This window comes from Anastrepha obliqua, chromosome 4 (genome assembly GCF_027943255.1).
Source record: "Anastrepha obliqua isolate idAnaObli1 chromosome 4, idAnaObli1_1.0, whole genome shotgun sequence".
In the NCBI taxonomy this organism is placed as follows: Eukaryota; Metazoa; Arthropoda; class Insecta; order Diptera; family Tephritidae; genus Anastrepha; species Anastrepha obliqua.
Window position 1 is genome coordinate 80,891,782 of NC_072895.1, and position 71,086 is coordinate 80,962,867.

At 35.4% G+C, this 71,086-nt stretch overlaps 1 protein-coding gene across 3 annotated transcripts; it reads left to right on the forward strand.

The window, feature by feature from the left end:
• Positions 1–6,850: 6,850 nt before the first annotated feature.
• Positions 6,851–56,156, forward strand: LOC129245949 (neuropeptide CCHamide-1 receptor). Of its 3 annotated transcripts, XM_054884405.1 has the most exons (9): positions 6,851–7,316; positions 7,371–7,605; positions 34,766–34,992; positions 35,156–35,259; positions 35,423–35,635; positions 46,236–46,339; positions 49,070–49,207; positions 52,644–52,805; positions 55,596–56,156. In XM_054884405.1, exons 1-9 carry the CDS (start codon positions 7,046–7,048, stop codon positions 55,771–55,773), a joined length of 1,632 nt encoding a protein of 543 aa, XP_054740380.1. In that variant the 5' UTR covers positions 6,851–7,045; the 3' UTR covers positions 55,774–56,156. The 3 variants fall into 3 exon arrangements, with proteins under 3 accessions (XP_054740380.1, XP_054740379.1, XP_054740381.1); XM_054884404.1 differs by having other exon boundaries at positions 6,851–7,605; XM_054884406.1 differs by lacking the exon at positions 55,596–56,156 and having other exon boundaries at positions 6,851–7,605; positions 49,070–49,268; positions 52,644–52,710.
• The last annotated feature ends 14,930 nt before the right edge of the window (positions 56,157–71,086 follow it).

Sequence of the window (71,086 nt, forward strand, 5' to 3'; positions counted from 1 at the left end):
GTAGCGCTTAGCACCCTAGTCCCACTAAAGCGCTTAACATGCTAACACATCTATTACAATCGCAAGATATTTTTATTGTGCTGAATGGGGTTGCTAATTCCAACGCCTCCGTTATGTCTAGTGCCGAAACCTTTCTTCCTAGCTCATATGATATCTCATCACCTTCTATATTTCTATGACCAGTAACTCATACCAGTGTAATTTAAAGCCAATGACCCAGCAATTCTAGTTACTTTCTACACTGTAGAACTAGTTTGGATGAAATGGAATTGGAATCTAAGACTTTAATAGCTGCTTGATTGTTTGAAAAGATAACTACTCTTGCCCCAATTTCTTTGTAGGGTTTTAGTTATTTGGATGTTTCTCTGATTGCTAATAGTTCTGCCTGGAACACGCCGGCAAAATAAGTTTGTTTTAAGAAATTATTCGGTCGCCGTAGCCGAATGGGATGGTGCGTGACTACCATTCGGAATTCACAGAGAGAATTGGTTCCAATCTCGGCGAAAGACTAAAATTAAGTAAAACATTTTTCTAATAGCGGTCGCCCCTCGGCAGGCAATGGCAAACCTTCCAGTGTATTTTTGCCATGAAAAAGCTCCTCATAAAAATATCTGCCATATTTCTTTCAACTTTGTAAATATCTTTGAAATGTTGGAGGTGGAAAATGTATAACTTGTTTCGATTGGTTAAACGCTTCTGGTCATATTAGAAATTTCTAGGCTTTATCTTTTTTATTTAATTCAAAACAACTATTTGGAGATATCTCGAAAACATTATGATAGCAAGAGAAATATATGAGGGCTTTTGGACGTATTTTACGATGGTCCATTTCGTTTTTGTTTGTTGATGTAAAATAGTGTATTAATCGGGAATTAATCGATTGGTTTTGCTGCATACTGGCCTCTGTTAAGGAGCCATATCGGGACTATTCTTCTACTTCTTTAATTTCTTGAATATATAAGAACAGCAATAAAAATTCGCAATTCGCAGAATTGTTTTTCATGTCTAAATGAAACCGCTTATAAAACCAAAAGAATTTAACTTAGACAAAAAAAAACATTAAAAATGAGAGCTACTCTCAGTTACGCATTTTGGCAAATAGTTGGTAATTTTTTTGGTAATTACTCAAGTTCTGGAGACACCTATGACATCTAACCAACGATATTAGATTTTTCCTACGAATAATAAATCCCGATTTTTTAGCAACTCACAAGCATTGTTGTCCAGCACAACATGAGCTCAGTGTATACCTAATGTATCACTTTTAAAGCAAGAATGGAAATCAGAAATTCGATTCATAACTAAACATGAAATCACTACTACATACTTATATATTACAGACAGCATGACTCCTAACTAGACGCCGACTCTTTCGCAATATAGTGTGGCCTACAAAGCTGGCACTCAATAAATAATTGTTGCATGATTTTCCAAACACTGCAATGCACTGATAACAAATAAAGCTGAATGCAAGCGCACGTACACATTGTTAAAAAAGTTTTTGAATTGAATAAATGTGGCAATTTTTCTAATCCTAAAACTTTACTTTCCTCCCTTCTGCTTTTACGTTACAAAAGTCGGCCAAAGCAGTCACTACAGAAAGGATAGAAATAGAAATATCGAATAAAGAAAATAAATAAAGAAAAAAGTTTATCAACTGTATGCGCACGAACGTCGAACGGAGGTGAATAGAGAAAATGAATGAGTTCATCATACGCACTGTTGACCAGTTGACTGCAATACTCGTAGAGGCATACAAATATGTGTGTGTGTCACCTACTTGTATGCATGCTCATACCACCTTTATGATTGTGAAACTTTCAATTGATGTTTTTTGTAAAACCAAAATACATCAATAACGGGTGTTTCTATTTTGAACCAAAGTACAAACTGAACACTTGGTTCGCCGAAACTTTTTCTCACGTTTGGAATATTTATTTATTTGTTTTTATTGGAAAAGTCAAAAAACTATACAAAGATTCTTACTGATTAAAACTATAACCCAGATTGAAACATTTTGATGAAGAAACCAGAATAATACTGAATTTAGTAAATTAGAGGTCACATTTACTGGCTAAGAATAATCAAACGCAATAGAATTTGAAATTTTGTTTAGTTCTCGAACTGTACGCTCCACTGGGCCATTCTTTGCCGCAATTCATAGTGAATTTTTTTCTGTAAAAAGTATTACAAGAAACAAAACTTCTCTCATTGGAAATAAAAAAATGAATAGCAAGTAGCAGTGAGGGCTAATGAATATCGCCCCACAAAAGACAGAGACAGAATAGTCCTTCTGTTTTCAAGGAATTTTAACTTATATGAAAAGAGAACGTATGTTCAGAGAAGGATGGGGTCAGAAAACTTGAGAAAACTAAAGGCATATTTAAGAAAGATAATTTTCTCCTTACAATTTTTCGCATTATTGTATGTAGTTAATACTGGTAGCTTCTATATAGCTATTTGAAGTCTTATTTCGAGAAATTTTACGAACTGACTTTTGATTGAACAGTTAATTCTTTACAGACTAAAGATAGGTTATCATTTAGCAATTCTAAAAGTTTCAGTTTATGTTTAGGAAAGTAGTACAGTACAATCGTGATAGTCCGACATTTCTTAATCCGACACGTTCGGTAATCCGACAACCTCATAACGTCTATGGATGCAATTGGCATTATTTTATTTTGATCAATCGTAGCAGAGCAGCAGAGGGGGATTGTGTTTTGTTTCCCGGTCACAACGTATTTATCATTAAATTTGAACGACGTCAGTTCTCTCGCGATTTCTGACGGTGTTGATATGATTTTTTCTGTCTTTTCGTGTCGTTATTTTCTGTTTTGGTTTTACTTAGTGATGGCATCGACGTCAAACAAACGTAAACATACAACACATACGCTGAATGATAAATGGGCCATAATTCAGCGATACGAGCGTGGTGAAACACCTCTTTACCTAAGTGGGATCTACGGAGTCGGGCGAGCTACTATATATGACATAGTGAAGCGCAAAGATAAAATTGAAAAGTTCATAAAATGTGTCGTAAGTCAATCGGGAAACCGAAAAACTTTTAAGAGTGGTGAATTTCCAGAAGTTGAAGAAGTACCTCATTTCGCTTCCGTAATTCATATTTTGTGTTTCAACGTAAGCTGGTTTTTACATATGTATTTACAATAATGTATATACTTACGTTCATATTTTATATTAACTGCATATGTATTAAAAAACTAACAATTTTGCGTGAAATTATTTTCTTAAGTTTAGCAGTTACGTTTTTGTTCCCCCACTAAAAGACATATTAATAAAAAGATTATTTTTGCATTATGCATTTTGATCATAATTTTCGAATTAACATTGATTAAATGGAACCTTCGGTAGTCCGGAATATTTGATAATCCGACAACGAGTCGGCCCCGTATGTGTCGGACTATAACGATTGGACTGTATTAACATCAATGAGATAAGCATAACGCAGATCAACAGGAATTGCCCAAATGGCAGACTAGTGGTAAAAATTACCGGAGATCAGCCATTGAAAAAATATGAGAATATTCTGGCCAAACACCATTAGTAACGACGTAACAAACTAAGAACACATCCTTAGGCAAATCAAACGCAGAAAGTGGCGATGGATAGGTCACACATTGAGAAAACCACCAGATAGCATCACGCGAATGGCACTGGACTAGAATCCGCAAGGGAGCAGAGGTCGACCATAAAACACTTAGAGAAGGTCGACACTGCACAAACTAGCAGATGCCGATATCTCATGGGACGCTGCAAAAACAAAGCACAGAACTGTGTAAGATGGAAGAGTTTTGTCGAGGCCCTATGCTCCCGAGATGAGTGAACAAGAAAAAAAAATCCAATGCAACGACGTCTACAAGAAGTAATTAGTGCAAAGAGATTCTGCACAAAATGAGTTCATCAATTTTCCTTTATTTGCATATTTTCATAAATGCCCCACTTTATGTTTGAATTGTGAAGTTCAGTTATTGTTTCGTTTACTGGAAAACTGTCAAATAATTAAATATTCTATTAATAAAATATTCTACAATAAAAGGCTGAATTGATTACTTCATATTGGCTTTTACTTTTTGAAAATTAATTAAACCGTTCTCAAGTTATGAAGGATAGAAGTGAGAACAAACAAGTGCCACTGTATGTTTGGCTCTATGCGAATGAGCAAAAGTAGGTAGCACAGGACAAAAACATAATAAATAAAATAATTAAACTAATTCTTCGCCGCATTGCCAACAACAAAAGTCTTAACTGTATACAGCTTATTTAAAATTGTCTTTCATAGAAAATCCGCAGGATGAATAGAACAGCATGAAATCAAAAAAGTGGATATTTAAATACTGCGCAAAAGACAACAATAGGCGGTAAATAGAAAAACTTGTATGATTTCATGCCGCATAGTAACATTCTCGTATAGTCGAGCTCATAGTGTATTAGATGCCCTCAATTATGAAAGCTTAAAACAAGTAATTAATAATATGCGCTGTGAGTATTATGTCAATTCAAAGACTTTGGAATGAAACAGTTCAAAATATAATAACAACAAAGGAAATTATTATAAAAGATGTAAGTCCAAAATGCTTTAAAACTTTTCTTTAACTCACTCTTTATTATAGGTTATGAAGTCCATAGTCACAACCCAAAGCCATGGTTCTTACTAATAACGATTTTGCTCATTTGTAATAACTAAACACTGAAGTGGCAGTGTTCCAAAAGCATAAAATCACTTTTATGCAACAATCCATGCTTTTACCAGATATTTTGCTTGGAATTCAGTGTCACTTTATATCGATTAATTAAACGTTCATCTTCAGACTAAATAATGCATTAGTTGGCATTGCCGATATTTGTCAAATTCAGAGCCGAACCACTATGAAGGCAGAACAAAAGTAATTAATTTTGAGAAACTTTAGTACCGATTATTTATTGAAAATTTTGTTTTACATGTTTGTTTTATCACAGTGCACAGACTACTGACGGTAGCGCCTTCTGAAAACCGCTACTTCGTTTTCGCGATTTTGGCAACCGTCAACACTTCAAATAAAGATATAAAAGGAAGAGAAGTTACTTCATTGCAAATATTGAGTGATTGGCTTAGTCATATTGTGATTTTAAAATTTCAGATCTTTAAATTAAAGATTCTAAAAAACTGCAGTTCCGTCGGAGCGAGTGCTCGAAAGAGCTAGAAAGTTAAATTATAATTAAATTTTAGAAGACAGAGTGGCAAAAGCTTCAACAGCACTTTACTCATGCAAGAAAACCATGGGATTAACTTGGGGGTTATCTCCGACAATAGTGCACTGGTTGTATTCTGCAGTGGTACGACTGATTGTACTGTACGGAATATTAGTAAGTAGGCCTGCTCTTGATGAAAATATTACTGTGAACAGATTGGTTTGTAACAACAGCAAACTTATGCAAAAATGGAGCTCTTAGAACTTGTACTTGTTGCCAAAAGTTATCGCCGTGAGAGAAAGGTAAATGTAAAGCCGATGAGCTAGACGGGAAAGGTACCACTTTTCAACTACTCAGTGTTGGTGTCATAGTGGGTACCTATGACCACGATCAAACTAGTAATCAAAAACAACGTTATCCAAGAGGCCAATAAATCATGGAGAGATGAAGACACATGCTTAACAGCTAGGTAACTATGGCAGCAAATAAATAAGAAAAGGGCAAATGAACTGCCTAACCTTTTAAGCCTAACTAAGAGGGAAGTATATGTCTACTCGAATAGTCAGGCAGCTCTACCATCGTTAGAATCACTAAAAACACTCGTCAAAAACGATGACTGAATGCCACAAATTATTGTACGAAGTATCGCAATATTTTAAAATATACCTGATCTGGGTGCAAGGTCATAGAAATATAGAAGATAATAGCAAATCAGATGAGCTTGCAAGGGAAGTTACGACGCGAAATATTCACCCAGACAATGCACTAGTACCAATTCCCTTAGCTACGTGCAAACTATTAATATATAGACACTATATCAATGTTGCTAATATTTTAGCGAAATAAGCATGCAAACTTGGCCTGAATGGAACCATGACCGCACAAACTCACTACCGCAACTTAGGAGACAGGATGTGAGAAAAACGGTATGCGTACTTACAGGGCATTATCTAATGGGAAAGTATGAAAATAGACTAGGAGTACCACATAATGATTTTTTCGAAGCTGCCAAAGTATTGAGGAAGAGGAAACCGTGGAACACCTCCTATGCACATGCAAAAAAAGGTTTTCCACGCTCTCATTGAAGAGGTCTCTCAAATAGGGGTTTCGAAATTAACAAAATTCAATAAATACACAGGTAGGTTCAGAAAAGATTCAGGAGTATAAAGGACAAGCTCCAATGGTATCACAATGAGACTATTCAGGCCTAGGGGTGTCAAATCACAGCTGCTCAACCTAACCTAACCTAACCTAACCCGCACAGGCGGATTCTACTGTATTTAAGGGAAAATTATGTTTTCTCTTCTGCCATCACTTACCAATTTTTTACTGTTTGCTTAAATCTTAGACTTGATACATGCTATACTCGTACAGAGGTGGATATGCATTCTTTCGAAAGCTATACATATTTTTCCTTCCGTTTTCATATACCTATTTTTTTCAAGCATGCACTAAAGTGCGAATAACATTATCTTTAAATTCTTAAGCCTTCTTAACATACATACATATGTACATTACGGCAGCCGTTGTGTGTGACCCACAAATTTCATAGTTCCACTTGTAACATTCTTAAAAAAATAGCAAATAAATTACTCTTTACCATCCCAACTCAGCAGGTCACCTATTAATTACAAAATATTTATCCACTTTTCAGCCTCAACGGCATGAACAGCACACACAATGGCATCGAAGCAACGCAACAACAAATTAAGTGAAGGAACTAAAACGCTGCAGTGAAGTGGCCCCTCTACGCCTCCACGGAAAACTCAGCTGGTGGTCGAATCGAAACGAACCGTAAACTAACTATACATGATAGGGGCAAAAAACTAAAAGCAAACATAGTTACAAAAACAAAATGAAACAAATATTATTTTATGGCGCAGCAAATGCCGCTATGGCTGTGGCAGCGCTAGCACACAGTGCCGTAGCGAGCCTTAGCTATAATTCAAGCGCAATACAGAATAAAGGCCTGCAACATACAACAATAGGGGAAACACCAAAGCTTTCGCTCTCCTCCAGCTCTACAAATTACGCTTTGCCGCTATGGGAGTTGGCAACGCTCACGACAGCAGCTGCCGTAGCCACGACAGTCACAAGCGCCAGCAAGGACAACACCTTAACTCGCAGTAAGTTAGAGGATGAAGGCGATGGCGGCAGTGGTGAAGTTGTGGGTTTTATAGATAATTTGATGCACACCATGAGCACAACAGCGAACTTTGCCGACTACGACAACAGTACAGCGTTGGACGTGGATTACGCGGCCACGGAAACACCATTCGTACCCTACGTGCTGCGACCAGAAACTTACATCGTACCGGTACTTTTCGCGCTAATCTTCATAGTGGGCGTACTGGGCAATGGCACACTGATTGTTGTCTTCTTAGGCGTGCGACAGATGCGAAATGTCCCGAATACGTAAGTATTTTTGGGAATACTGGAATGGGGAATGTTATTATGTTAAAAGAAGAGTAAACTACATATAAACACAGGAGTATGTATTACCTCTTGTAAACAAATAACGAAAATTATTTTTTCTTAAAATTATTATTATTGAATTATCAAGTTTATGGATGCAAAACAAGTTTCACAATCACTGGTACACCAGTGCGTATAAGTACTCTTCAATTCAGATTCGCAGTAGATTTAAGTAAAAGTGAGTAAACAATCCAATGCTCGCAGGCAAAGATTTCTGAAGTGAGGTATGCAGGCGTGAGCTGAATGATAATAAAGATATATAGCATATTACAAAAACAGATAAGAATGATTTGTTGAAGTTTTTATACATACATATATATACATACATATGAAAGATGTAAATGGATAAGCCTAAGTAGAACAGCATAAACGGCCCACCCGCTAAAATGTCTAATAAAATTGTATGTGCTGTGTAAACATAGACTTTCGCCTTATTTTCTTGCCGTCAGTTGTCATCACTTAACCGTTTAAAGTGCAATGACAAGAGACTCTCTTTCTTTTCTACCCACGGTCTAGCTGATTTAGTGAAATGTGAGGACTTTTGTCTGTTTAAGCATTTTTGTCACATAATTAAAGACAACGTCTATTTGTTTTCTGTAAGTCATTATGTGGGGTATTACGTGTTGCTGTTAAGTCAATGACAAGTCAGACACGTGTCCACCGGGCTGTCCAGGAAGTGATTGACAGTTCAAAGATTCTAACACAGAAAATTGAAACGTTTTGAGCGAAAAATATCTTTCTTTTAATAATACTTACTTGCCCCCCTAGTAAGCACGTTTGTTTATTGAATTAACTTTTTTGAATATGTCTTGTTTGCATAAAAAGATTACGGCTTCTTAACCTGAAGCGAAATATAGAATAAAGTTATTTGAATGGGGCTCGTTTGCATAAAATGATTAGATATATGTGACCTGGTCTACGAAAAGGTACTTTATGTGCGAAAACAAGTTTTCGAGAAAACAGCAGTTAAAGTTTAAACTTCTAAAAACCCTTGTAACTTTTTTAAATATTAATATTTTTCAATCCGGTTTGGCTTATTTTCTTCAGCATAGATCACAGTATCAATAAAATCACAGAAGCAGTGAAAAACATTTTTTTTATATATAAATAAATAAGAAAAAGTTAATGCAAATCGCAGAAATCGTTTTAAAAAATAAGTTAGCTTTTGTATTTTCGTATTTGTACTTTTCTTTTTTTTTTACTTTTAACAAACTTTTAAACAAATTATGACTTTCTGGTTTTCACCATTTTAAAGAGACTTCCACACACTATTCGAATCAACAAAAAAGTGTAACACTTACTTCACTTGAAAAAATCGTACATTTTTAAACACTGATTCAAAGTAGAATTTCAGTACAAAGAAAGGTTTCCAGCAACCCCCGAGAAAGGGTGTAAGCGCCAATTATTATTATTATTATTAAGAGAGGCAAATGAATTTTTTAAAATTTTCAACAAAACAAAAATGTATAAGTAGCTTTTGACAATAAAAAACAGTACTTTCGAATGCATCTCTGCACACTGTAAGAATTTAATTAAAATGGGTAACACTAATCTAAAAGACAGCTCAGCTAAGCTCCAAACACGAGGCTGAGCGGACGGGCACTAAACAAATATATCAAGAAGATATCTTTTGTATTAATGTATAGTCTTTATAGATAACTCTGTTTTTGTTTTGTCGGGACAAACTAGCCAGTCTAGCATTCAGACAACATTAAGTCCATTGTACGACATTAAGCCCATAGATATACCTTCTACTCAAATATGAACGAGACGTTATCAATAAAACGGTCCGCGGATGACATATGGCAAAAATAAATTTTTTGTTTTTTGGTAGGACTGTTATAAGCTTACATGGCAAATTTCAGCTTGATATGTCACATAGTTTGTTTTCTGTGCTACTGTAAACAAGTCAAGCTCGAGTGTGTTCTTCGCATTTAACGATGGAAATTCAAGTTGAACAAAGAATTTGTTTGAAATTTTGTTATTCCAACAAAATTTCGGCTTCAGACGCCTTAAAAATGTTGCAGGCAACCTATGGGGACTCTGCTCTATCGCGTGCACGTGTTTTCCAGTGGTACAAATTGTTCAAAGAGGGTCGTACATCAACCCAAAAAAACACGAAAAAGCCGCTCAAAAATTAAGGTTATGCTGATTGTTTTTTTCGATTACGAAGGTGTGGTGCATTCGGAGTTCCTTCCGCAAGGCCGATCGGTTAACGCTGAATATTTTTAAACGTTTTAAAGCGTTTGCGCGAGAACATTCGTCTTAAAAGGAAGGAATTGTGGGACAACAAGTCATGGTTCTTGCATCACGATAATGCACCAGCTCACACATCACGTCTTGTTCGCGATTATTTGAACAAAAATAATGTTAATATCGTTCCGCAAGCACCGTATTCGCCTGATATGGCTCCATGTGACTTTTTCCTGTTTCCCAAGCTCAAGTTGCCGATCCGTGGAAAACATTTTGAGACAATTGAAGTCATAAAAGAGAATTCGAAGAACACACTCGAGCTTGACTTGTTTACAGTATCACAGAAAACAAACTATGTGACATATCACAATGAAATTTGCCATGTAAGCTTATAACAGTCCTACCAAAAAACAGAAAATGTATTTTTGCCATATGTCATCCGCGGACTGTTTTATTGATAACGTCTCGTACATATTTGAGTAGAAGGTATTACAAATTGCTGTATTTATTTTTTTTTTTTTTGCTCGGCACGAAATAAAATCTCACATATATTCCATTAGAAACCCCTCGAAATTATTATAAATAAATATATGTGGAGCTATTGACAAGTTTCGATTATTTACTTACGTATTCGTAATCATTATTCCTTTTTTAAATCACACATGGTCTGAAAAGTGCCGGGCCTACCACATGGATGACCTTAAAAAAAGTTATTTTAATTTCATGATGTTCTATTCATTAATTCGTAAGTTATTGTGCTAGGAGTGACGGTACATTTGTTATTTTCAAAGCAATTCGTATTTTAATTTTACACTACTTTTTGATGAGAAGAAATAACGTTCAAGAGAAGCGATCGCTTGAAAAGTGTTATGCAGGTTCCATCAAAAACAATAATAAAACGCTGGTTTGCTGACTCCAAACGTGATCGTAGAGACACCGATGGTGCACAATGCTATGGGCGTCCAAATGAGGCGTCCAGAAAACATCAGAAAACTCCACAAAATCATTTTAAATTATCAAAAAATGAAGTGGCGTGAGTTAGCCGACTTCATAAAGATATCAAAAAACGCATTTGCTCACTGTTAACCAAAAACAAAAACGTTGATGATTCTGAACAATGACAAAACTACACCGTATGCGCCATATTTGGCTACCAGCGACTATTGGCTGTTCGCAGATCTAAAAAATGCTCGCCGGTAAGACGTCACGCTAGAATGAAGAGGTTATCGCTGAGGCCTATTTTGAAACAAAAAGAGGTTGTCTGCAAAGTCGGTTTACTGACGATAGTTTAACGTGATAACGTCATAAGAAAATACTGATTGAATGGTTGCATTTTTCAAAAGAAAATTTTAATTTTATTTGTTTGATACATATTTTGTATGGATATAGAGAATGAGTTAACATTAACATAACATATACTTTAACATAACATAACATAACATAACATAACACAACATAACATAACATAACATAACATGACATAACACAACACAACACAACACAACACAACACAACACAACATAACATAACATAACATAACATAACATAACATAACATAACATAACATAATATAACATAACATAACATAACATAACATAACATAACATAACATAACATAACATAACATAACAAAACATAACATAACATAACATAACATAACATAACATAACATAACATAACATAACATAACATAACATAACATAACATAACATAACATAACATAACATAACATAACATAACATAACATAACATAACATAACATAACATAACATAACATAACATAACATAACATAACAAATTACCCCGTATTAAAGCACTTATCAACAGCTTTCATTTGATACCCATATTGTACATACACAACCAAAGGTTACCCGGGTCCACGTTTTGACCTATATCTCGAGACCCCAGTCACGGAGCAGATAGAAATAGTCTGAACTAAAGCATTCACCAACAGCTTCCATTTGATACCCATATTGTACATACACATCCGAAGGTTACCCGGGTCAACGTTTTGACCTATATCTCGAGACCCTATCTACCAATAGGTATTCAAACTATACGGAAATCATCTTCAATACCTACTTAACAATGTGTGTAAGTTTGGTTTAATTCGGTTCAAAGACACGGCGGGTCCACGTTTTGGCATATATTTCGAGACCCTAGTCATCAATAGGTATGAAAATTACCCCGTATTAAAACACTTATCAACAGCTTTCATTTGATATCCATATTGTACAAACACATTCTAGGGTCCACGTTTTGGTCTCTATCTCGAGACCCTAGTCACGGAACGGATAGAAATACTCTGAACTAAAGCTTTCACCAACAGCTTCCATTTGATACCCATATTGTACATACACATCCGAAGGTTACCCGGGTCCACGTTTTGACCTATATCTCGAGACCATATCTACCAATATGTACCCAAACAATACGGAAATCATCTTCAATACCTACTTAACAATGTGTGTAAGTTTGGTTTAATTCGGTGCAAAGACACGGCGGGTCCACGTTTTGGCATATATTTCCAGACCCTAGTCATCAATAGGTATGAAAATTACCCCGTATTAAAGCACTTATCAACAGCTTTCATTTGATACCCATATTGTACATACACATCCGAAGGTTACCCGGGTCAACGTTTTGACCTATATCTCGAGACCCCAGTCACGGAGCAGATAGAAATAGTCTGAACTAAAGCATTCACCAACAGCTTCCATTTGATACCCATATTGTACATACACATCCGAAGGTTACCCGGGTCAACGTTTTGACCTATATCTCGAGACCCTATCTACCAATAGGTATTCAAACTATACGGAAATCATCTTCAATACCTCCTTAACAATGTGTGTAAGTTTGGTTTAATTCGGTGCAAAGACACGGCGGGTCCACGTTTTGGCATATATTTCCAGACCCTAGTCATCAATAGGTAAGAAAATTACCCCCTATTAAAGCACTTATCAACAGCTTTCATTTGATATCCATATTGTACAAACACATTCTAGGGTCCACGTTTTGGTCTCTATCTCGAGACCCTAGTCACGGAGCGGATGGAAATACTCTGAACTAAAGCATTCACCAACAGCTTCCATTTGATACCCATATTGTACATACACATCCGAAGGTTACCCGGGTCAACGTTTTGACCTATATCTCGAGACCCTATCTACCAATAGGTATTCAAACTATACGGAAATCATCTTCAATACCTACTTAACAATGTGTGTAAGTTTGGTTTAATTCGGTGCAAAGACACGGCGGGTCCACGTTTTGGCATATATTTCCAGACCCTAGTCATCAATAGGTATGAAAATTACCCCGTATTAAAGCACTTATCAACAGCTTTCATTTGATACCCATATTGTACATACACATCCGAAGGTTACCCGGGTCCACGTTTTGACCTATATCTCGAGCCCTATTTCCAAAATAAAATATAATCCATGTTACTCGTGATGTAGCTTTCGAATGGTGAAAGAATTTTTAAAATCGGTCCAGTAGTTTTTGAGCCTATTCATTACAACCAAACAAACAAAGTTTTCCTCTTTATAATATTAGTATAGATATGGTAAATATTACCATACATTTTTTCCTTCAGATATAATAAAAAAATAATAATAATAACATTAAAACAACAGGTATTATTAACAAACTTGGTTTTATTTTAAATTCTTCAAGTGAATCAAATTAATAATAATCAATAAGAAGGCATATGCAAATACAAATACGTGAATTTATATATGTACATTTGCGCATATACATACATACATATATACGCTCACGTAACTACATATGAGCAAGGTAACTACATATGAGCAAGGTAACTACATATAAGCAAGGTAACTACATATGAGCAAGGTAACACTAATATGAGCAAGGTAACTACATATGAGCAAGGTAACTACATATGAGCAAGGTAACTACATATGAGCAAGGTAACTACATATGAGCAAGGTAACTACATATGAGCAAGGTAACTACATATGAGCAAGGTAACACTAATATGAGCAAGGTAACTACATATGAGCAAGGTAACTACATATGAACAGTAATGAGCAAGGTAACACTAATATGAGCAAGGTAACTACATATGAACAGTAATGAGCAAGGTAACGACACATTTTTTCGTGCGTGCAGCCTGTTAAATCGAATTATAAGACGTTATCACGTCAAAAATAAATCATTCTAAAAAGTGGTATTGAAATGTTAGAGCGGCGCTGGAATGAGTGCGTTGTTCTTGATGGAAATTGCATTGATGAATAAAACTAGAACAAAGAATAAAACAAGTGTTTTCTTTGTTAGGACAGGGACTTTTCAGCCCATGTGGTATCTATATTTACATATATATATTTTTTAATTTATTGTTCTTCATTCCAAAATAAAGACCATATTGATCCAAGTTCTTAACTTTATACAAGTTTTATAAATCTTCGACGAATTTACGGAAAAATTTAAGAATTTTTAAGCAGATTTCTTTTCTTTTAATTCCCGGTAGTTTTTGATAATGCTTTTCCCTGGAAATGTTTCGCACTTTCTCTGTGTAAGTTTGGTTTTTGTTTAATTTAAAGCTACCAAAATTGTAAGTTAAAAATAAAAGTTTACTAATTAAAAAAGGCTCAAAATGCCACTCTGAACTGAAAAAAAAAAACAACCAATGACACTTCGTTGCCATCTGAACAACGCGCGATTGGACGAGTGTATGAAAATATGTGATATTCGGTTGCGGAATCCCCCATGTGGCGTAGCATACAAAGTTCCCCTCTCAATTCTTTTTGTAGCATAGTTATATTACGTTTCCACCAAAAGCAAACACCGTGTTTGCAGGAGTTGTGTTTGGGAGAACTGTCAACTGTTTCCACCGAAATGTGTTTGCAAAGTGTATGGTCTTTGGTATGGTAAGCAGATTTATGATACATTATTTTGCGGCGACAGCACAGCGCGATAGCCCAGCGGCTAGCAATGTGGGCTTCCGATCCGAAATCCTTGGTTCGAATCACAAAAAATTTTTTTTTTTTTTATACATTTATTTCATTTTGTTTTATGATATGTTTATGAGCAGATTTTTTTCATAGCAGAAATACACTCGGAGGTTTGCCATTGCCTGCCGAGGGGCGACCGCTATTAGAAAAATGTTTTTATTAATTTTGCTTTCACCGAGATTCGAACCAACGACCTCTCTGTGAATTCCGAATGGTGATCACGCACCAACCCACTCGGCTACGGCGGCCGTCAATCAAATGTCATATTGACAAATTGCAATCATTGTTGCCATGTTTCGATAAGAATGCAATAATAAATGAGGAAAATGAGCAACATTGCCACCACTTAATAATTAAATTAGACGCAAACCCAACAAAACACGCTTTAAATTAGACGCAAACCCACAAAACACGCTTTGAAAGTGAGTTTAGGTATGGAGTTGTGTTTTAATTTTGTATGGGATTTGACAGGAGTTTTGTTTCGTGTTTGCGCTAAGAACACGATAGCGGCAGAGAACACGATAGCGGCTGCGGTGGAAACTTAGCATTAAAGAGCAAACCTTTTAATCTATCATTCTTGAGTCACGATACCACAATAGGTGCCACCTCATTATTCTCTCCATCGCAACAATTTAGCGTTTATGTAAAATTTTAATTTTCAGGTAACAAAACACGCACAGTATCAGGGCCAGCTTTAAATAAAGAGGGAATGGAGGAAAGAGCTAGCAAACCTTCAGTGCACGAAATAAGGGATGAAACGTTAAGACTGGATGACCGCTGGATCAACGAAACTCGCGGCAAATTGACGGGGCACATGGAACAACAGGAGCTTCGGTGAAGTCACTTTTATACAACCCAAATGCTTTCGTGGCACGAGTATTTCCAGAAATACTTGTTAAAAATAGGAAAATGCGAACGCTGCACATGCCTACGAAGATGCTGCTGAACACATTCTTCCAATGCATGCGTTGGAAACAAGAAAAATGAGAAATATGGAACGCCACTCTGAAGTAATGCGAAAGCGGTTCCATAGTGGGCAACGGTTCCAAATGAGGGGGAGTTATTCAGTCTCCGGACATACCATTGCTGGAACGGCATCTTTGACGTTGCACTAGGCATTTCCAGCCCCCTCATCCGAAAAAAACCATACATTTTTGGTTAGCATTTTAAATTTTACGATTTTAGCGGAGATTTCTTTGCAATGCACGTGGTATTAGCATTTAAATGTGGTTCAAATCTCGGTGAAACACTAAAATTAAGTAAAACATTTTTCTAATAGCGGTCACCCCTTGGCAGGCAATGACAAACCTCCGAGTAAATTTTTACCATGAAAAAGCTCCTCATAAAAATATCTGCCGTTCGGAGTCGGCTTAAAACTGTAGGTCCCTTCATTTGTGGAACAACATCAAGACGCACACCACAAATAGGAGGAGGAGCTCGGCCAAACACCCAAAAAGGGTGTACGCGCCAATTATATATATATATATATATATAGTTGTATTTTTGTATGTATATATGAATGATGTGTACTCCCAAACAGCGCATCCGACTGCAATGAAATGTTTGCGACTTGTTGTTAGTACGCGCGCGAAGTCTTAACCAGACAAACTTAACTCGTAAATTGTGGTGTGAAGTATACCAAACTCTTCTGAAGTTTTTGCAGTCATATTTTTTAAAGAAGGCCACTATTTATGTTGAAATTTTCAGTAACTTCAAATTGCATATAATTAAGGCAACTATGCAGTTTATTCACAGTTGAGTACTTGTGCAAGTGTTTGTAAAGTTCAAGCGTTAGTGTAAGTTTTTAGTTAAGCTAACGTAGGTATATATTTTGGATTTCCTTGACAGCCTCGAATTTTCAGCAAGGATCTTCCATTGACGAGCAGAATAATGAAAATGTGTGATAGTAATGCTTATACAATTTTTAGGCGTGTGTAAGAAAAGAAAGAAAAGATATAAAGGGAAAGTAAATTTAAGAGCAATCAGTTTACAGTGCAAAAGGGGAATGAACGATTTGGAAGCAAATAAAGCTCCCAAAAATAAAATGAGGAAAAAGAAGGTGCCGCGAACCACATTTCCACGCTCATTTCAATAATCTTGCCAAGATTTCGTCGAAATGACAAATTGCTTTCCTTCAGCTATATACAAGCCTATATGCGCCATTGGTATTCACTCATACTTTTCAGTAAAACTTCACAAGCACTTGTCCACTAAAAAACCAATAAAGAAAATTCTGAGAATTTTTCCGCATTTGCTCTGAGAAAAACAAATATCACAAAAAGTACGCAAAACTGTCGTCTGAACAACGACTGATTGGAAGAGCGTGAGAAGACGTGTGAAATGAGCAGACACATTTGTGCTCAATTTCAACTGATAAACCAACTTACTGGCCATCGAATACAGGATACAAAGAAGATTCTTGGTTTAATTGACTTTTGCCTCTACAAAAACATTCAGACGCCTATTTGTCTGTCAGGTCTTGACTTCAGCTCCAATCTGGCACACTTATTAATATCGAAAGATGCAGCACAATGCCAAAGGGTAGCAATGCTAGTCAATGCTTTGACCGACTGGAAATAGTTTCCACTTCAGCTAGAGCAATTTCTACTAGCGAGCAGCGCGAGGCAGTACTTCATTACGCAACAATTTCCGTACACCCATACCAAAACAGGTACTTGATGAAAAAAGTGTCCACCATTTATCAGAAACTTAGTGGCAGAAAAACGGAATCTACGCAAAAACTGGTAGCAAATCCGATGTCCAAAGATTAAAACGAAATGGAAATTAAAAATTAAACAGGTACATACAGCGATCAAGACTTTTAAAAAGTATGCATTTAATCGATTTTTTTCTGGACTCATAGCTAATAAAAGCGCGGAGTATGATTTGTGGAAAGCGAGTAATTTTTTCGATAGACCAAAATTGACGTGGGAAACTGGGATAAGATAAGCGAGCAAAAACGAATCAATTTGCTGAGTATTTGGAAAACACTTTCAGCCCTAATGAAGGCACTGATGAGGTAGAACCTATTGGAAATTGCCCTGAGTACGATAAATATATTATTACAGTTACACCAGTTGGTATGGAAATAAGCAAAATGACGCTTAAAAGTCCCCAGTATTTGATTTAATCACGGCTGAAATCCTTCGTTATCTGCCAAAAAAATTGCATGGTCTATTTGACTAGCTTATGTAGCAAGTGTCTCAGCTTTAGGTACGTAGAAGCTTTTTGGGTAAAATACTTTTCAGCCGTTTTTTGTTGTGGTATCGCAAGCTTTCCACAAAGTATGGCGCGAAGGGTACCTCCGAAAGCGCAAGTCCCTACAATCCTGCGAGATGCTCTCGTCATATCTTAATGATAGGTACTTTTGCGTAAAACACGCAAATGCATATTCGTCTCTAAAAAATGTAAATGCATGCGTTACACATGGAAGCATTTTGGGTGCTCTGCTATATTTCGACTTTCTTCTTCTTCTTTTTAATTGGCGCGATAACCGCTTACGCGATTTTGGCCGAGTTTAACAAAGCGCACCAGTCGTTTCTTTCTCGAGCTAACCATCGGCAAATCAGCAAGTAACTGCAACATCTATGGATGACAGTACCATACTCGCAGTCGATGACACTATCGAAAATTCAACGAAAATGCTACGTGCAGGTGCTAACCTTGTTGCTTCATTGGCTAACAAATAGCGAATAAAGCCAAGCAAAAGCAAGCCAGTACATATAGTCTTTCCCTGAAAAACGCTACTTAGAAGTCAATCTTCATCGATACGTCGATAAAATATTTGGGCTCATGTCAAATATTTGGGCTCATGTCAAGAAAAAACGATAAAATCTTGACTCGAAATTGAATAAGCTATATTAAGTCATTAGCAGGCACTCACGCTTATCAACCTGCAACAAATTATTTATTTACAAACAAACACTAAGGCCAGTATATGCACTTTCGGTACACAATTTTGAAAATGCGATGGCCAAAAATACATCACCTCTATCTTACGTCTGTAAAATAAAATCCTGCGGAGCGTAGTAAACGCACCATACCTTCATCGTGGACTTGGCATACCAACTGTTACTAAAGTTGTATATCTTTTTTTTTTTAATTAATTTATTTTTTTTCTTTTTCAATTCATTACATCTGTCAAATTTCAACACTTAGTAATTTTTATAACAGTTATTAAATATAAGTGTAACATTAAATCATTATTTAAAGTGCATTTCTTTTTACAGCATAAGAGGGATGAGACTTATAAGAATTATATGACATAAGACGCAAAATAGGTTCACACAAGAATTATAGCTAATATCTATTTTATTGATGTATAAGTAGTATCTGCTAAGGCTGTTGGAGTTATTCGTGTTTGTCTTTGCTGAATTTTCAGCATTTCTTGGTTTGTGTGTATTAGTAGCCTACGAATATGATTTTTGCTGCATTCTCAAATGATGTCTTCAATAAATTTAATTTTAGGGTCCCTGTGTATATCTTCTGGTTATGTAACAGCCTACGTTTGCGATAGTGCTTAAGATTTCTGATTGTAGTCGTTGCATTATTTTAAGGTTTGATTTGCTTGCTGTTCCCCATAGTTCGATGCCGTATTTTTAGATTGAAGTTATAAGAGTTTTGTAGGTTTTCAATTTATTACCTAGTAAAAGTCGCGAGCCTAAATTTAACATAAAAATATCCGTCATTAAGGCAACTCCGCAAAAGTAATAGGTCTATGGATAAGTTCGTGCGGTTTTACAACAGATGGCGTAACTTGATTATTATTCCATCGATCCACATTTCCAAACATTCATTGGAGAGCTACTGTCGTAAGACACAAACGTCAGTATAAGTTTTTTATTTGAAGCGTAAACAACAATATTTTTACCACACTTGAAAATGTCGAATTTCGTGCCAAATAATGTGTTTTTGCGGGGAATTCTTTAATATGAAGAAAAAAGCAGCCGAAAGTCATCGTATCTTGGCGGAAGTTTATGGTGAGCATGCTCTAGCTGAGCGAACGTGCCAGAAGTGGTTTGCACGCTTTAAAAGTGGTGATTTTGGCCGCGCCGCCAAAGTTCATGGATACCGAATTGGAGGAATTGCTCGATCAAGATCCGGCTCAAACGCAAGAAGAGGTTGCAAAAACTTTGGGAGTTGATCAATCAACCATTTCCAAACGTTTAAAAGCCATGGGAATGATCCGAAATTCAAATTTCGAAAAAAAACCGCACGAACTTATTCATAGACCTATTAGATAATAGTCAGTTGGAGGTATTTTTTTTAATTTGCGCAATAGTCCTGTCAAAAGCCTTAGCCACGTTAATATAGACCGCAACACAATAATTTTTGTTGTCAATTTCCTTTTGTATCACGCCTGTTGCTGTGTAAGTAACAAAACAATTTGCCATAGCTCACAAACAACGACTAAAAAATCATGTCAACGACGCAGCATAGAACTTACTATACTACTACTTCGGTTGAATTCTTCTGAAAAACGTTTAAAACGTGCAGCGGTAGCAGACTTTATGTAGAGCGAATAGGTTACGAATTTTGGGTTCCGATTTGATGAGAACAGGTTTACTAACTACCTCTATTCTAACCTATCTTTTACCTTCCGTTACTTCTCGGTTTTCCCCCTTGACTATCTACCCTTTTACTTTCCAGAGCTTTAAATACAATGCGCTTTTTAGCCTGAGTGGTTTAGGAGTTACCAAATCACTTGGTGCTTCTTAGCTCAACCTTTGAAATTTAAATTTCATCCTTTTATATATCCTAGGTGCAATTTTGTACGACGCTTCTACAAAATGAATAAGAATCGTTAATAAAAAAAAGTTGCCTATGACGTAGCAGCGAAAGTTACTCTCACAATTTTGCTTCGGCTGCTCAGATCATATTATCTACCTTTCTTAAGTCTATAACTTCATGCAAAACTACTGCTGTCAAATTGGTAGTCTTCACATCGAGCTCTTTGCTTCGATTCTCGGCAGTATTGCTTTATTTTGTTTCTGTAAATCCAGCGAAAGCACCTAAGCGCTAAGTAACAAAGCGCCGCGGTGGCAAGCCTGGCAATTTAAGCGGTATCAGGTAAAATGATAAACAGCTGTTTGACAATTGGCATTTAGCATTTGAGAATCAGGCACGAAGTTTAAGTTTACAACTTAAAGAAGTGAAGGAAGTAAATATGTACAGTTAAAAATTTAATATTTCAAGAATATTTACTTGAAGTGCATGAAACGAGGGTAATTTGCAAATAGTTCGGCTACTGCGAAAGATCTTTACCAAACTAGCACAAATAAATGAAAAAGTCGTTCACAGCAAAACTCATTTCCGAACTGCCGACTAACAAACCACCAAAGTTTTGAAATTTGTGTGAGTACCCCTATTATGTTTACTGGAGGTCGATTCTCGTTCTGTGTAAATGTGAAATGAAAAAGTTTTTCCCCGTTTTCATTACACTATCGATTCGCATTACGTGAAAAAATCAAAAGAAGCGGCAAAATATTTTCATATGAAAATTGTCTTTTCAATGGCAATTTGTGTGTGAAAAAATGAAGAAGGTGGCCCGTGGCAAACGTGCAAGAGCGAGTATAGTTGAGTGTCTAGAAAACTCTATTTGACCGAAAAGCTTCCTAAAATTTTGTTGAAAAAATTGAAGAATTCGATGAAAACACGAGATGTTTTTTCTTAACTTGCACAAAGCTTTAAACTAGGATTTATATAGTTATTGTGGTAGAATGAATTCTACTTCTATAAAAGTGAATATCAAATCGAGTCTTTGATCTCCTTGCGTTTTCGACTTGATTTTTAAGTTCTTGAATTAAACTGCCTTTTTTAATTTTTTAATTCACACTATATTCTAGCTTTTTGTTCATTTCGTAAATTGAATTTAAATTATGTTTCCGTATTTATTTGAAAAACTGTCATAGGCTAATATGATAATTTTTCAGATCTTTTTTAGTAACAAAAGCACTATCAAAGTCTACTTTTCTCCGCACACTTTATCGGGTGGAGTTCTAGCTGCAACGTGCGGAAAGTTGTTTGTGGGCGTGCGCGCATTTTGTTGGGGGTTTGCTAAGGGACACCCCCTTACCACCAACACCAACTAATATATTAACTTAATAATATATAAGGTTGTCAAAAAAGTCTTGCGGTATTTCCGCAAGCTTGTCTTTGCAAGCGCGTAGTTCTAGTTGTATTCGTCGAATCGGTTCACGCTAGAGCTTTTTGGAAAGCTCTTTTCACGTGCTAACACGTGTTTGATTAATTGTTGTTTGCTTTTAGTCGTTCGTGAGCTATAGCGTCGCAAACATGGAGCAAAATAAAGAGAAAATACGGCATATTTTACAGTACTACTACGATAAAGGCAAAAATGCATCTCATGCTGCCAATAAAATTTGTGCAGTTTATGGGCCCGATACAGTTTCCATTTCCACCGCACCATTTCAACGTTTTCGTTCTGGTGCAGAGGTGATCGAAGATGCGCCACGGTCCGGAAGGCCTGTCGTCAAAAATTGCGATAAAATCGCTGAATTGATCGAAAGAGACCGGCATAGTAGCAGCCGTAGCATCGACCAAGAGCTGGGCAAGAGTCATCAAACCGTTATAAACCATTTGAAGAAGCTTGGATTCAAAAAGAAGCTCGATGTATGGGTGCCACACGACTTGACGCAAAAAAACATTTTTGCCCATATGGATGCATGCGAATCGCTTCTGAATCGCAACAAAATCGACCCGTTTTTGAAGCGGATGGTGACTGGCGATGAAAAGGTGGTCACTTACGACAACGTGAAGCGCAAACGATCGTGGTCGAAAAGCGGTGAAGCTGCCCAGACGGTGGCCAAGCCTGGATTGACGGCCAGGAAGGATCTTCTGTGTGTTTGGTGGGATTGGCAGGGAATCATCCACTATGAGCTGCTCCCCTATGGCCAAACGCTTAATTCGGACCTGTACTGCCAACAACTGGACCGCTTGAATGCAGCACTCATGCAGAAGAGGCCATCTTTGATCAACAGAGGCCGAATTGTCTTCCATCAGGACAACGCCAGGCCACACACATCTTTGGTGACGCGCCAGAAGCTCCGGGAGCTCGGATGGGAGGTTCTTTTGCATCCACCATATAGTCCGGATCTCGCACCAAGTGATTACCACCTATTTCTGTCCATGGCGAACGAGCTTGGTAGTCGGAAGTTGTCCTCAAGAGAGTCCTGTGAAAATTGGCTCTCCGAGTTTTTTGACAATAGGGAAGCGAGCTTCTATAAGAGGGGCATTATGAAGTTGGCATCTCGTTGGGAACTCGTCATCGAACAAAACGGCGCATATTTGACTTAAATCGCATTATTATAACCAATTTTATGAACAATTGAAAATTCAATAAAAATACCGCAAGACTTTTTTGACAACCTTATATTAAGTTAACGAAAATCAATTAAACATGAAATATTGTAAAAAAAACACCGGACCACCTGTATGCATCTATGAACAGTTAATATTTATAATTAATATTTCTTACCAAAGAAAAGGAACTTATTTGAGGTATTTTTATTTCAAGCATAAATATTTTGGTACAATTCAAATACCTTTAAACAATAGTTTTAAACTAATGCAACTTATGAACAAATGTTTTTGTTAAAAACGAATGGAAAAAAATAAATAAACATGAATAAATTTTATCATTGAAAGTTACTGGCAAAAGCATATTCCACTGCTTGCAAAAGTTGTCTTTTTACAATGTTCAAAATATCACGACTTGAAATATTTGTAGGGGAACTAACGTCAGCGCTATCAACAAATTCCTATAAATAATAAATTATTTTCAAAATATTATTAAATTCGTCATCATCATCATGAACTCTTTGCTCTAAATCAAGCAAAATAATTTCTTGCGGCATATTTTCGTCAAATTTACTCCAGCTTCAAAACAAATGTCATTTGAAATTTGAATACCGTACTTGCAAAAGTTTCGTGGCTACAGTGAAAATGGAACACTTTTATCATAGCAGAAACGAGCATCGCAAAATATTCGTTTGTGAAAAGACAGAGTGCGAAGTGTCTGTGAAAACGATAATTCTTTTCACTTCGCATTTACACAGAATGAGAATCGATCGCCTGCTTTACTTTTTACTTAATTTTCACAAGCGTGGCAAGGCGGCCTATTTGTATGTATGTAAACAGAAGTAACAAACAAAAGATTCCTTTTCCTTTTTTGCGCGCCGTGTCGGACGATTAGTTTTAGTTGGCTCCTGGCACTACAACTAACTACAACAGCAAATCCGTTGCCACGACAGTCGGTTCTACGTTACCTGAACGACCCGGATTTATATCCGGCCAAAGACTGTCACTCCAGCAGCATTCTTCGTACATATTATGTTGCTACAACAACAACAACAACAGCAAATTAAAACGCTCCATGAAAATAACTACTTATTTTCTAATATTTATAAAATTCAAGTCAGTCCCACATATAAATTTAAATAACAATCATTAAAATCTCCTTACTACTAAATATGACGAGATGCAACAATATTATTTATGCACCTCAATTGTCTTTTAGTTGACGCATCGGTATTACATACTTCTACTTCTATGTCGTTTTTACTATTTAAGCTGAGTCGAAAGAAATATTTATAAATGAGTGTACTTAAATACCTATGTAATGCGAGTATTTATTCCATCCTTAGCAGCTTATTTTCGTTCTGCTTTGTTATTTTCCGTAATTCAGTTGAGCTTATCAAATGCAATAAATATCCGAGCGTCAGCAGAGAAAACCGAAAATAGTCAGTAGTCAGACGCAAACGAATATTTACTTTACTACCGATGATTGCCGAAAGTTTCAGAAGTATTATAATACTGACTATCTGTCAATAAATGTACATTAAGTAGGCTAAAAACAAATTTCCCATAATCTGATTGATAATACTCGTAGCTATTTAAAGAATGTTGTTCTCTAGAGGCCGTCGAAGCTAAACTGTTGATCGGTATAGGAAAAAAATGTTGAGTGGTCAGATATGCGTATACTACATACGATACATGCATATGTGCGGTGTGCACATATTTAAATATTAGATATTCATTATTTTGCCACAATTTAACTTGAAAATATCTATACTATAAAGGTGAATGTCTGTACGTTGTCCGCGCATCACTACGAAACGGCAACACCAAATGACTGAAAAATTTTTATACATTCATATTTTCATCCAATGAAGGTTATAGGCATGTTTTTATGATGGAACTCCCTTCCCACAGCCCCTAGGCCGCGCCACCACTCTCATTCGTCACTAATAATCGAATATTTGCTTAAATGTAATCTAAAAAATCTTAGTTTTTCCTATTTCCCACTATTTATAGCACACTCTAGACTTTATAATCCGCATAAGCTGTTCAACTATGACCCAAATGCAAAGTTCAGAAACCGTTTGAGACAGAAAATTAATAAAAATAATTCTTCTTGATATTTCTCTGATTTGTTGCTTTTATTTTATTCAACGAGGCATAGCAACGGATGCCGGCTATTGTAATATTATGGTTATTAATAAAAAAATATTTTCTATGAAATTATTGTTTGTAATTCTTTTATATACATATCCTAAATCCCTCAAAACTATTCCTACGCGAGCGGGGCCGCGGGTTAAAGCTAGCAGTATATAAGTAAACGGGTTTTAAATATATATTTTTATTTAACCCTAAAATAACTATTTCAAGAAGTTTAAATCTACTAAAAATCTTTTGTATTTTGTTAAAGAATATAAACGAACGTTAAAAAATGTCAACTATTTGAATACATCTCACTAAAATTCATAACATTGAGTTGAATATTAAATCAAATCCCAAAACCTTCTGGAACTACTAGAATCTAGTATTATTATATAATAGTCAAGCGCGAAGCTCAAGTGAAGCTTTAAATTTATTTTCTGAGTTTTTAAATTTACATAATTGGAAAAAATATTTTATCATAGCGATACATAAGTCTGCAAGTCGGATGCCCAAAACTATCACCCGATCAACAAAATCTCTAGTATACCTAAACTCTTTGAAAAACTGTTTAATGATTTGATTATATTCAAAATTTCAGATCTCATATTGCCTTATCAGCACGGCTTTGTTAAGAGAAGATCTACTATTATGAATTTAAGTTTATTCGCAATATTTGTCTTAAAAAAATTTGAAACACCTAGCTTACTTAAGAGAACAACAATAATAAAAATATGTATATATAAATATAAACTATATAAAATCTGGTGCCATCAAGGTTACCTCAGGCGTCCCATCTCGGGCCACTATTTCTCTTAACCTTTGTTAATGACATTCCAAATATTTGCGTTGTCTGATGTTTGCAGATGATTGGAAGCTATGTGTAATGATAACTTCGTACCTCTTAATGCTGGTAAATGCCAGGACTTGTCCTTCAGTAGACGCAAAGTTACGATTGATTTCGATTACAAGTTAAGCACTACCACCCTCACGAAAATGTATGAAAAGAAAAATTTATAACCCCCAATTTAAATCGAAAATGTCGTTTCCCAAACATATAGACTTTATGATTTCCAAGCCTATATCTATGCTCGGTTTTATAGTAAGGAGTTCAAAGAAGTTCCACGATCTTTCTACGCTGAATAATTTTTATTTTTTTCTTGTCAGATCATTGACATTGCAGCATTATCTGGTATCCATTCTATAGGGGTTAATCTTCAAGAATTGGGAAGGTTTAGAAACGTTTCACTAGATTTGCAATTCATTCCCTTCGTTGGCTTTGTAGTTTGCCTGCCTTTTGTTAGCATTGCCAACTTTAGAAGAAAAATTTCATCGGTAATGTTTATGAGGTGCATACTTGTAGTCACGAATCTTATCAAATGTCACTTCTTACTGGAACTAACACTTTTAATTATCCCACTCGTAACCTTAGACTCTCCAATATGTTCCATTTACCTTATTACAAGACAAAGTTTAGTCGTAATGAACCACTTACACGTTGTGAAATGCAGTCTATCCAAATTTGTAAAAATTGAGGTATATTCTCTAGCTCACGAGAGACTTTCAAGTCAAGTCTTAATCTGGGGATACACTTTTTGAGTTGTGACTAATGCTAAGCTTTAAGCATTAGTAATCTATTGGAGTTGAGCTTTAATTCAAGAAAAAATAAATAAATAAATAAATTTTGTTGATGAAGAACTTGGTCTTCTGTGCAACTTTTTTTCTGATAGATTTGGCCTTGAGCTTTGAAACTATTTTTCTTTGTCTTGAGAATATTAGTAATGCTTTACTTAAACTGCCGTAGCCGAATGGGTTGGTGCGTGATTACCATTCGGAATTCACAGAGAGATCGTTGGTTCGAATAAAATTAATAAAAACATTTTTCTTATAGCGGTCACCCCTCGGCAGGCATTGGCAAACCTCCGATTGTATTTCTGCCATGAAAAAAGCTCCTCATAAAAATATCTGCCGTTCGGAGTCGGCTTAAAACTGTAGGTCCCTCCATTTGTGGAAGAACATCAACACGCACACCTCAAATAGGAGGAGGAGCTCGGCCAAGCACCTAACAGAAGTGTACGCGCCAATTATTTATTGTTTTTTTTTTTACTTAAACTGAAATCTTCCTCTCAAACTTATGCTGAGTTTTGATAAAAAATTGTCCAATCTTGGTTTATCCCCTGAAAGTTATATTCAAAAAATCTTTATAGTCGGGGAGTTTCATTGACGCATGGAAGCTCTCTTACATTACGCAATAAAAATGACGTTAGAAATTATAGGCCTATATCAAAGCTAGCCATTATTTAAAAAAAATTGTGAGCACATGGTTAAAGCGAAACTAAGCACTGCGGTTATATCTTTAATTTTTCCAAACCTTAAAACAATTTGTTTAAGCCCCACCATTGTAGCGTGTGTTAATAACAGTATATTTCCATTCGGTAGTACACAGGTTCGAAGCTCGCTGTAGGCACGAAATAGCGAAATAATCGAGTAAATGCTTTCTGAAAGTGGTCACTCTCGGTAGGCTGAGTACTCATATAAAATCATGTGCCGTTCGGAGGCGGCATTAAACTCTAGGTCCCTTCATTTGTCGAACAACAACAAGGCACTCACCATAAATGGGAGGAGGAGCTCGGCCGAATTCCCAACAAAGGATGTAGGCGCCAATTATGTCAGGGTAAAATTTTCAAATGCATATCTAAACTTGTGTTCTAATAATAAAGTCACTTTATATTTTTACAATATTCGCAATATTTTATTCGTAAAGCTTTTATAAAAATATGGAGCATTGTTTAATAAAAACCTTATAAGTCAAAGTTCCAAAGTTCGTACACAAGTCAAAAAAATTAACAAATTTCAAGAAATTATCATTAACATTTATAATCGGAATTTTTAGAAAATTTCTGGGTATGCAGTTTTATAGCCTATTCCATTTTAGTAAAATAAAGTGTAAGTTTTAGGGGGGAACGCCACTGCGAAAATTCAAAAAAATCGCTTTTTTTGTTTTTGCATAAATTGTTAGTATAACTTACTCAAGAAAATGTGGTAAAAAAGCAAAATTCGCTTTATTCCCGATTCTATGTGCACTTAAGTGAGCACCCGTCGGCTCGGCCCCGTGGCGCTTACGATACGATGCTTTATTTCAAACGTGGTTTTCTCGAAACGACTTTATTTGATACGGTGGCAACGATTTCTCGAAGACTAATGAAGCGATTTTAATTTTGTTTTTTTTTTTTCAAAGTTGTATCGTTGTACGTAGCCGGTTTTCAAAATTTTGAAAATAACTATTTTTTTGGGCCTGTTGAAAATCAAAACAATGGTGACAAAAACACATTGAAATTCAATTTTAACCACCATTTGGTCAAAAAAAAAAACGGTTACCTACAACGAGAGCCACTATTGTGTAGATTACTAAAATGTCTGGTTTTTTGATTTCAGATGATTATTCACTGCTGTATCGCTGCCACAAGATGACGTCATATTTTTTTAACTCGTTACGTCCATTTACATAAATTTGTAAATTTTCAATATTTTTTAATAAAAATTTACATCAACATAGTTTAATACATATATAATAAATTGCCTTTGTGCGATCCTCGAATAATGATTTCTACTTACAAAACAAAAATTCCCAAAAATCGACTATTTTTTGACCCCCCACAGTAGCGTTCCCCCTTAAAGTCGCTAAAAATCAGGTATAATTTTGGCCAAATTTTTTTTCTTGTTTTGCATTTTCCTCTTTTAAAAGCCTTCCGAACTTGTGTCATATATGAAAAAAAATTCTTAAAAATGTGTAATAACAACTTTAACCTAACTTTATCTGCAAATTATTTTCTTCTTCGAATTGAATCTACTTTATGAGTTATGTCCATACTTATATTTAGTAGAAGTGTGTGGTTTTTCCCTCAACTCCTAAGTATTTACGGTGATGAAAACGTTTTCATTAACGACGCTATTCGTTTTATTTCTATTTTAGCCACATTCATTTTGGATTACATATTTTCCAGTTTCGCTCCAAATTTTTTTCTGTTTTGATTAATGTCAGCACAAATCTGTAACACTTGGCAAAAACTTTAGGTAATAAACTACCAGCAAAGATATGCAGTGTGCCCCTACGGCCATACAATTTAGGGGGGAGTGATGAATGAAAATTTATGATGAACAATTTGTCTCTTCACATTGTAATTGAGAGTGATATCGTGTGCATAAATTGGCCTTAGACCAAATGAGTGTCGGCACTAGAGCTTAAAAACTTTCCCGTATACCACCATGGCAACAACTTATTGTAATTCCTTTCAGTTCACTGCAGGCATTCAAATTAATAAGTCAGCTGGGGAAAGTACATTTAGAGCAATGATTTGGGTTCCATATCTGACAAACACACACTGTATGGTTATTTTGTAGAGAATTTAGGCGATATACTTGTATCAGGTGTTTTTTTAAGGGCTTAAAATGATAATAAAAAACAGAAATGTTGTTGGATTTTTTGGTTTTCTTAAAACCTTTTAGTTTTTTTATTTTTTCATAATTTCATCGCATTTATTTTTTGAATATGATATCCATTCGTTCAGTCCAATTTTGTATTACTTTTTCTATTAAATGTAGTCGTATGGCTTGTACGAGGGCGGATCAATAAGTCCGTGAATTTTGGAATAAAACATAGACTTTTTGATAAATAAATTATTTTATTTTTCAACGTAGTCTCCTTTGAGTTCTATACACTTTGTCCAACGCTTCTCCAATTTTTTTATCCCTTCCAAAAAATATGATTTATCGAGGTCCTCAAAATAGGCCTTTGTTTGCGAGATCACATCATCATTGGAGTCAAATCTTTTTTCGACCAAGCCATTTCTTCAGGTAGTCACTCGGAGCCAAATCTGGAAAATAAGGCGGATGAGGGAGCAATTCATAGCCCAATTCATGGATTTTTGCCATGGCAACTGCACAAGTGTGCACCCTTGCATTGTCTTGGTGAAAAAGAACTTTTTTCTTGGTCAAATGAGGTCGGTTTTTTTTCAAAACGTTATTGAATCGGTCCAATAAGTTTTCATAATATTCCCCATTGATTGTTTTTCCCTTCTGAAGGTAATCAATGTGGATTATCCCGCGAGCATCCCAAAAAACAGTCGCCATAACTTTATTGGCTGACAAACCCACCTTGGCCTTCTTTGGCGCCGATTCACCCTTAGAAACCCACTGCTTCGACTATTGTTTGGTCTCTGGTGTGTGGTGATGGATCCTTGTTTCGTACTGGGTTGCAAAACAGTGCAAAAACTCCTCCATATTGCGATTAAACAACGCCAAACCTTCCTGTGAAGTTGTTACACGTTTGCGTTTGTGGTCGACTGTGAGCAAACGCGGCACCCATCTTGCGGAAAGCTTACTCATGCTCTGGTGATCATTCAAAATTGAAACCACTGAACCATGCGAGATCCCTACGGTTTTTACAATCTCTCGCACTTTCAATCTTCGGTCGGACATCACCATATCGTGAATTTTTTCGATGGTTTCGGGTGTAGAGACCTCAACTGGGCGTCCACGACATTCGGCATCTTCAGTGCTTGTACGGCCTCAACGAAATTCAGTAAACCACTTTTTTACCATTGAAATCGATGGTGCAGAGTCCCTATAGTATTTATCAAGCTTAACTTTGGTCTCGGTAATGGTTTTTTTTCGCAAAAAATAATGCTTAATAAGCACGCGAAATTCAGTTTTTTTCATTTTCTCCTCAAATTACTGGGTAGTCTGATAAAGGAAGCTGTAAAACACAAACTAACTGACGCAGCACGTTCAAATTTTGGCAGGAGTCAACTGACAGATGCCTGTTGACAGGAGCAGTATTTCTTTTTCAGTAAAGAGGTCAGAAATACAAAAAGTCACGGACTTATTGACCCGCCCTCGTACATTGCAATAAATCGATTGTCAAGCGCGCTGTGAAGCACGTCGTGCCCTTTGGTTGGAACCAAATAACGTCGATGTTTAGCTGAATAATTTTTGGAATAAAAATTTTAGTCAACATGGCTCGATAGCTCTAGCTATTCACCGTAACGGCAGCTCCTACCTCCATTTCGAAAGAACTAAGGACCAATGATGCCGCCAGCGCATGACCTTTGCAAACAGATTTATTTTTTTGTTGCCAGCTGCCAAACCATAGTAATCGATATCTATAGTTCTCATGTAAATAAAAAAACACCCGATATATGTAGTACCATTTCATATGAAAATACATAAACACAAGCAATTGTATCAAAATATATTCTGAATATTTAATTCTACGTAAAGCTCGAAATGTAATGGGATGAAGTTAAAAAGGTGGAAAAGGTCATTATACTGGTGCACATTCATAAGTATTCTGTTCCAAGGAAGCACATGAAATAACTGAATTACGAATTTTAAGCAATTTACATCATAAAACTCAATTCCGAGTAAGAATTAGTAATAATATCACTAATGTACTATAAAAAGAAAAAGTCGAATTTCAAAAAACACAAAGAGAATAAATCCCATTAACAAAACTGCGCAACGAATTTCTAACTTTTGATTTTGTCTTAGGTCCCATTTTGGGATTATTTTTGCTTGATATACTTTAGATATAATAATAATAAATAAATACAAGTTTTCTATCCGATGTTAATTCCCATATAAGTCAAGCACGAAATCAAAATTTCCTTACAAACTTCGACATTTACTGATGTCCATCTTACTTGGTAATGCTTTTCTTCGCTAAAGATGCTGGCCCAATATAGGCTGGCTTTGCTGCTGTACTTGTTTTACTTGGCTTTGAAAACTTTTATGGCCAAATGGACGCTTCGAACGCTGTCATAACAATCAGACGATTCGTAAAAGGAAAACGGAAACAGAGATTTTAACAATACTACGAATTTTCCTTTAATAGTAAAAATGTGCAAGGCAAAACTTTAAAGTACATACAGACAACAGAAATCTACATTTTTACTGTTATGGTTGATCTCAGTGGTTTTGAACCTCTTCCGATTTTTATATATTTGATAAGGTTAGAATTTATTTAGGCCTTTCCAGTGTCGCTAACCTGTATTTTCAAGACTTTCAATCCATTTTGGTTTTCGCGTTATCACCCGCCTACCTGCTAAAGTGCGTATACACGAATAATATCGCAACTAGCGCTCCGGCCGATTCCAAGTTCTTTACTGCTACTCCAACTATGGAGTATGAAAATTTGATATACAGCGGCAACCGATTCGACCAAGAGTTCGTTTAATTTTTTGTAAAATCTCCCTGAATTGCATGAGACAGAAATAGCAATCGACGGAAAGATTCTTTGGCTCAATCAATACGGTAGAATCAATTTTGTTTTATTTGCGGAGAGTATAAATGTGACACCGTTCGTAATTGAGGCTTACAAAAATTACTTTGGTCACCTGATGGAAATGAAAAATTAGCCTTGGTATCCTCAACAGGCATGCAAAATATGCCTTGAGTCTCTATTTGAGTACGAAACTGCTATGGTCTAGAAGGAACTTGTGAGCCACCGCGACGACGTTAACCGGAAAAATCGAGCCAAATGGGAATATCCTTGCATACGGTCGGTATATAGACGTGTTTAGGGCCCTAGGATATCAACTTTTTTCACAAGAGGAGCCTATGTATTTGAAGGCGAAAACTGATTGTAGGGTTAGTGACTTTCAATGTGACCTGGAAACGCCGAGACCATTTAGCCAAGATAATTTAAACGAGCTTTTCAGAAGTTTGGGTCTATCAAAGTCTACTTCTGAACTTTTGGCTTCTAGGCTAAAAGAAAGAAACTTAGTAACAAAGGAAACTAAATTTTCTTATTACTGCACAAGAGAATAAAATCTTCTGAAATATTTTGCTGAAGAAGATGACTTTTTGATTTTGTAAAGATATACCTGGTTTAATGGCTACAATGGGATTACAAAATAACGTTTCTAATGAGTAGCGTTTATTCATAGACTCATCAAAACGGAGTCTAAAATGCGTTCTGTTCCACAATCGTGGGTCGTTTCCTATTGAACATTCTACTCAAAAAAATAATGTACAACTCTTGTCCTTAGACAAAATTAAATATGTGGAATATAACTGGTTTATAGGTATGTGTCGATTTAAAAATGGTAAACTTCCTTCTAGGCCAAAAAGTGGTTACTCAAAGTATCCCTGTTCTCTTTGCTTGTGGGACAGTGGAGCTAAAACACAACATTGAATTAAAAAATATTGGCTTACTCGGGAAAAGCTTGTTCTCGGTCAACAGAACGTGATAAACCCACTTCTAGTATCAAAGGTTCGTACAATTTTACCCCCGTTACACATAAAGCTAGGGCTTATAAAACAATTTGTGTCTTGGCAAAAACGACTTATGTGTCATATTTTTTTAACAAGAGCTGATACTGAAATTGCAGTTACAGATTTGAAATCTTCATAAAAAATTGGACTAAGATCATGTGTCATAACCCAATCATCAGACATGCTGTTGTGCAGTGTAATAATTCAAACTCTAATAACACAGTGTGACAATTTTCAGGTCATCGGCTCGGGCCGAACCAAACCAATTGCAAATGAAAGTACTCATGTGGAATAGTAAAGCCCCATCTGGGTTTTGGTCTACCGGGTCACAATTTTTTACTGTGTATTAAAGTTTCGCAATATTGATCAAATGTCATATTAAATAATATGGTAAATCCAGTACAAATATTGATTTTTCATAAAATTCGTTTTAGAAGACTTTTATTAAAATTCAATGATAATTTTTTTGTTGAACATTTTAACTCGTTGAATCCCACCGTTATGTGACTATTTAACTCATTTTTTCATAAATTGTTCAAAATTCCTCTTAAACTGGATATTAAAGGGTGGTATGTTCTACAAAAAGATTCCTTGGAAAATTTCACTAGGGGTTGTCAAAGACATTGTTGCTGTCGCACAGTGTAATAATTCAAATTCCAACGGTAGAAATAATTTTAGAAAACTTTGCTGAAATTTATTTTTTTTTATGCGACTAAATGGCTTAATTTCATCTATAGTGATATGGATTTAATGCATTTTCATATAAAAAAGTTTTTCTTTTTGTCTTATTATTCATTTTTCGTAGAACAGTGAGGGAATTTCATACAAACCCCGACCCCCTCGAAAACAAATCCTCGTTGCGCGCCTGTTTGTATTAATAATAAAATATGTATAAAAAACGAGATTCAACGGTGTGAAGCGAGGTATATTCGATGATTAAATATAACACAAAATAAATCGACAACCTTAGTAACCAAGTGCAGTATAAAAGTATGTAGGAAGTTTTGTCTGCATGAATTCAGTGAACGACGCCGCGCGGCGCCAAACTCAGCTGCACCAACTCATTTTTCCTATTTTATTTTCTTACCAATATTCACATTTTTTTATAATCCTTTTTCCTATTTTATTTTCTTACCTATATTCGCATTTTTTTTATAATCCTTTTTCTATCAACTTTAATTGCGTTTATTTCACAGTTATATTCTCTCCCTGGCGATTGCTGACATTCTACTCATTGTCACCACGGTGCCACTGACCTCTACAGTCTATACGGTGGACTCATGGCCTTGGGGCAGCTTCCTGTGTACGCTGTCTGAATTTATTAAAGACGTATCGATTGGCGTTTCTGTTTTCACACTTACTGCGCTGTCTGGCGATCGGTACTTTGCTATAGTGGACCCACTAAGGAAATTTCATGCACACGGTGAGTGGAATACACTTACAATTTCACTTCCATTATCTCACCTCTTGCAACGAGAATATACAACATGGCATACATGCAAAGATATATGTACAAATATGTGTACGGTTGCAAAGTGGGGTCGAAAATGCCAACATAAATAAAATCACATCTCTCTCCATTGCAGGTGGCGGCAAACGTGCCACACGTATGACCATCGCCATTGCTGTGTTCATTTGGTTCTTGGCCATTATCTGTGCTATACCTGCGCTCTTAGGCACCAATGTTAAGGTAAACAAGTTGTTCTGGTCTACTAGACTGCTGCTGGCACAAATACATCTTTGCATACGTACAGACATATACATAAATACACACATCCATACATACATACACACATATTACAAAGAAAAAAACAAAAAATAATTCCATTCTTTCTTTCCTTCCGTAAAAGCAGAAACTCGAAATCAATAGCAGCAAATCGTTCTCGGTGTGCTACCCCTTCCCCGAGGAGTGGGGCGTGCAGTATGCAAAAATTATGGTGATGATGCGCTTCTTGGTCTACTATGCTATCCCCTTAAGCATAATCGCTGCTTTTTATGTGCTAATCGCGCGGCATTTGGTGTACGCAGCAAGTGTGCCCGGCGAGATGCAGGGAGCGGTGCGACAGGTAAGTCGGAAATTACAACGTCACTTCACACTCAAGTGCTCTTCCCAAGAGTCGCACCCACACTCACTTAGAAGTTTGTAATTTTGTAACAGATCAAGCTCGTGCTTCACAGTCAGCCAACTGTAGGTGGGTAACTCGGTCAAGTGGCATCATTAATCATGAGCCGTGAATGGTATGCGATACTTGCACTGACAGATTGTGTTATAAAAAGTTGTAAGACAAGCCGCAGGTTTCCTCTCACTCTAACAAATTCGAATTTGTAGGTGTAAGAAATTACATAATTCCCACTTTTTTGTTTGTAGAAATTTAGAGGCGCCAATGATTAATTCATTCAAGAAATTACAAGTCAATCGTTAAAAATGGAGGGTCACGTTTCTCTCATACACACAAACGCCAAAACTCATTCTGTACTAACTAACCAACCCACGATGTAAAAGGTGGGTTTATGCAAATAAATTAGCAAAGTATTTCAAAACAGCGAAGACCCGAAATGCCACTGTTGACCCTTATCATGTTTTTCTTTTGGCTGTGGACTGAAAATTCCTCCACTCAGGCTCTTATACTAATTTAGGAATAGCCAGTTAGCTCAACAAATTTTGCAAAAAGGCTAATTTGTGTGCGTTTAAAGAGAGGAAGAATACGTTAAACTTTGTTGCTCATTTAAGAATTTCAAAATAAAGGGTATTTTTTAGACAATTTAAGTAACGATTTAAATAGAACTTTAACGATTTAACGATTTTAACGATTTAAATAGAACTACATTCATATAAATAGAAGCTTTTGACATTTCTGATCAATATCATCTGGCAAATTGCACAGCGTTTGAGTACTCCATTAACTAAGCGGAAAATGTATCAACACAGATATCCAGTAGATATAATTGAACTAATAAAAGAAAAAAAAATCAGAAAAAGATGGCAGACCATCAGGTCCCCATCTCTTAAAACTGAATTAAACAGGTTGACCAAAGTGGTGCAATGCAAGATGCAAGAGCACCAAAATAAAACATTAAATACAAAACTGCAGAACTTAGCTGCGCAGAAAATTTCGGATTCCTCACTTTAGAAAACTATGGCTTGCATAAAACGGCCAGTCTTGGGCATTCCCCAAATCAAACATCTTAATGGTAATCAAGTATGGTAAAAAGCGATCTGGATAAGGCCACTTTGAAAATATATTTGAAAAGGATTGAAAAGGAAAGCTGTTTCTTGTCTCCTCACTCTGTCTAAGAATCTCTTCAAATTTTAAATTGTGCTATTAATGATGGTGCCAAGGAAATTTCAAAATTAAAATTAAAGACAAGTCCAGGGCAAAACTTGATCACAGCCGGTCTGCTAAAAAATGTATCACCTAAAGCATTATAATAAAACTAATTTTAATAATGAATGCATGCTTGAAATTCAAATTTATACCAATGCACTGGAAGATTTCTGACATTAAAATGATTCCAAAGCCGGGAAAAAACCTCAATGAGGTCACATTCTACCGCCCAATAGCATTACTTTCAGTAATCGGAAAGCTGTTTGAAAAATTATTTTCCAAACGCCTAAAGCAAATAGTAGAATAGAAACATTTAATACCCTCTCACTAATTGGGTTTTCGAGAGAAACATTCCACGATCGATCAAATACATCGCTACGTATACACCATTGAAGAAGCTATAGAAAACAACCAAGTTTGTTCAACTATATTTCTTGATGTAATTTTAAAGCCAGTATGGACATACGGCGTTCAATTGTGGGGATGTACAGCTGCTTCAAACATCGAAACCATTCAACGACAACAAAATAAGATGCTCAGAGGCATGGTCAATGCTCCTGGGTATGTAAGGAATACCGATCTGCACAACCATCTGTCGGTGGAGAAGTTTGTCAACATTATATATATCTTTACTACAAAACATGAAAAAAGGCTGGAAGAGCACATAAGCCCGTAAACTTCAGCACTTAGAGAAGCCATGTATACAAGAAGACTACGAATAACCAAGCTTCGGGACTTAGTGGCCAACGCGTCGTTAGTTATTTTGTACAGTTTTAATTGTTTTTGTATGTTTTAAATTAGTTATATCGAAAAATATTACTTGTTAGCTTTGCTAAGCTATTTTTTGTTATGTTTCACTAAAAAAAACCAAATCTGGCAAATTGCACAACTTTTACGAACTGCGAAATGTATTTCTAAAATCAATTTTTAGGCAAACATTTTCACAGAGCACTCTGCCCAGTTTACATGGACACTTTTGACGCAGTGATTTTGTGACTAAGCAGTCACAACACATTTATAGAGACAGTAATTCTTGGGTGATTCACAGGTGGAAAATGCAATGTCTCGCGTGATTTGCATACCGAAGACTCATTTAGTTCTTATTTTTCGAAACTCGAAGGCACTACAAACAAATGATTTGCGATAGGTAATATCACTCGCCAGTACTTAATATGGATAAGTTCGTGCGGTTTTACAACAGATGGCGTAACTTGATTATTATTCCATCGATCCACATTTCCAAACATTCATTGGAGAGCTACTGTCGTAAGGCACAAACGTCAGTATAAGTTTTTTATTTGAAGCGTAAACAACAATATTTTTACCACACTTGAAAATGTCGAATTTCGTGCCAAATAATGTGTTTTTGCGGGGAATTCTTTAATATGAAGAAAAAAGCAGCCGAAAGTCATCGTATCTTGGTGGAAGTTTATGGTGAGCATGCTCTAGCTGAGCGAACGTGCCAGAAGTGGTTTGCACGCTTTAAAAGTGGTGATTTTGGCCGCGCCGCCAAGGTTCATGGATACCGAATTGGAGGAATTGCTCGATCAAGATCCGGCTCAAACGCAAGAAGAGGTTGCAAAAACTTTGGGAGTTGATCAATCAACCATTTCCAAACGTTTAAAAGCCATGGGAATGATCCGAAATTCAAATTTCGAAAAAAACCGCACGAACTTATTCATAGACCTATTATAAGGAAGAAGTTTTGGTGAAAGAATCATTTCTAGTAATATATTTGCAAATCGGGTACCTGGTTCATATGATTTAATTTCATGACATTGAAGTTAGCGGTGTCACGTTACTAGTCTGTATTAATAAACCCGCTACTATTAAGTCCAAGGCATATACTGGCAAAGTTGACTCAAATTTAGACCAAATAAGTGGTTTTTACAACTCACTATTGAGGAAGCCAAATGCTTGCTGATGAATTCAAAATACGGGCTCTCCTTGATTTTCATTTATAGGGCGATTCTATGTCAAGTGATCCAAGTATTTTGGACATGTCGTTAATTTTTATGAAATCGTTTTATTTGTAGGCTTGAGTATATTAATTAGTAAACTGAAACGAATTCAAAGAAATCTAATAACTTTAAGATTTATTCAAGGTTGAGAATTTTGGAGTTTTTTAAACTGAAATATATGCGGATCAAGAAAATTGTTAGTATGTATATTAGGATGAAATATACTTTTTTGGTTAAAGGTTTTATTTCTTGTTTAAAACTTGTGGAAAAAAACGGGAAACATTTAGTATAATGTAACAGTCCGAAAAAAAAGTTTTAAAGGGGGGTAGAGGGTTATAGTTAAGTAATTTAATGATAAAGTTGTTAATTTAGCGAAAAGTTGTGGTTGCCATTACACCTGAAACAAAAACGAAGTTCGTATGCAGAGATATTCAGCGGATGGTTGATTGTAAATCTGCAGTATTTTTGATGTAATTTAAAATTGAGAAACATTTTTGAAAATATAAACATACAAAAAAGTGTTGCAGGAAGAAATTCGGAATAAAAATAATGCGGTTTTCTGGATTATATTATGCACGTATTTAACTCATCGAAACTTAAAAACAATGATATTAAAGGTATCGCAAAAAATAATAAAGTAATTAAAAATCAAAAATTACGGTTTATAAGTATAGGTATTGTATTGCTTCGATCAGTCTTACCCGGAGAGTCCGCATGCTTTTTATAAACAGATTTCTCCACAAAGGTCGATTATCATGTCTGCAGAACAAATAGGGTAGTTGTAGTTGTCTTTATTAAAAAACTCGTTTCCTTTCAAAAAAATAACCCTCATCAGCTCAACTCCGGCTACGCAATTCACAGTATATTTGGGTAGAAATCCTTTCCGCGTTAAAACCATTGAACCCAAAATTAAAACGTCATATGCGTGCGTGTAGTAAGGAGGCACCATCATTAACACTGAACTGAAATACTTCATTTTTGTTCATATTTTTATTTTCATTTGCAGGTATCCGGCAACACTATACTGTTGTCATCCCAATGCATTTTTTTCGTGTTTATAATTGTAAAGCGATTATATGGGTAAATGCATTTCCATTTAATTTTATTAAAATAATTCGAATACAAGTATAAAAATAGGTTAGAACACGCATGTGAGTGTATAATTAGTGAAGTGTGGAAAAATATATATTGTAATGTGCCAACTATAATGAAGCTCCCGAGGGCACTTTGAAAGCAACTAATTACCAAACTATTATTTCCCGAATAATTGGGAGTTATAAATATTGTTCCTGAACCACTCCCTAACATCTCCACCAAGTTTCATTAATTAAGACATTATAGTTTGCCTGAAATTGCCAATGTTAGATTATAGCAAACCCCAACCGGAAAAACTTTTTGTGCCGTTTTTTGAAAAACACCCTGATCCGTAACCCTAGTGGCGATGCTTCTATCGATTTTCAAACGGATTTTTTACTGGTTCGCGATACATATATTACATATTTGAATACAATAATAACTAAAAAGTCATGGGAATCTCATAAGCCGATATCTACAGCAGCGCAACTTAATATTAATTATATTTTTAATCGTGGCAGTAAAAATAATATAGGAATCCTACTATGAAACTTTCAGGGACTACGGAGCACAATCTTAGCTACAAGCAAGGCGAATTGAGTAATGAAGATGGTGTCTTCCCAAAAGTGTGACGTCAGGCTCCTTAACAATAGATAGCAAAAGAAACAAAACAAACAAAAAAAGGAGACATTAATGTTTGTGAAAATTCAGTGAATAGCTTGATAATACTGTGATTCGTGAAATTTAAACTAAACAAACTAATGAAAACGAAATGTCGCGTGTTAAGTTGTGAAATCACAAATGAATATAAAACCTCCAAATGCATTTTTTGTTTTTTTGCGTTTGCAAGGATATGTGTGTGTGTATAATTTGTTGTACCTGGTAGTTTCTATAGCTTTCGCCTACTCTTTCTCTTCACACACTTTGGTTACATAAATAGCGACCATTGTACGAGTATCTGATGTGAAAATCCCTAAACACTTCGCTGTTCCACTCCTGATTTTATTTTTATGTATTTGAGCCTTATAATAAAATTTCCAGCCTTAACATAAAATTATTTATCTTTTAAATAAGAAACCCGTAGTTGAGAAAACTATCAGTAGACTTATGGTACGATATTTTTAATTAATAAGGGTTCCATGGCTTTTTCCGTTATAAAACGTTTCCACAGCAGTTTACTTTTGGGTTTGCTGCCGCCGCGGTGGGTTTAAGGGCAAACACCAGCCAAAATATTTTTCAGATGCCATAGAAATATCAGAACCCACACCCATTTCAAACCCATTTTTCACAGCCTGTTTGTTTTGGATTTGCATGCATTTTAATATCAAATGATGGCAATAAATAATGTTCATTTACGTGCTTTTTCCCTTTTGCTGTTTATTCTTATCGAAAAATCCTAACAATAGTTGTGTTCAATAACCGAATTAGCCCTCACCAGCCGTCAATCCAAATCAGCCTAAACAAAAATTCTCTCGCAAAGAGAAGAATAAGTAAAACGGTTAACGAACGGAAAACTTCCCATCATCTGCAAAAAACGATTGTATAAGGCAAACGAAGTGTGTTAAAAAATCATTAATTTAATTTTCGAGCTGCAACAAACCAAAAACAAAAAAAAAAAAAAATTGACTCAACTAATTGAAGTGCAGTTTTTTGCTATAAACCTTTAGAAATACGATTTTTACTCTGCATTAATCAAACTTATCAATTATTTCCTCTTTCTATTCAAAATTTTAAGCAAGGACATTTTTCCAAACGATTGCTGTTTCTCTTCTCTTACATCGTTTTTAAAGGAGAAAGCGTTACCAATTAAAGCTCTCCTCCTAATCGACAAAGCTCCTTCCCACCCAAATGAAGCTGAACTGACAACTGAGAATGGGCAAATTTCGGCAATGTTTATTCCACCAAACGTTACTCCCCTCATTCAACCGATGGATTGCAATAAAAATCACTAAGTTGCATTACAGAAACAGCCTTCTAGCTTCAATAGCAGCGACAAAGTCTGATTTGCTCGAGTCGTTGAAAAAAATTAACTTAAAAACCGCTATAAATCTTTTAGATGCGGCTTGGTTTCGTGTTGGTGAAGCAACATTAGCTAAGTGCTGGAACAGTATTTTAAATTTTGCGGAAACCATAATGATCCCGGAATGATAATGGGAAGCTGAACTTCGCACCTTGATGAGCAACACCGTCGATCTCCTTAGTAGTTTAAATCCTGAGGTTCGTTCGTGTTCGCAGATATGGTCAATGATATGTATGTGGGTTGTTGAAAAAACTTTTTTTATTAAAAATTTCAGATTGAATTCACGTTACCAGCCATTCACTGGAGAAAATTAAGCCGACTGAAGAAGTTGAAATTTTCAACAAGGCGTTAATATGGGCTGGTCATGAAGACGTCAATCAAAATGATATGAGTGTGCTAAGACGGTTAAGGGAGAACGCTGTGCTTCAAGTTTTAGAAAAACAGAAGATACAAAAAAAGATGACTGATTTTTTTAAATAAAACCATCGTATGACTTTATTTTCTATTAATATGTAATGAAAATATGAAAAAAATGTGAATTTAATGGGAAAAAATGTAATTACTTAGTCTTTTTGGGCATTCCAAAGCGTGAACACTTAAACCTGTTAACGTGAACTGCCTTGGTTTGAATTAGTTCATGTTGTCGAGCGTGGGCTGTAATTCCCTTCCTTTTGTTTGTTTATTCATGGAGGCTGACGACACAGCGGATTCGGAAGCAGGAATCTTGTATTCTGTCATCTTTGAGGTACAAGTATTAAGGATAAAAATTTGAAGAAAAAATTTCTGAACAGGATGTTTTTCCAAAAAGATAAAAAATATTTGTACCCAGAACTTTTAAATAAAAAAAACTTGTTATAAATATTTTATCCTAAAAATAAAAAAAATAAAAAATTACAAAAAGGTTACAACCGAAAATATTTCACTTTTAATAACTTCAGAGCATACAATTTTAATTGTTGCTTGGCCTGCTAATTCCCGCTTAGAAGAGTTTGGCACACAGCAAACATAAACACAAACAGCAGTCGTTTGGAAAAATGTCCTTGCTTAAAATTTTGAATAGAAAGAGGAAATAATTGATAAGTTTGATTAATGCAGAGTAAAAATCAACTTTCCAAAGGTTTATAGCAAAAACCTGCACTCAATCAGTTGAGTAAATTTTTTTATTTTTGGTTTGTCGCAGCTTGAAAATTAAATTAATGATTTTTTAACACACTTCGTTTGCCTTATACAATCGCTTTTTGATGGAGGAAGTTTTCCGTTCGTTAACCATTTACTTATTCTTCTCTTTGCGAGAGAATTTTTGTTTAGGCTGATTTGGATTGACGGCTGGTGAGGGCTAATTCGGTTATCGAACACAACTATTGTTAGCATTTTTCGATAAGAATAAACAGCAAAAGGGAAAAATCACGTAAATAAACATTATTGCCATCATTTGATATTAAAATGCATGCAAATCCAAAACAAACAGGCGGTGAAAAATGGGTTTGAAATGGGTGTGGGTTCTGATATTTCTATGGCATCTGAAAAATATTTTGGCTGGTGTTTGCCCTTAAACCCACCGCGGCGGCAGCAAACCCAAAAGTAAACTGCTGTGGAAACGTTCTATAACGGAGAAAGCCATGGAACGCTTATTAATTAAAAATATCGCACCATGTTTAGGCTCAAATACATATAAAATAAAATCAGGAGTTCAACAGCGAAGTGTTTAGGGGCCGATTCTACATAGGATTTTCACATCAGATACAAGGGTCGCTATTTGTGTAACCAAACAATGGAGAAAATAACATCCGCGGTTGAAAACGGTTTTATTGTTTTTCAAAACGTTCTGAGCGCGTTTGTGGCAAAATATTGGGTTGGGAATAAGTCTCCATCCTTTCCTAGCCAAAGTTACGAATTATTTAAACAATTAAATAAAACATTATATTATGGGAAGTATGTGCCATTGGAAGGTACAACTTTACTCCATCTTTTAGGTAGCATACGGACTCCTCTGACGAAAAATTCAAGTTCTTTTGACTTGATCCATTCTTGAGCCAGCTTGCCATGATCTCGTAAGAAGTGAACCTCTCTCCAATTAGAGCTGACCGCACTGATCGAAATATCGGAACAGATGGCAATCCGAAGATGCAATATCTGGAGAATACTGCAGTTGGGGCAAGCTTTCTCAATTCAGTCCCTCGAATGATGACATCCACAGGACTTTTAATATAGCAACAGTAGACGAAGAGACCAAAAAAATAGCAAGAAGCCACTTTGAAAAAATACAGGAACACAATAATGCAGAAATCAACAAACTTCTGGAAAGGAAAAAAAAACACTAAAAGACGCTTAAAGAGAACTCGACCAAGCGACTTAATGAATGCTAGGAAATAATAAATGTGCAAAGGGGTTAAATTGCTGTTATATTTTTGTACAATTGTTTGTATATTATTTCGTTTATTTTAATTTTTATCGCTTTGGCACTGGTCATTAAGCGATGTATGTAAGTCCTGGCCAAATTGTTAAGCAACGTACTTAAGGGGGGGGTAGGGTCACAAAATCGAAATTTTTTTTCTTCACTCATCTTATAGTAAATCATTTCAAGAATGTTGTGTCAAAATTTTAAGTGGATCGGAGCAGAACTCTCAAAGTTATAGCCTTTGTAGGCACTCTACCTCGAATGCGGAGCATCGATAATTTTTCAGTCATTTTTTCAAACGCGTTTTTCCCGAAACGACTTCTTAAAAGTCGGTGCCAATCACAACTCCGAAACTATTCAACCGATTCTTTTCAAATTTGGTACACGTTTTCTAAATCAAAAATACCTCCCCCCCCCCCCACTGTTTTTTTTATTTTTTTTTTAAGGTTGTTTTTCACTTACAAATATGGCGAAATTTTTCGCCAAAAATGCTCGTTTTACGTTTTTTTGCCACCAAAACTACAAAAATGAAAAAAAAAAATAATTTTTATTAATGGGGGGGGGAGCATTACGTCATACTTTAACTGAAAAAGTCGACTTTTTTAGTTTCAGATGATTCTACGACGAATGCCGATTGGCACCGCAGAGCACCTCTCGAAAAACATATCTCCAAAAAAACTCTGTCATGGGCTTATTTGTCAATATTTTATTATTAATATTTTTTAAAAACTTATTGAAAAGATGTACAATAACATGCAACTTATTTTATTAAAGTATCCTAAGCCATATTTCTGTAAAAAATTCAAAAAAAAAAAATGTTTTTTTTTAGCGCTAAACCCTACCACCCCCTTAATGTCAATGGACAGATGTATAAAATAAAGGGGAACAAAAAAAAATTTTTATTATTCAAAATTAAACGCTGAGTATCGCACATCGTGTTTCTTATTCGTCTTCGGAAAACTCAATTTATTGTAATTTATCAATACCTAGATATTACTGCAAGCAGTAAGAAGGCGTTGTTCCTAAGCAATGACAGGTGGGCATTCTCACTACTTAGGACTGGTAGCGGCAGGCTAATCACCTACTCTGTCAGAAATCAAATAGATTACGCAACAAACGCAAGACTGAGTTTTGTCGAGGTCCTGTGCCCCCGAGAGGAGTAAACAAAAGAAAAAAATTAGAGTGCATACATATTTTAAGACTTTAATTTCTAAGATGCAGAAATTAAACCAAAATTAACCTCTAAAAAAGCGTTAAAGTCCAAATTTTTATTTTCATTATAAACAAATTGCCGAAAAGTCTCCCGAATATTTCGGTGTGCTATAAACAAGTAAAGTAAAAATAAACCGGCTTCAAATGGCAAGCCCAAATTCAGTGCAGATTCAGTTTTTCCACTTCCACCATCTTAAAATACTCGATACTGCCAGTCTCGCTATGCGGAATTTAGATGCGCAAAACATAAGAGATTCGTTGAATTTCGGTTATTTGAGAGTTTATACTTTTCACTTGCGCTCAAATACAGTGTGCAATTATACGGACCATTGCGTTTGAATTTTTATATGGCGAAATGAGCTTGCAAAAACTAAGAAGCAAATGCTTCGACACGCTGATAAGCAAGGAAATCAGATATCAATTCGCTTAATACAGTTGCCGCTTTACCACCACCTCGATAGATACGAGTAACATACCTACATACATACATCTTTTAAAAATTGGTTGCGGTTTAATTAGGTCACCTTGTATTTTAGTCTATTAAAAATGAGATTGCGTATGAAAACTTCGCCTTCGAAATTAGTTTGCTTTGCTTCATTCAGTTTAATGTTGATGAAGTTTTATATTTTATTTACGTACATACATATTTTATAGCGGCATTTCGAATCGTTACAGGTGCGCGCACGTCGAAAGGTGGCTGTGACGGTGCTTGCATTCGTGCTTATATTCGGGATTTGCTTTTTGCCCTACCACTTCTTCATGATTTGGTTCTACTATTGGTAAGTATAGAGAAAGTTCTAATAATAAGACGAAAGTCAACTTATTATGTTATAAAATTGCATATGCATGTAAAACTTACATAAATAACTTCTTTACTAAATGAAAATAAATTTGCGTGATGGAAATCCTTATTTTGACTTTTACGTGCTCCATGGCTTGTCTGTTTGAATACTGCAACTGTCTCGGTCACAAGTGTCAAATATGATTGACCTACGACGCTATTTGTCAAAATTATAAATCTTCCGATAGGGTGATTCATTTTGAGCCACCTTGTATGAATGCTGGATGTTCAGTTTAGTCACTTCCCATCAGTATATTTTTATAAAGGATTTTAAAGTATAAAAGAACTAAATTAAAAATATCAGTCTTAAATGCTTTTACTTTCACTTTACTATATTAATATTCTCCATATTCAGAACAAAAAGGATATATCCAGATATCGAAAAAAATGTTTCCTTACTCTTCGCCAGTACTAATAATGTTAATATACAATAATATTTTTTGAAGAATGCATCTTTATATAACCTTTAAATTTCCTAATAAATTATTTTGGAAAAAATATATAAAGGGTTTTCCAATAACAGGTATTATTTTGAATAACCCGCTATTTCGGTAGATGTCACTTTTGAAGCTGTCATTCTTTGATATTTGACGAGTAGAAACTACGCCATTCATAAAAACGATACACGCTTTAACAACGCACTGAAATTATTAAAATTCACTATAAAAATGGTGAAAATTTGGCAGAGACGGTTCGTAAAACTCGAACATTTTTGGGTCATCGTGAAGCACCTTGTCGGACCGCAATACAGAAATTGGTAAACAAATTCGAGCTGTTGGGACAAGCGATGTGAAGAATAAAACCCGTGCACGTCGCTCAAGAACAGCCGAAAATATTGCTATTGTAGCCGAAAGTGTGGAAGAAAACCAAGGGTTGTCCATTCCTCGTCGTTCCTTGGAATTAGGCATTCTACAAACGTCATTACACCGTATTTTGCATAAAGATTTGGGGCTTAAGGCTTATGAAGTCCAGTTAACACAAGAACTCAAGCCGGCCGGTCAACAACAACGTCGTGTCTTTGCTGATTGGGTCATTGAAATGAACGAAAATGATCTGGAACTCCATCGAAAAATCATTTTGAGTGATGAGGCCCATTTCCACCTCGGTGGCTTCGTCAACAAACAAAATTGTCGGATCTGGGGCTCAGAAAATCCAAGAGTTATTGTCGAAAAGCCTCTCTATCCTCAACGTGTGACTCTTTGGTGCGGTTTATGGTCGGACGGAGTCATTGGACATTACTTTTTCGACAATGAAGCTGGAGCAACAGTTACGGTAGATAGATTGCGCTATAGAGAGATGTTTAACGATATTTTATGACTGGAGTTGGATGGTATTGATCTGAACAACGTTTATTTTCAACAAGACGACGCTACGTGCCACACAAGCAACGAAACCATTGATCCTTTACGGTAATAACACCTCTTATTGGAAAACCCAAACATATATACATACCTGATCTTGGTTCTTGTTGCTATTTCATAAAAACGTAAAAACAAAATGTTTTTTCTTTTCGCCAGAACAAATATAGATTTTTTATATATCCCTTGCGTGCACTTTATGGCACGAAATGGTAGAAAAAGTTTGTTCTAACAGTGGCCACCCCGAGTGTATTTCTGCCATCAAAAATATCCTCATAAAGAATATCTGCCGTTCGGAGTCGGCTTGAATCTGTAGGTCCCCCATTTGTGGCACAACACCAAGACGCACAGCACAAATGGGAGGAGGAGCTCGCCCAAACACCTAACAGAAGTGCGCAGTATCAAAAGTCTTGTGTATTAAAAACTGTCAATCAAGTTAAAAAGCAAAATTTATAAAGCTGTGGTTAGACCTGCAATGATGTATGCCCTAGAATACTGGCCACTGTCTGCTAAACAGGAACAAAGAATCTATGTGGCGGAACTGAGAATACGGCAATGGGCATCGGGATAAGATAAGCAATACACACATCAGAGGTAGCTATCATGTGACTCCAATAATTGAGAAATTTATAGAAAATCGCTTGCGCTGGTTTGGGCACATAACGAGAAGAATGGAACAGCATGGCTCAAAGAAATAGGTAAGCCTTTAAGCCTAGGCTAAGGACTATTAAAAACGATATGCAGCGAAGCGAAGTCAACGAATAGACAATCCAGGGCCGATTAACGTGAAGATTGCGTACGAGGAGGGCCGACCCAACTAGGGAACCATGGCGAGGACGAAGAAGATGTAATAGGAAAAAAGTTAAAATATTTATTAACGTTTTTATAGAAAAGAAAGAAGAGCAAAGTTGTAAGTAAAAACGATTTTTTTAATAGCTGGATCCACTTTCGCTCAATATCCATTTTATTGAAAATTTCGTCCTTTGAAATCTTATATATTTAATTGATGAGAAAATGAAGAACTGACTATGCAATTTTACCATATAAACTCTATTGTTTCACATGCATACAAAATGTTTCCTGCGTCACTTTTACCTGTGCAAGGTGTACTCTGTAAAATAAGAAAATTATTGCTCCTAGTAGAAATCCAACTACACATCTGAAAAAAACGTAATATTCGCCTATAATTTATTGGTCCGTAGAAAATTCTTAAAATACAGTATTTTATTATGTAATATCATTTATTCCTATCCAATTTTCATTAACACTTGTCTTTGATTTCTTTTATTCCTTTTCTTCCTCTTTGCAAGGCCAACCGCCCAGGATGACTACAACTCCTTTTGGCACGTCTTGCGCATCGTCGGCTTTTGCTTATCCTTTGCCAATAGCTGCGCTAATCCGGTGGCTTTGTATTTTGTGAGTGGCGCCTTCCGCAAGCATTTCAATAGGTATTTGTTTATTCACTACAATGCAGACGCATAACGAACAGGCATCTCCTGCCCAAACGGGGTAAGGAAGTTGCAAAGAATAACAATTTGATAGCAAAAAGACAAATGAACAAATCAAAGATTTTCGATAAGAAAAATAAGATATTTACGAATTTAAAGAGAGCAGATTTGGACTGAATTAGGAGATAATATAAAAATAAAGAATAAAAATCGACCTATATATATACGAGTACACTGCAATTGTGAGAAAATTAAAAAGTGAAGGTAGAGAAAGCATTGAAAAAATGTGGTTGCCAATCGTCCAAATACTTAGCTCAATTTATCGACGGCAAGAAAATCAAGGATTTGGTGCTCAAAAATAGTTGATAGACCATTAGCGACACTATTACTATTGTTGGCATAAAGTGTGGGTTAAAATAAAGAATTTTTGAAAGATTATTTATGGCGCGGACACATTTTGTCACATTAAATTCCTTTGAAAAAGCTTAACGTTCACAATTAAATGTAAAGATACGACACATTCATGAAGCGCATCATGGTTTTCAGAAGGGACTTGGATCCATTTTTATGACTCGAAACAACCGACTATTACACCGGAGCGAATATCGTGCCCAAGTTGAACAAAGACTAAAAAATTGCACCATAGTTGCTCAAAACTAAAAAAATCAAAGATCCGCTAATAGCTTTTCTGCCACAAAGCCAAATTGTAAATAAGGCATATTATCTGATTGTTAGCATAGTTTCAGTGAAGCCATACGCAAAAAAATAGTCCATTTATAGCGTATAATATTTTTTGGACATTTATGAAGGGAAATGAAAGGAGCAGATTAAATAATACCTATCCATAAGCTTTTATACCAAATTTACGAAATTCCCATGGGAATTTAAGGTTAATTTTTAAAGCGTTGACGGGTCGGGTAAATATTAATTAAAAAATATTAAACATGTTTTTACTTTTTTAACCATAGAGCAAAAATAAGAGAGGGATAGCATCAAGAAAAAAATGTTCCCCCCATATTCTTATATTTACTTCATTTACCTCAGCTTAACTTCTGTCTATACAAAACATTACTCTGGGAGCACCGATTACGGGCCAGGGAAATCATTAAAAATTGATGCCATTTAAACTTGACACATAAAACTTATTAAGCTAAGCGCAAATTACTGTTTACTAATCGTGGCTTTGATAGCTGCAGAAGGGAGTGGCAGAACGGGTTCCAAGACAAAGAAGTTGGCTTCAAAGCCCATCCATTTGAGTCGTAAGTCTCGTTACCCACATGTCCCGAAACCCATGCTAACATCAGGATATTATGTCTAGCGGCGTAGTTCTGCCTGGATTTACAGGACTCAACTACCCTTGAAGTGGTTGGAGGGCTGTCTAAGGACATGAGCATATCTTTGCTGCTGTCCCGGGATATACATACAGGTTTGCCTCTCCATCTGTTTTCCACAACAAAGTTCATTGCTTCTTGAATAGCATACACCTCCGCTTGAAATACAGAGCAAAGTGTAGTTTTGTCTCGCTGGATTCCACGTAGGCATCAGAGCCCAAACCGTGTTTGGTCCTGGAGCTATCCGTTAAAATGCGAAAACAGCGCTTGCGGGGCTCATTTTTAGAGTTTGAGCAGAATTGAGCCTCTGGTAGCACTAACTGTGTCTCTTTTCAAGTGCGACTCCTGATGGCATGGAGTCAGGAGGCATAGAGAGGATCGTGGTTCATGTCATCTCTTTTGTCCTATGCCGGACAGAAGCCGTACAATACCCATTGTGTTTCAGCCTACAGATCGTCCGCCAAAAGATTTGATGGTAAATCGAATGGCGGCCTCATTTACCACAGGTCGGGCAACTTATCAGTCATGCCGAGAAGGTGAAGCAGCTCTGACAATAAGGGCCAACTGGCTCAACGCTGGCCAACATTAATCTGATTCCCTGGAAAGTGAGATTCCATCAGCAAGCTAAGCGTCTCACTTTGCCTCTCCGTGAAGGAGCCATCAAATTTCCTAAGTGACCCCAGCTTGACAGTTGGATCCCTTTTCAGGATCCTCCCCATTTTCGCCGTGTCACTCAGAGAATCAATACCGCTGCTAAGAAACTCTTCGATTTCCTGATAAACTACTTGTAGTTCTTCTAAATATGACGGTATCGCTCCCAGTCCTCAGCAAGATTAGTCTTAAAAATCCGAGTTAGAACTTTCTCGACTCACGCCTCAACATCTGGACCTCTCGATTCCACCAAGAATCGGGAGTCCGGTCAAGGAGAGGTCGTGTTGGACAGACTGACTCAAAGCATTCAGTTAAGGCAGTGTTTAGTTTCACAACAACCGCCTCAATGCATTGTTCTCTCCGAAGTCTTGGTGGCGTCACGTAAAAGCCCCGCAATACCCCCTAAACTCCTACCAGTCTCTTTTTCGGGGTTTCTAGAGGGCAATGGCATTTGTGCCTCCTCGCCACACTGAAACTCAGGTCTTGGCAACGAAATTGCTCAAGACTCGTCACAGTGAGATTGGATGATACTATAAGACCAGTTCTAGGTCTACTCGAATTCCTGTCATATAATACCGTGGCTCCTTCCAACGCGCTAAAGCCAAAAAGGCGCCCCCTAAAGACCCAGACCTCTTTCACTGTTGTTAGGCTTCTTTTACTGTCTTACGTATGAAAGAGCCTATAGTTTTATACTGCCTACAGATGGTTTTTTATGAAATCTTTTTCATGGCAGAAAGGCACTCGAAAGTTTGCCATTAAATGTCGAGGGATGGGCGCTCTTAGAATCAATTTTTTTATACTAATTTAATATTTCCTCTCCTCAGAGGACCTCAAGCCAGGGGCCACCAAAGAGTAGGTATTCTTCGAAAAAATTGAATTGAAAATATTAAATAAAAATAAAAAAAGTACAACCTAGTGGATGCAAGTAGGAGCGTTAGTTTGCCTTATTCGAATTTTTCATACAATTTGGATACAACAACCTCATATATCAAAAGAATTCTATCATAAAATATTAAATCGATGGAAAAATTACTTCTGGAGATCTTGTAAACTGTACTCATTATTTTTGTTAAAATCGTGTGTAAAATCGTGTTGTAAAAAACCTTTATACAACAGCTGATTGAAATCAAACTCATTCTCTAAAGCTCTTGAAAAATGTCATGAACGATGGTGTCTATCAAATTGAGCGTATTCGTATTGAGCAATAAAGTAAATTGTAAATCATAATCCTTTTCTATCTGAAACCTACTTCATATACTTGCCAACATTGCAAAACCGTTGCCTACACTTTGGCGCACTACTCGTCTACATATTCCTCTAGTGCCTTATAGGATAAAAAACTTTGTACTGCATATATATTTTTTTACAAACCTTTTTTGAGACTTTTTGTTTGATTTCGGTTTTTATGCAATACTTTTTTCGCTGTTCCTTTGCACATTTCACCTTTTTTCCAGATACTTGTTTTGTCAAGGGTCCGGCGTACGGCACAAAAAACGACACCCACACAACGATACCCTCTGCATGCATCGTGATGCATCGCTCACTAGTACCGCATCAAAGCGCTATTATTCTTCAACTCGACGTTCAACGTGCCACCATCATAGTACCACACGAAGGTGAGTGATTTAAACGATTATCCTGCAGTAAAACCTAAGCCACAATCGAACTTTATATAGTCTTCGTGTAACTATCATTTGAACGCTGCAGAGAAGGGCAGCTGAGACTTTGCACTTTTTTATTTGTTGCAAGTAAAGCACTACCTAAAACATGCCCAAAAAATATTCTAGTTAAGTCCCATAGCTGTTTAATGTTGCAGGGTACCCATCGAATGCTTGCTGTGCCATTTCCAATAATTGTAACCAATCCTATTTTTGTTGAATGGCAGTGTTTTACTTCTAGTTTTATATAAGTATTTTTATAGTTTTACTAGACAAACTCTTACCAACAGTAAAGAAATTAACTAAATACTTAACAAATTTATCGCTATGCCGTCATCAAGAAAAATGTCTGCAAAACTACTGCTTGAATTTTTCGCACTTTTTAAAACAATCTTAGATGAGTCGCTAAAGTATACCATTAGAAATAAAGATCAATCAGTGCATGTCAATGTTGAAAAGTAAGAAAGCAAAAACAGCTTATTCGATTGATTACACCATATTCTGAAATTATTACTTCATATTCGTATTCATTAATCGCAAAAACTCTCGAATAACGAGTATCAAATTAATCCTATAAATTAATATAAAAAAAAATTGGATGCACCATTTTGTTTTTTCAATTTGAGGCAGAAGTCATTCAGAAGGTATTTGGCGTATTCTTTTTATTTGAAAATGTGTGAAGAATTAAAAATTGAGGATGGTTTCGCATAATTTTCCTTTGCCTGAAAAAGTATTGGCTTACGTATCGTTTATTATATAAATTTATACATATCGGGTATTTTTTAAGAGTTTGAGAACTTAAAATGATAAAACAGAAATATGGCTGGAATGATTTTTTTATTATAATCAGCTAGAGAATTTCATGGCATTTATGTTTTGAATATGATATGCCGCATATGTCCGCCGCGTATTTGGTGTATGGTCCATTCGATCAGTCCAATTGTTGACTACTTTTCGCAATAAATCTGAATAATAAATCTAAACGAGTGAAAAATGCGAAGCAAACAATGGTTATTTAGCTTCAATTCTTGCACGAGCTGTATTTTATAGTAATCTGTACGTAAACGTAAAATTTTCCACGTAGTCGAAGGACAAAGGCCAGCAAGTTAAGAACTACAAGAAGCGACATTTCTACGCCTTTTTTAACACTTCGCTCTATGAATTTCGCGAGCAGATTTTTTTTTTTTTTTTTAAGTAAATTTCCACATTTTTAAGCGGATTAGGGGAATTTTCGATGGCAACATTGCCGAAAAACGATAGTGTTAATTTGTATTGTGAATGGAAAATAATCAAACTTTTAAAGAAAAGCACAAGAAAAACGGAATTCAATGTTAATTTACACTAACACGTACATACATAAATTAGATTAATTGTGTTGATATTTCGGCGCAGTTTGAGAAATTGAGACGATTTTTTTTAATAAATAATTATTTTTTTAATGTCAGGGCAGCTTATACCCACATTTGTTGCCTGAGATCCATCTTTTACCGACAAAACTGTCCAATAAACAAATCAGCTATTCACTAATCCGCGTTACAATCATGTCACAATAAATTTTAATCAGAATTAACTGCGTCGGTAATCCCGTTTGTCTACGTTATTACTGAGCGGAAAGGTCAACACACATTGCCATTTTCAACTATCAGACGATAGTTATCGATATTGTGCAGCTGAAAAACACCCGCTATAAAAAAACAAGTTACAATAAAGCGGTTCAAGTATTCCAGGCCAATAGATATCGTTTTACAATTATCAAGTCAATATCGATATGACATCGCAACACTAGAAATTCTTGTGTGTTACGAAAATCGGACTATTTGAATGTTCGCTGGAAGCCTTCGTCATGACATTTCAACGCATACGAGTATACTAACTCCAAAATAAGTTCCAGCAAAAAAAACTACAAAATTCAGTTTGCATTTCTTAAAGCTTTGTTTATAAAAAAATTTTAAATCTTCAGTCTTGCATAAAATATTGAACATTTTTAAAATAATAATAACACGGTTTTTTACTGAGTATGGATCTGGTTTTTTTTTATTGTATATCTGGAAGTCAAATAATAGCAGTTAATGTTCCCTTAAAACTCAAAACTGATAGGATCGAATATTGCACATTGCATACAAAGGCCCAAACGACGAAGGTGGAGCGCCCATCACGTACCGCCATGCCGCTCTCAGCACATTTGACAGAATCGCTGTGTGTGTGACCTCACGCTTGTGCCATTTATTCATGTATTGTTAGTGTAATTTCTACTTCTTTCATTCATGTTCGCTTTTTTTTCTCGTAACTGCAGTCGCGTCTCTCTAATGAACACAAAAAGCTTAGCATCATCAAAGCAGATATCTACCAATCCCAAAGCCATCATAAAACATTCCACAAATTTTTGAAAAATGTTGCAGAAGTGGCAGTTCTTGGCCGGGCATAAACCCAGGTCGTTCCCGTAACGTAGAACCGACTGTATAGGGTCCTATGGGTAGCTTTAAATGGCAAAAGAAAACCGAAGGCTACTGATTTTGAAACTATGCACAAGTGGTTCTATTTGTCGAAGTAGAAATCAATAGTCCATAGGACCAAATAAACTTTGCATTTTTGCACAGCAAGCATTCGATTATTTTCTGTAATTTACTGTTGGCATTACCTTAGCGAGGCACCTTAGGGGGCTTAACTGACTACATTTCATGGATATGTTTAAAAAAATGTTTTTGAATTTCAACCGCTTTACACGCGCAAACCCTTCACTGTTTGCAGCCGTTTACAAGAGACCACCATTACCATGATGGCGAATGGCAGTCACAATGGCGGCCCGCCCACCGACATCTCGGACGTCGCATTAGCCAGTGAGTTCTGCGAGCATTCGCATCACTACCAACAACATCCGGTGCAGCCTACACATCAACAACAATATCGCCAAATCTCACTTATGTGAGAAAGCCAAACAAGGGGGCGCAGCCACCAATCTGAGGCAGATACAGTTGTAGCAACATCGAAAGCAAAAACAACAGCCACTTGTCCAAATATAAATGATGGGCTTGCAACAACTACAACTGATGCAGTGCTGACAAGGTCAGAGATGCCTGCAAGTTGTATCGAGATGAGCGATTTAACTGTATTGAAAGAAGAGTTGCCCGAAAGGGCGAACAATTTGAAAGCACTACACGAGCAGGAGCAACAACAAAAGTTGCAGCAAAAAAATAAGAATAAACAACGTGGCATACATTTTCATCTGTCGGTTTCACGCAAATTTAAAAGTTCTGCCGCAACTTGAATGCAACGAATTAAGCCAAAAGAAAAATTTTAATGTGGAAAATAGCTAAAAGAATTAAACTTATTCTAATGTAAGTTGTATATAAATAAATAAAATATGTACTAATATAATAAAAATATATTTAAAAAATAAAACTAAATTTAAAAAATTAAATGGAATTTTAACAAAGTGAATCCCACATGATTTTTAACACGGTTTATAACTTTTGTGGTTTATAACTTTATCAAATAATATATGTAATATACTTATATATGTAGATATAATAAAATCCCAAAACTATATGTAAGAGTTGAAAAATTCTGGAATAAAAATTATATTTTGTGATTTTTGAAACACTTAACAAAGGCAGATTTATACAGTAAATATAAAAATATATTTTAAAAGCGTATAAAAACGTGGTCTGCTTGCATTGAATGTAAACTTTGTAATATAAAATAGTATCTATATGTATTTACCCTAAACTAATAAAATGTGCGAAAACAGTTTGTAGCAACTTCTATGATTGTTTAAATATAAATAGTAATTTTTAAATGTAATTTTTTTTATATATTTAAATCTGTCTCATTTCTAATCAATATTTTGAACTTTCAGAAAATTTTCAAACGCATTAAACCAAAATAGAATTAATTAAAATTTTAGTGTAATATTTCCACACGTAGGAATAAGCAATTATAGGCCAAAAATGTATTTATCGATGCATATCGATCGTTTGCTAAGAAGAACGTCATAACCTGAACAATTTTAGCTTCTACTTGTATGCAATGTAAAACATGCATGGCAGTCACTGATTTGTAAATGATTTTTTGAAAAATCCCTACACAGCCCAAAAAAATTCCCTACTTTTCCCTACGCTTACAAAAAGTTTTCCCTATACAATTCCCAACATTTTTTCTCGTGTGTTTACACTATAATGAGGCACTTGCAACGTCAAATTGAATTATTTGCTTAAGTTTGGGACTTGATGCTATTTTGACACTTTATAAAAAAAACAAATTTTATTTCAAATATATATAAGTACACATATTTATTATATTAGAAACACAAATGTAAAGAAAAATTCAGCAAAAAGCCTAAAAATTAGACTTTTTCATTACATTCAGTTCTGTTTAAAGCAAGGCAGAGTTTTTATATTTTCAGAATCCGGTGAAGAACATGCTAAGTCTTAATTCGAAATTTCTGGAACCATTTGGTTTACTCAATTTTTTCTTAAAAAACTCTGTTTATTTTATGTGTCTTTTTTATTGCCTTCATATTTTTTTGGTGCATTTCTGACTCGGTGTGCTTCTGAGAATCAGAATTGCCGCAGTTCAAAACTTTGTCGCACGCAGCGCATTTTCATTTGAATGGATCGTTAGCCACAACGACAACGTCAAGCGAAAAAGATCGTGGTCGAGAAGCAGCGAACCGACCCAAACCATCGCCAAGCCCGGATTGACCGCCAGGAAGGTTTTGCTGTGTTTGGTAGGTTCAAAATGGGGTCAAGTTCGTTCCGTTTGGGCAGAGAATCGCAAGCGTTGATTAGGTCCAAGAGATTTTTTTGCGTCAACACGTGTGGCACCCAAACATCTAGCATCTTCGACATCAACTACACCAGGAAATCGCTTTAAGGGGTTACGCCACTCTAGCTACTGTAAAAAAAGCAGTTTTTTAAGGATTTTTTTTACATTGAAAGAAAGGTGCTAGGAAAAAACTTTTTAAGTATATTATTAAGCATGTATTTAAGTGTAATTACAAATATTTTTATTGAAAAATATTACAAAATGGCGCCTTTGGAGTGAATCTCTGAACGCGCCCTGCGAAAAAGGCACTTCACGGCACGCAGTACAACTGACGTAAATGTCCACCTAAACCAAATTAAAAAAATTCTTCTCAATCGACGTGAGTATAGCTGTAGAAATACGTACGGGATTTTAGAAATATTGAAATTTGTGTATTTTGCAGATGTTTGAAGTCAAAAGTAGAATTTTTCATCTAAAATGGAACCGTTAATTGTTTATAAAAATTTTTCTAATTAATTAATAAAAAAATCCGTACGTATTTCAGTGCGGAATAATGTTCTAAAGATCCTTGTACAATTACAAGTAAAAGTATTAAAAATTGTTTGTGTTATGCTGCGTGCAGTTTTGAAAAATCACGTTTTGAGATAAACACGGTTTAAATTTGAATAGTCGTGTCAGAGACGTCAGAGGCGCTCGCGCAAAAGTGCGAAATATTAGAGATAAACATTTTTTTCACGCATAGGACTTTTTGTTTTATATTCTAAAGAGTTTAAAGCATCTTTTAAGCAAAACAAAAAAATTTCGATATTTTGAAAATCCTAGAGTGGCCTAACCCCTTAAACGTAAAAATGTATTTTCTTCCTTTTAATAATTATTATTGCAAAATATGAAAATTTTCCACAATCCGACATTACTGTGTCCAAAATACTTGGATATTGGCTTGAGGTTTAATCGCGCGAGTGCCTAACTTTTTTGGTCGTAGCACAAATTCAAGAGGTAACTAAATGAAAAAAAAAAACATTTTTTGGGCCATTCTAACGTAGGTATATATTTATGTACATAAGTGTGGAATACATTGTAACTTCATTATTATTTCTACTATTGTATGGTACTGCATAATTATTACCAATTAGTGTTAATAAAAAGTGTAAAATGCTAAATTTAAAAATTCAAAATAAGTAACTGTTGAAAACTAAATAAAGATGATTATGTTGGCACTTTTATAGTATTTCACTTAAAGGCTGCGTTGTATAGTAAATAGTAAAAATAGAGTTGGTAATGAGATGCAAATGATTCATTGCTGAAGACTAGCAAAATTTAATAATGCGACAATAACCGCAATCGGAGACAGGCAAGTTATTGATGTAAGGTAAGTTTTCAATGAGGCTGGCGAAATCCAGCTTTGTCGGCTGGAGGTCATTTCCAACCACCTAAAGAAGGTGCAACAGATTATTATTGTGCAAACGCTTGCGATGGTCTGAATTTGATAATCAAATACTTAATACGAGTAATGTCGGCAAGTATGCGTTCAGACAATATTTACAGTTGCAGAATTTCTCAGTGATCATCATTTATGAAAACCTTTAAAAAAATGTTGACCCTTATTTTTAAAATCTGGAAATTTGTACGAGTTTATCGTCTTCGGCGTTGCCTGTGAAAATATTGGCTTAAAATTTTCTGGAACACTTAACCCTTTAATTTAATTTTTTTAATAAGTTTTTATTATAGCTGTTCGAGAACGGATCAAAAAATCAAATTTAGGTAGATTTTGCAACTGCAAACAACAAACTCCGTTAAATTTTGCTATGTACCTGTAAGTCGGAGGACAGAAATTTATTTGAGGTCTTGTGTTTCTTAATAGCTTGAGAACTTAAAATTATAATAAAAAACAGAAATATTGCTGCAAAGATTTTTTCTATAATCTGGTAGATAATTTCGTGGCATTTTATATGATATCTGGCATATGTCCGCTGTGGCTACGGAATTACATAGTTCATTCGATCAGTCCGATTTTTGACCCCTTTTGCATTTGCTGTAGCGGATGTTTAGCTGAAAACAAAGATTTAGTCAGCATGGCTCACCGTAAACGGCATTTCGAAAGAAATAAGGACCGATGAGAACAGATTTATTTTATTCAAAGGAAATTTCCACAATTTGCTAAACTGCCGAGTGGACTTCTACAACAACAACAACCACTTGGTAACCCTTTTTCTCTTTTTGAGAGTTTAACAAAGCGCGCCAGTCGTTCCTTTCTCGTGCTAAACGGCGCCAATTAGATTCACCAAGTGAAGCCAAGTCCTTCTCGTCCTGATTTTCCAACGCAGAGGAGAACTTCCCCTTCTTTGCTACCACCAATTAGATTCACCAAGTGAAGCCAAGTCCTTCTCGTCCTGATTTTCCAATGCAGAGGAGAACTTCCCCTTCTTTGCTACCACCAATTAGATTCACCAAGTGAAACCAAGTCCTTCTCGTCCTGATTTTCCAATGCAGAGGAGAACTTCCTCTTCTTTGCTACCACCAATTAGATTCACCAAGTGAAGCCAAGTCGTTCTCGTCCTGATTTTCCAATGCAGAGGAGAACTTCCTCTTCTTTGCTACCACAAGCTTGTACCATATGGAATACTCTCAGAGACGGAGCATTTGTATCCATTCGGACGATATAACACAGCCAACTATGTCGTCTATGTCTATGTCGTCGTAAAGCTCATACAGCTCATTGATCTACCTCCTACTATAGTCGCTATTACCAGATTGCAAATCTTCTACAGAATCTTTCTCTTAAACACTCCTAGTGATGCCCCTTTGGATATGGCCTTCGTCCAAGCTTATGCGCCATGCGTAAGGATGGCCATGATGAGAGTCTTGTAGAGTGTTAGTTTTGTTCATCGAGTCCTCTCACTTTACTAGTCAATTGCGTGCATAGTCCAATACTTATAACACTTTTTGGCAAGCGAGATTCTCTCAACACTGTCAACAGTGAGTGATGTCAATATCGTCGGCATACGCTAGAAATTGTACGTTCTTACAAAAAAAAAAACTTAAAACCTTACCAAACAAAAATATCAACTCAATATTCCACAAATTAGTTACCTTCAGCCAAAATGTTAAAACTTAAACCCCCCAATGAAATATCCGACCCTATGGACCAGTACTATTTGGGAATAAATTGGATCTGGGAGACATCATTTTTCACAATTACTATTATTTGTTCGTGTCGAGTCACCACTTGTCGACAGTGTAATTTTTGTTATGTTAGAAGGAGGATACCCAATTTGGTTTTATGAAATGAAATACTTTCTTCAATAAATGTTTGATTGTTAGTTGATAATAATTGCAGAAGAGGCAAATAAATGTTTAGTTGACATTGAGTTGGTATGAGTAAGTGAATTTTGAATGCCCAATTTTATTCGTTCATATTTATATAAATCAGATCTTATGATAAACTCTTTGTGATTGAATTTGAGAAAATAATTTTTTTTAATTATTTTTTTATAAAATGCGAGGAAAGTGGTTTTTTGAAGATTAATAATCATTATTTCCGGTATTTCAACTTTTTCAAAAATTAATAGTGACTCTTTCGGCGTATTTTCACATTAAAATTTTCCTATTGAAACTCATTCTCAATGTGTACACGCTACATTTTCGCCCATTTCTGCCAGCTTTGCCTTAAGATCCAGAGCACTGCGGTCTATCTTTCGGCAGCTTATCCAAGTGTGAATCATTTGAAGAACTTTTTTTTTGTAGTAGACTGCATTAATATACATTCCAGATGAATATGCTTGCTTGTACCATGACTTTCAAGTTCATATCATATGAAGTAACTCTCCGCTTCGTTATGATCAGGGAGAAAAATGAGGTAGCCTGTTCTGTGTAAACATCTCTTTTCGCGTTCGACGATAGTCCAACTGAAGTTTAAAATTTAGAGCTTAGAGTTTTAATTTCAAATTGTTTTAATAATATTATTACCTATATTAATATAGAAACTGCTCTTAGCGAGCAAATACCACCTACTACTCCGCCATCAAGCTGACAGCTATAACTATAAGTGACCAGATGAAGTGTGGTAGCTGTTTATCCACACGTCCTTTCTAAAGATTTTTGACGTGATAACGTCTTATAATTCGATTTAACAGGCTGCACGCACGAAAAAATGTGTCGTTACCTTGCTCATTACTGTTCATATGTAGTTACCTTGCTCATATGTAGTTACCTTGCTCATATGTAGTTACCTTGCTCATATGTAGTTACCTTGCTCATATTAGTGTTACCTTGCTCATATTAGTGTTACCTTGCTCATATTAGTGTTACCTTGCTCATATGTAGTTACCTTGCTCATATGTAGTTACCTTGCTCATATGTAGTTACCTTGCTCATATTAGTGTTACCTTGCTCATATGTAGTTACCTTGCTCATATTAGTGTTACCTTGCTCATATTAGTGTTACCTTGCTCATATGTAGTTACCTTGCTCATATGTAGTTACCTTGCTCATATGTAGTTACCTTGCTCATATTAGTGTTACCTTGCCCATATGTAGTTACCTCTTGCTCATTGCATTGAATGAACTGCAAGCGAAAGAGCGGAAGGAACGACAAAGCAAACAAAGCAAACGAACGGCAACGTTCGACATCTTGCTCTCCCCTACTTAAGTGAGCGTATATATGTATGTATGTATATGCGCATATGTACATATATAAATTCACGTATTTGTATTGGCATATGCCTTCTTATTGATTATTATTAATTTGATTTACTTGAAGAATTTAAAATAAAACCAAGTTTGTTAATAATACCTGTTGTTTTAATGTTATTATTATTATTTTTTTATTATATCTGAAGGAAAAAATGTATGGTAATATAATATTTACCATATCTATACTAATATTATAAAGAGGAAAACTTTGTTTGTTTGGTTGTAATGAATAGGCTCAAAAACTACTGGACCGATTTTAAAAACTCTTTCACCATTCGAAAGCTACATCCTCCACGAGTAACATGGACTATATTTTATTTTGGAAATAGGGCTCGAGATATAGGTCAAAACGTGGACCCGGGTAACCTTGGGATGTGTATGTACAATATGGGTATCAAATGAAAGCTGTTGATAAGTGCTTTAATACGGGGTAATTTTCATACCTATTGATGACTAGGGTCTGGAAATAGATGCCAAAACGTGGACCCGCCGTTTCTTTGCACCGAATTAAACCAAACTTACACACATTGTTAAGTATGTATTGAAGATGGTTTCCGTATTGTTTGGGTACATATTGGTAGATATGGTCTCGAGATATAGGTCAAAACGTGGACCCGGGTAACATTCTGATGTGTATGTACAATATGGGTATCAAATGGAAGCTGTTGGTGAATGCTTTAGTTCAGAGTATTTCCATCCGTTCCGTGACTAGGGTCTCGAGATAGAGACCAAAACGTGGACCCTAGAATGTGTTTATACAATATGGATATCAAATGAAAGCTGTTGATAAGTGCTTTAATACGGGGTAATTTTCATACCTATTGATGACTAGGGTCTCGAAATATATGCCAAAACGTGGACCCGCCGTGTCTTTGAACCGAATTAAACTAAACTTACGCACATTGTTAAGTAGGTATCGAAGATGATTTCCGTATAGTTTGAATACCTATTGGTAGATAGGGTCTCGAGATATAGGTCAAAACGTTGACCCGGGTAACCTTCGGATGTGTATGTACAATATGGGTATCAAATGGAAGCTGTTGGTGAATGCTTTAGTACAGAGTATTTTTCATGCCGCTCCGTGACTGGGGTCTCGAGATATAGGTCAAAACGTGGACCCGGGTAACCTTTGGTTGTGTATGTACAATATGGGTATCAAATGAAAGCTGTTGATAAGTGCTTTAATACGGGGTAATTTGTTATGTTATGTTATGTTATGTTATGTTATGTTATGTTATGTTATGTTATGTTATGTTATGTTATGTTATGTTATGTTATGTTATGTTATGTTATGTTATGTTATGTTATGTTATGTTATGTTATGTTATGTTATGTTATGTTATGTTATGTTATGTTATGTTATGTTATGTTATGTTATGTTATGTTATGTTATGTTATGTTATGTTATGTTATGTTATGTTATGTTATGTTATGTTATGTTATGTTATGTTATGTTATGTTATGTTATGTTATGTTATGTTATGTTATGTTATGTTATGTTATGTTATGTTATGTTATGTTATGTTATGTTATGTTATGTTATGTTATGTTATGTTATGTTATGTTATGTTATGTTATGTTATGTTATGTTATGTTATGTTATGTTATGTTATGTTATGTTATGTTATGTTATGTTATGTTATGTTATGTTATGTTATGTTATGTTATGTTATGTTATGTTATGTTATGTTATGTTATGTTATGTTATGTTATGTTATGTTATGTTATGTTAAAGTATATGTTATGTTAATGTTAACTCATTCTCTATATCCATACAAAATATGTATCAAACAAATAAAATTAAAATTTTCTTTTGAAAAATGCAACCATTCAATCAGTATTTTCTTATGACGTTATCACGTTAAACTATCGTCAGTAAACCGACTTTGCAGACAACCTCTTTTTATCGAAATTACTCCAAAGAACCGAGATTTTAACTGTATATACTACTTGAAAGAAGAGTAGTTGAGGTTTGAATTTTCCCATATTGCGTGTTTTAAGTAAAGTAAAGTAAAGAGTAATACTTGTAGAAGCAGAAGATTCGTAGACGACGTAGATGACGTATTAAGCTTCCGTTGTTTACTATTTTTATTAAAATCATACTTCATCTTTCCACCTAGACAGCGAAAGCCTCTGGAAATTTTCATGCGGAGCCTTGTAAAAATAAATTGATATGAAATTTTGTTTATTATTTATTTATTTGTTGCTTACTTAATATATCATTAATTACTTAAATAATTTTTTATTAATATATTACATATTATATTGTATTATTTTCACACTACAAACGGGGCAACTGTGAAAATGGACATTGCAACTTTCTTCACTGAAAATTTGGTTGGCAACAAAAATAACAAAGCAATAAATCTATTAGGTCTGCAACTAAGTTCTCGCTCTTTTTTTGCTGAAAATACAACTTTATTCTGAAAAACTGGTTACAAGTGATTTATTGAAAGTATTGCCCATCGCTGGCTACTACTTTTCCCCATTTATTTGCCGCTAGAGCAGTTGTTCACAGGCGAAAAAACGATGTTCAACATCACTTGGTTTTAACTCATAAGGAACCCAAGTCCCCTGTTTCTGAATCATTCCCAAAACATGCAATCGCTTGGAAATGGATTGGCGGGTAACTTCTAATACTGAAGCAAGCTTTTCTTACGTTTGACATGGATCTTCATTGAGCAATGCCTCAATTTCAGCGTCTTCGAAGGTTTTTGGCCTTCCTTGACGCGGACGGTCGTCAACATTAAAATCACCGCCTTTGAAGCGACGGAACCAATCTCGGCATCTCCATAAACTTTTTGTAGCTCTCGATGCGTTTCAGCCGCCGTATTTTTCAAATGAAAGAGGAAAATCAACACACACAAAATCAGATATTTTCACAAAACCAAAAGTATATGATACCAAAACAAAATCACTAATGTGTCGAAACAGTTTGTTTACCATATGTCTAAGCTTGGTTTATGACCTTTCGATTATGTTAGAATCGAGTAGATCACACTGCTGACGGCATCTATTGACAAACAGCGGGAACTTATATTAATATTATAAGTTCATAACGAAGATTAAATATCTAAAGAACTATTAGTATCCATAATTTTTTTTAGGTGAACTTATTACAAATGTCGTCGTGGTATAGAGAAAATTTAAGAATTGGTCCGAAGTAATGAAAATCTTGAAAGTAAAAGAAAAGTATTTAATAATCTGAAAAAACCCTGAAATGCACTATAATATATTCATATTTTACTGAAATCGGACTACCGGTTTCAAAAATATTGACATTAAAACATGATAATGGTAAACATGGTAATGTAAAACGTTTAATGAGGTATGGCACATGCAGACCGTGATATTTTTGACTTACTCTTACCTCTATTTAATGTCACTCCAAAAAACCAGATGATCCAAAAAGCTTTGGAAAAGCAAAGTCCTCCACAGATTCAGGAAGCCTCAGCAAGAAACAGAAGATTAACCTCCTCTTGTCAGCGTGGCAACGATTTCAATATCCAGATACCCAACTCCAGGAGCCGTTGCTGAGTTTTTTCTTTGCCATAGGCTGAAAGGACTCAGATAACTTCTTTAATTGCGTGAGTGTGAATACTCGAATACCACTGGACTATGTGAAATATTAAAAACGTTCTTTAAAACTTCCGCATGGTTTACGTTAGCATGGGTTGAATTTGCAATGTGAATGCATTGGAAAGGTGACAAAATGATAATAGCCAAGGGGTAAATTAAAGCTAGGAATAGTTGCTCGGCTCGGTTAGAAAATCTCATCTTGTTCGGTACATAAGAAAATGGCCTATATAAGATAAGGGCAAGAGCTGTCAAAACAATTTTAAATTTCGAAATTCTGCTGCAACTTCCAACAACTGTTATGCCTCTAGTTCATGCCGACTCAACCGCCCGAATGATTTCGTATAACAGCAAAGAATTCTCTAAAGAGCATGAAGTGCTGAATAAAAAGCATAACACAGCAATAAAATTTGATATATGGCATGACAAAATAAATGGAATTTACTGCAAAAAATTAATAATAATAATAATAATTAATAAAAATTCGAAGGGAGGAAACTCGTACAGGTACACATTTTTTCGGTTTATTTCAACCAAATGTTTCTGTAATTTCGCTGGGCCACTTAGTTGACCCACTACGTGAAATAACTATGCCACCAATACTTATTGATAAGTTTTGACAATTTATGTTTCTAATTTCTTTTTAATACTTTTACATGTAAACATAGTTCATTCTACTACAAAAACCAAACAAATGCAAGTTTCAAACTTTGTGCAAATTTAAAACAATTCAACAAATTCTTATCAAAATTACACACTTTTTCATCATAATTTTTAGAAAAAATTCAGGTATGCAAGGTTATAGCCTACTGAATTTTGGTAGTCAAAGCCCAAGTACGAGGTGGCTCAAAACTCGCGTTTATTTTTGACAACTTTTTGTTGCTGCCGGTCTTGAGCATTTCGACGACGTACCGCATTTGCTCTTTTTTATATGGAGCAAATGCGGTACGATAAAAAAGAATTAGAATTTTTTACGGATACAGACACTGTTAGTTTACTCAGTAAATTATCATATAATATTGCAAAATTTGAAAAATATTTTCCTACATTTTTACCGCAAAGGAGCTTAAAAACATATCACATTTCCTGGCGCGCTGCCCAATATTAAGAGAATACCGAAAAGTATTTTTCGGAAAATTTACCTTAAATGATTCACAGCTGATTGAGGTTCTCAATGGGGAAAATGATCATTGGGATAAACTTTTGCGTTTCATTAAATATGCCTCTAGATACTGACATTACTTAATAAAAGAGTTTAACTGGTTTTAAAGAACCGTAAACCGAATAATTGTGTTGTACGTAAATCGACAGATGGCTCATGCCATTGTTGTTAAATTAATGTAAATATTTGGTTTTTCTTAATATTGCAATAAGTAAATTTCAAATTTTGTGTATTTTCCTTTTATTTGCAATAAATACTACTACTACTACTACTACTACTGCAAAATATTGAAAATTGAGCGAGTGACTGTGAATCTCCGGAAGCGCCTTACAAAAAAGTTTCCATTACAACCATCCGCAGCATTATCTGAAACAACTAAATCAATTGTTAATTGAGATGTTCCTCGAAGTATCCCTAGGAGAATTTTTCATATTCATTATTGCAGCTGTAAGCCGAAAAAAAATGATTTTCGTTCAAAAAACCCGGCTAATTTCTTATTGTAAGATTAACAATTGTTAAAAAAAGCCAACAAGCTTCTATAAAAGACTGGCGAGTTACAAAAAATGCACATTACCTCAGAGATAAAAAAATGTCAAAAATGTAAGCGATTTTTCAGCTACTTTAATCTACATTTATTATATCTAAAGTCAGTAGGGTATAAAACTGCAAACCCGAGACTTTTTTAATCCTTGTTAAACAGTGTGAAATTTTGGTGAAAATTTATTGAATTTCAGTTTTTTATTTTCACAAAGTTTGAAGCTAGGATTTGTTTGGCTTTTGTAGAAGAATGAAATACATAAATTTTTAGGAAAAATAACTAAAAATAAATAAGTAAATAAATTAGAAGCACAAAAATGCTAAAACTTGTCAATAAGTCCTAGTGCTGTAGTTATTTACCGCAGTTGAGTTCACTTTAATTATATACATACATACGTACTTATGTATGTGAATAATTGAAAAAGCCTTTTAAATGACTTATTTTGCTTGGCTTTGAAATAAAATAAAAATCTATTGTACTTTTCTGCAAATTTCAGCTATGAACAAAACTTGTATTTTGAAAGTTAAATTGCAAAACCAGGTATTTGCCAGAGTCGAAATCGTTCTATTTTCACACAAAGTTTATCAATAAAATGAAATCAATCACTCAAATGTTACTCACTTTTTGCCATCTACAATAAAAACTCAACCAGAAATTTCCTAAAGAAAGTTAACTTGGCGAAAAACTGCTTGGTAAACTTAAAGCAGAACAATTTAAGCAGTTAGCTAAAAGTACAAATATGTACAAATGTAAGTAGGGGGCAAGGTAAACTTTGTTCAAAAAAAACTCACTCATATTCACAGATAACTCTGTTATATTATGTTCGCTTAATACTCATTCAGTGGCTTCCTTTTCGCTTATCTTAATTGAACGCCTATCAAACAGCAGCTATTCACGTCAACGTCTTCGTCATCGCCAAATGCAAACGTTTCGTGTTTGAAAAAATTAAGCTAACATTTACAACGAAAAAAGGTAAATAAGTAAGTCGATAAAAAACAAAAATAATACAACTATCAACAACGCTTACGTTGTATACTTTTCGGCGCTTTAGCACAACAGTGAAATCCACTAAAAAATAAGAGATGAAATCGATACAGCAGTAACTGAGCAGGTAAGTTCTTTGTGTATCCTATTTTACTTACAGCTAACAAACAAGAAACAGCAGGAGTCACAACAATAAAATGGGATAGCGCAAATCCTGCAGTTTGTTGACATTTTTATGGCTTCCAACATTTACGAAACCAATAAAGGCTGCTTCCTTCCTTTCAAACGCTTCTTTGCCCTTTTGTTCTTATTGACTCTTGGTTCACATTATTGAACCATTGATGGTGTAAAATGTGGTTGAAAAGCTTTGAGTTTTACGGTTTTTAACAGGATTACCTGCGAATGTTTAGTACTGATTCGCTACGGCTCCGTTGGTGTCTAGAAGTAATAGGTGTTGAGTGGAAATTCCTCCGCTGAATCGAAACTCATTTCAGGTATATTCAATAAGTAAGGGTGGGTACAAAGGTGAGTAAAGAAGGACAGTAGAGCACTGATTTGAAACAAGTTGTTGAGTATATGAATGTAAATAAAGTATTACAAAAACTCAATGCATTCAGCTGGCACATTTTTAGTTTTCTAAATAATTATCTCCCCTTTAAAAAAGTTGTATTCCTGAAGAAGTATGAGTCCATTTTGCGTTACTACTGTGGCATTTACGTAATATTTTCTGTTTTGGGCTTTTTGTCATTATTCCCGCCAATTAATTACACGAAACTCAATAAAAGTCCTTATCTAATTACAACCAGTAAATAATGATTGTAATAAGACGGTGGATGTCAGCAGACAAAATTAAATGTAAGCAAACAAATGCGCCTCGGAGCGTACATCCATATGTACGTCTGTATGTGTAAGCATGTGAGCAACAGCAAGCACTATTTTTTGGCAGCCTAAAAGAAAAGCATCTGGCAGCGAAATCAGACTCGTTTAGAGGACATCAGCTCCATGTATTGTAATGCAGCCAGCAGCAATAGAAATAACAATAAAAATAACAATTAGGTGGAAAGAAATAAAAAAATTTCGCGCCGTTGGCAAAAGTTTACAAAAAATGAAGAAACGAGACGAATGAAATAAACGAAAAGTGAGCAAATACCCAAATGTTCAAATAAAAAAGGTGACTTTTTGTAGAAATTTTACTGTTAACTATTTAACTATTATTTAAAATTTTAGAGCTGAAAACTAGTTGCCTGAAATTAAAAAAAAAATTGTCTAAAAACATTTATTGGTGAGAATAATTTTTTATAATTTCGATAATCTCTCTTAATTCCAATCCTTCCTGCTGCTACAAAACGCTTCCAACCGTCACGATCCTACGCTGCTTTGAAAGATGTCCCTACAGCCTTAAGTTCTTTTTCGAGAGTTCTCTTCCAAGTGCCCCTAGGGCGTCCTTTTTTCTAAAGGCCTAATGAAGTCCTAAAACATCGTGGCTATCCAACATAATATTAATTTTCGTAATGAAACAATAAATAAATAAAATATGTATACAACTACATATGATATAAATTTATATTGTGATTTTAATCAATTTAAAATATTTGTGAGGTGTATGTAGACTTTATGGACTATATGTATCTGAAATGAATGGAAAGTAAATTTCCATAATAAATATGGAAAATTGCATGGAATTTACTCTACAACTTTTGATTTACAATACAATAATAAAAAGTACAAAAAACGGGATTGCTTTTGTACGCAAAGAAAAATAATGAAAAGTAAGTCCCGAGATTTATCGCCAACTGACTGACCAACTGACAGAAAAAATTGTTAAACTACAAAAGAAAATAAAAAACGAAAAATATTAATACTTACCATTGTGCTTATCACAGCATATGTCACCATGCATACATACATATATAGTATACAGGGTGAACGAAACGAAGTGTTACCTATTCAAAACAGCATAACTGTGAAATTAGTTTTTATTGATTTCAAAGACAAAATTGTTCAAAAATGATTACAATTTTAACATACTATATTCACTTTAGCTCGATATGACCACCTTTTGCCTTGACTATAGCCTTCAAACGGTCAAAAAATGAGTTGCATTCTGCACGAATATGATCTTGAGGTATTTCGGCCCATTCTCGTATAATCGCTTTTTTCAGCACATTAGCTTCTAAAACATTTTCCCGATAATAAGTCGCATTCACTTTGACACCAGGTTCGATAAAAACGATTGGAGAGCATCCATCAGCGGTCACTGCGGCCCAAACCATTACTTGCGATGGGAAATTGCTTTGAGAGGCCAATTTTTTTTCATCAGAAAACTCAATGTTAGGAAATTCGCCACGTTCGTGCAAGCGCAACAACTCCTTTGCTCTTTCGCATCGAACTTTTTTTTGCTGGGGTGAAAGATCGTGTGGTGTTTGGAACTTCTAAGCCTTGACCTTGAGCTCATTTTTCAAAATGTGTCGAATGCTGTCGAGCGATATTTTCAGTTCTTTGCCCATTTTTCTTCCACTTCGA

Coding starts and splice junctions, on each gene's coding strand:
- LOC129245949 (XM_054884404.1), top strand. CDS start 7,046: ATGAAACAAATATTATTTTATGGCGCAGCAAATGCCGCTATGGCTGTG. Junction 46,340..49,069: donor ATGATTTGGTTCTACTATTG/GTAAGTATAGAG, acceptor CCTCTTTGCAAG/GCCAACCGCCCAGGATGACT. Junction 49,208..52,643: donor TTCCGCAAGCATTTCAATAG/GTATTTGTTTAT, acceptor CCTTTTTTCCAG/ATACTTGTTTTGTCAAGGGT.